This window comes from Eretmochelys imbricata, chromosome 28, assembly GCF_965152235.1.
Source record: "Eretmochelys imbricata isolate rEreImb1 chromosome 28, rEreImb1.hap1, whole genome shotgun sequence".
Lineage (NCBI taxonomy): Eukaryota > Metazoa > Chordata > Testudines > Cheloniidae > Eretmochelys > Eretmochelys imbricata.
The window spans coordinates 419,364-486,254 of record NC_135599.1 but is presented as its reverse complement, the minus strand read 5'-3'; the positions used below and the strand labels follow the sequence as shown (position 1 = coordinate 486,254).

General features: G+C 63.6%; 3 protein-coding genes and 1 non-coding gene across 4 annotated transcripts in view; all 4 read right to left on the bottom strand.

Moving 5' to 3' along the window:
• TNFSF12 (TNF superfamily member 12) overlaps nt 1-9,371 on the bottom strand; it is a 17,961-nt gene extending 8,590 nt beyond the window's left edge. Inside the window, exons 1-6 of the mRNA XM_077806610.1 lie at nt 9,246-9,371; nt 3,415-3,450; nt 1,793-1,877; nt 1,482-1,535; nt 1,068-1,103; nt 313-437 (exon numbers count right to left, since the gene is read on the bottom strand). Of these exons, the coding sequence (XP_077662736.1) occupies nt 313-437; nt 1,068-1,103; nt 1,482-1,535; nt 1,793-1,877; nt 3,415-3,450; nt 9,246-9,371 (462 nt within the window). The remainder of the gene's footprint in view (nt 1-312; nt 438-1,067; nt 1,104-1,481; nt 1,536-1,792; nt 1,878-3,414; nt 3,451-9,245) is intronic.
• A 4,730-nt stretch (nt 9,372-14,101) lies between these two features.
• Nucleotides 14,102-14,183, bottom strand: TRNAL-UAG (transfer RNA leucine (anticodon UAG)). The gene has a single exon. It is a non-coding gene; the product is annotated as a tRNA-Leu (tRNA).
• A 3,580-nt stretch (nt 14,184-17,763) lies between these two features.
• Nucleotides 17,764-41,614, bottom strand: LOC144258231 (DNA-directed RNA polymerase II subunit RPB1-like). The gene is given in 31 exon segments (XM_077806637.1): nt 17,764-19,725; nt 19,809-19,958; nt 20,088-20,201; nt 20,885-21,071; nt 21,762-21,965; nt 22,350-22,532; nt 23,044-23,148; nt 23,264-23,364; nt 23,744-23,990; nt 24,079-24,303; nt 24,622-24,827; nt 25,606-25,711; nt 26,045-26,216; nt 26,766-26,949; nt 27,448-27,670; nt 28,477-28,680; nt 30,034-30,128; nt 30,900-31,068; nt 32,219-32,428; nt 32,531-32,620; nt 32,622-32,742; nt 33,005-33,129; nt 33,593-33,725; nt 33,839-33,900; nt 33,902-34,060; nt 34,518-34,679; nt 34,842-35,123; nt 36,257-36,430; nt 37,254-37,390; nt 37,697-37,829; nt 41,409-41,614. Coding segments are annotated over 31 exon segments (5,910 nt in total). The 5' UTR covers nt 41,499-41,614; the 3' UTR covers nt 17,764-18,568.
• A 6,322-nt stretch (nt 41,615-47,936) lies between these two features.
• On the bottom strand, nt 47,937-49,016 carry LOC144258202 (solute carrier family 35 member G3-like). The gene has a single exon (XM_077806609.1). It carries the CDS (start codon nt 49,014-49,016, stop codon nt 47,937-47,939), a length of 1,080 nt encoding a protein of 359 aa, XP_077662735.1.
• Between the last annotated feature and the right edge of the window lie 17,875 nt (nt 49,017-66,891).

The following is a 66,891-nucleotide window of genomic DNA, read 5'->3' as shown; positions in this document are numbered from 1 at the left end:
CTCCAAGAGCTGGGCAGAGAACCAAGGAGTCCTGGCTCCCAGCCCCTCCTGCTGTAACCCACCAGCCCCCACTCCCCTCCCAGAGCTGGGCAGAGAACCCAGGAGTCCTGGCTCCCAGCTCCCTCTGCTCTAACCCACCAGCCCCCACTCCCCTCCGAGAGCCGGGGAGAGAACCCAGGAGTCCTGGCTCTCAGCCCCCTCTGCTCTAACCCACCAGCCCCTACTCCCCTCCGAGAGCCGGGGAAAGAACTCAGGAGTCCTGGCTCCCAGCCCCCGCACCCCAGAGAACCCAGGCGTCCGGCCGCCACTCACCTGGCAGTACAGGTAGTAGAGGCCCCTCCGGAGGACGGCGAACTCCCCGCTGGCCAAATTGTAGCGCAAGGGGCTCGTGGCATTGAGCGGCGTCTCCTCCCAGCCCCCGATGGTCCCGTCAGGCCCTGGCGTGGGGGGGAGGGGGAGGCATAGAAGGGAGGGGGGGAGGTGTATTACACATTCGATCCCCCCCCCGCCACCCTCAAGACCGAGAGCTGCCCTGGCCCACCCCTCTGCTCGGCTGCCCCAACCCCACTCCCACCTTCTCTGCCCACACCCCTAGTTTATCATAAGCCGCCCCAAATGTGTTATCCTCAGGGCACAGGGCTGCCCCCTGCTGGCTCCCCTCGGAGCTGCAGGGCACGCCAGAGTGGGGAGGGTACCAGGCCTCTCACCCCTAAAAGGGCGGCCGGGAGAGAGAGTGTGGGGGAAGCCAAGCTAGACCAAAAGCTCCCAACACCCCCACCCTTCCCCACTCTAACCACCAGCCCCCACTCCCCTCCCAGAGCTGGGGAGAGAACCCAGGATTCCTGGCTCCCAGCCCCCCCTGCTCTAACCCACCAGCCCCCACTCCCCTCCCAGAGCCAAAAAGAGAACCCAGGATTCCTGGCTCCCAGCCCCCCCTGCTCTAACCCACCAGCCCCCCACTCCCCTCCCAGAGCCAAAAAGAGAACCCAGGAGTCCTGGCTCCCAGCCCCCCCTGCTCTAACCCACCAGTCCCCAACTCCCCTTCACACAGCCCCTCCTGGAATTACCTGAGTAGATCCCAGCTGGGTTCTCTGGAAATCCCACTGAAACAGAGACCGACATGAGCCATTATTACACTGGGGGGGCTGGGAGCCAGGACTCCTGGGTTCTCTCCCCGGCTCTGGGAGGGGAGTGGGGGCTGGTGAGTTAGAGCAGGGCGGGCTGGGAGCTGGGACTCCTGGGTTCTCTCCCCAGCTCTGGAAGGGGAGTGGGGGCAGGTGGGTTAGAGCAGGGGGGCTGGGAGCCAGGACTCCTGGGTTCTCTCCCTGGCTCTGGGAGGGGGGGCTGGTGGTTAGAGCAGGATGGGGGCTTGGAGTCACGATGATTTAACCAGCAACAAGCAACCTCCAAATATGTATCTATTTTTAAATCCACCACCTCCCCATCCCAACCTGATCGGATGTGTCCCAAGTCTCTCTCACCTTTATAGTGTGCAGCAGCAGGTTTCCGGGCCCGAGGCTTCTTCCCCTTGGACACTGCCAAATACAAGCAGGGAGATTCGCACTCAGCTTTGGCTGTACGGGTCTCATGACACACATGGGCGCCATATGGTGAGCTGCCGCTAGGGAGCAGCATTACATGGAGATGCATACGCAGACAACCGCAGAATCCACCCACCCTTGCTCTGACCCACTCACCCCCACCCTCCTCCCAGAGCCGGGGAGAGAACCCAGGAGTCCGGGCTCCCAGCCCACCTGTGCTGGGCTGGGGATGTGACTGGGGGTTCACTCACCCGATCTCCTCTCCCGTGGCGCGTCCCCTTGGTCCAGGTGCTGCAGGAACCAGCCTCGGGAGTTGCGGCCAACAGGGGGCGCCAGCTGGGTGGGGGACAGTGCAGTGAGGAAAGGGGTTAATGGGGGGGGTCTAAGTGACACACACACGCACACAGCCCCCCCTTCACCTCCCCATCTCTGTACCACAGGACCCCACCCCTCCTAAATAATACACCGCCTTGGGGGATGGGAGCCAGTTCTGAGTGGGGAGTAGCGGGGGTTAGGAAGTTACCCCATCTCTGTTCATGGCCCTGATCCCTTGGGGGGGGGGGACGAGCCAGTCTCCCCCACCTCCCTCTGGGGTCCTGGGCCCCTCCAGAGAATGAGTGAAAGAAAGAAAAAGAAAAGGGGATGAATGAGAAAGAAAGAAAGAAAGAAAGAAAGAAAGAAAGAAAGAAAGAAAGAAAGAAAGAAAGAAAGAAAAGGGGATGAATGAGAAAGAAAGAGAGAAAGAAAAGGGGATGAATGAGAAAGAAAGAAAGAAAGAAAGAAAGAAAGAAAGAAAGAAAGAAAGAAAAGGGGATGAATGAGAAAGAGAGAAAGAAAAGGGGATGAATGAGAAAGAAAGAAAGAAAGAAAGAAAGAAAGAAAGAAAGAAAGAAAGAAAAGGGGATGAATGAGAAAGAAAGAAAGAGAGAAAGAAAAGGGGATGAATGAGAAAGAAAGAAAGAAAAGGGGATGAATGAGAAAGAAAGAAAGTAATGGCAAGAAAAGATGGAGGAAGGAAGAAAGACAAAAACCAAGAGAAAGTGAAGAAATGGAAGAAGAAGAGAATGGGAAAGAAAAGGCCAAGTGAAGAGAGAGGGGGAAAGGCTGAATGCGGGACGAATGGAGGAATGAGTGAAAGAAGGGAAGGAGAAAAGCAGAAGAATGAACGAGAAAGGAGCAAACAGCAAAACGAGCGAACGCACAAAGACTGAGTGCAAGGAAGAGCGAAGGCATGTAGGCGGAACGGAGAAAACCGAGAGAAGAAAGACGGAGGAGAAAGGAAGAACGAAAAAGTCTATGATGGAGGAAAGCAAACCACAGAATCGGTGGAAAGAAGAACGAAAAGAGACGAGAGGAGGCGTAAAAAGCAGAATGAAAAGGGTGAAGGAAGAAACAGAAAAACAAAGAAGAAAAGAAAAGCAAGGGAATGGATCCTGAAAGAGAAGGAGGGAGAAAGGGATGAATGTGAACTGAACAGACAAAGGAGTGAAGGAGAGGAAAGCGGCTGAAGGGATGAACGAGAGAAAGGCAGAAAGCGGAGAAGGAGGAAGGAAAGTCCAGGGAGAGGAGAAGGAACGCCACCCGGGCTGAGGGCAAAGAGGAACTGAAGACGGGAGAGAAAACCAGAGAGCAAAGGGATGAGAGGAAGGAAAGGAGGAGCGAATAACTCAAGGATGAAAGGAAAAGAGCGGGAGAAATGAAGAGAGAGAAGGAGCCGAAAGACTGAAGGAAAAAGCAAAGGGGAGAGAAAAGGACTGAGAGTGTCCGAGAAAGGAGAAAACCACCCCAGAGGGAAGGGAGCCGGTGTGGGGCGGGTGGCGGGGGGCAGGCGGGATGTGTGTGTGTGTGGGGGGAACCGGTGCCCCAGACATACCAGCTCCAGCGCGCCCGGCATCTCCTCCGGCAGCTCCTGGCGACAGAAAGACACAGATGGAGTCGGACCAACAGCACCAGGAGGGGGCGCTCAGCCCCTGAGACCCCGAATCCCAACCCGCAGCCCCCAGCTCTGCCGGTGCCCCTCCCTCCCGACCCGCAGCCCCTCCGCTGCAGGGAGCGGGGCAGGGGGCTCAGCAGGGGGCGCTCTCCCCTGGCAGGCGGGGCTGGCCCCAGGGTGGAGCTAGGGGGCAGGGAGCGAGGCGGGGGGCTCGGCAGGGGGCGCTCTCCCCTGGCAGGCGGGGCTGGCCCCAGGGTGGAGCTAGGGGGCAGGGAGCGAGGCGGGGGGCTTGGCAGGGGGCGCTCTCCCCTGGCAGGCGGGGCTGGCCCCAGGGTGGAGCTAGGGGGCAGGGAGCGAGGCGGGGGGCTCGGCAGGGGGCGCTCTCCCCTGACAGGCGGGGCTGGCCCCAGGGTGGAGCTAGGGGGCAGGGAGCGAGGCGGGGGGCTCGGCAGGGGGCTCTCTCCCCTGGCAGGCGGGGCTGGCCCCAGGGCGGCGCTGGGGGGCAGGCAGCGAGGCGGGGGGCTTGGCAGGGGGCGCTCTCCCCTGGCAGGCGGGGCTGGCCCCAGGGTGGAGTTAGGGGGCAGGGAGCGAGGCGGGGGGCTTGGCAGGGGGCGCTCTCCCCTGACAGGCGGGGCTGGCCCCAGGGTGGAGCTAGGGGGCAGGGAGCGAGGCGGGGGGCTTGGCAGGGGGCGCTCTCCCCTGACAGGCGGGGCTGGTCCCAGGGTGGAGCTAGGGGGCAGGGAGCGAGGCGGGGGGCTCGGCAGGGGGCGCTCTCCCCTGGCAGGCGGGGCTGGCCCCAGGGTGGAGCTAGGGGGCAGGGAGCGAGGAGGGGGGCTTGGCAGGGGGCGCTCTCCCCTGACAGGCGGGGCTGGCCCCAGGGTGGAGCTAGGGGGCAGGGAGCGAGGCGGGGGGCTTGGCAGGGGGCGCTCTCCCCTGGCAGGCGGGGCTGGCCCCAGGGTGGAGCTAGGGGGCAGGGAGCAAGGCAGGGGGCTTGGCAGGGGGCACTCTCCCCTGACAGGCGGGGCTGGCCCCAGGGCGGCGCTGGGGGGCAGGCAGCGAGGTGGGGGGCTTGGCAGGGGGCTCTCTCCCCTGGCAGGCGGGGCTGGCCCCAGGGTGGAGCTAGGGGGCAGGGAGCGAGGCGGGGGGCTTGGCAGGGGGCGCTCTCCCCTGACAGGCGGGGCTGGCCCCAGGGTGGAGCTAGGGGGCAGGGAGCGAGGCGGGGGGCTTGGCAGGGGGCGCTCTCCCCTGACAGGCGGGGCTGGCCCCAGGGTGGAGCTAGGGGGCAGGGAGCGAGGCGGGGGGCTTGGCAGGGGGTGCTCTCCCCTGACAGGCGGGGCTGGCCCCAGGGTGGAGTTAGGGGGCAGGGAGCGAGGCGGGGGGCTCGGCAGGGGGCGCTCTCCCCTGGCAGGCGGGGCTGGCCCCAGGGTGGAGCTAGGGGGCAGGGAGCGAGGCGGGGGGCTTGGCAGGGGGCGCTCTCCCCTGACAGGCGGGGCTGGCCCCAGGGCGGCGCTGGGGGGCAGGCAGCGAGGCGGGGGGCTCGGCAGGGGGCGCTCTCCCCTGGCAGGCGGGGCCGGCCCCATTGCCCTATAACCCAGCCCAGATTCAGAGCAGTGTCCCCTGGGGATCTCAGGGTGTGTACCCACCGCCACCCCACCCTGTCCCCATGGCCAGAAAGGCGACAGCCTCCCCCTACCCAACGCACGGGGAAACTGAGGCACAGGGTGGGGTTGGGGGGACACACCCAGACCCTCCCATCTGGAGCTGGGAGCAGCCACGGCTGCAGCCAGGGGGTGCGGGGGGAGATCACGGATCAGATCAAGGCACGGAAGGTTGTGTGTGTGTGTGTGAATGTGGGTTGGTGTGGGTGGGTTTGGACAGTGTTTGTTTGCGGAATAAGTGTGTGTGTACAGGGGGATGTGTTGGCAAAACAGTGTGTGTGTGTTGCGGGCGGTGTGTGCAGAGCAGTGTGTGTGTGTGTAGCAGTGGGGGGGGGTGGGGCTGTGTGTGTTGTGGGGGCTGTGGGTGTGCGGGGGCTGTGTAGTCATGTGGGGGACTGTCTGTGTGTAGCAGGGTGTGTTTGCAAAGCAGGGTGTGTGCAGCTGTGGAAGAGGGGGGGCTGTGTGTAGCGGTTTGGCGGGGGCAGTACTTGGGCAGTGGGGGGGGGGGGATTGTGTAGCCGTGGGGGGAGGCTGTGTGTGTGTATTGTTGTTTGGCAGTGTGGGGGGGGGGTTGTGTAGCCATGGAGGGGGCTGTGTGTTTGTAGCGGGGTGTGTGTGTGTAGCTGGGGGGGGCAGGTAATGGGGGGGTTGTGTAATGGCGTGGTGTGTGTAGTGGGGGGGTTATGTAGCTGTGTGTGGCTGTGGGGGGTGGTTCTTTGGCAGTGGGGGGGGTTGTGTAGCAGTGGGGGGGGTGTACCGGTGGGGGGTGATTGTTTGGCAGTGGGGGGGGGTTGTGTGGTGTGTGTAGCGGAGTGGTGGCTGTTTGGCGACGTGTAGCTGTGGGGAGGTTGTGTAGCCGGGGGGGTTGTGTAGTGGTGTGGGGTGTGTGTGTAGCAGTGGGGGTGATTGGTGTTGTGGGGGGGGGTTGTGTCGTGTGTGTAGCGCTGTGGTGGCTGTTTGGCGGTGTGTAGCCGTGGGGGGGGTTGTGTAGTGGTGTGGTGAGTGTGTGTGTAGCGGTGGGGGGGTGGTTGTTTTGCGGTGTGTGGGGGGGGTTGTGTAGCGGGGGGGCGGTTGTCTGGCTGCGTGTGTTGGGGGGTTGTGTAGCCATGTGGGGGGGGGTGTAGCGGGGGGTGTTTTGCGGTGTGTGTTGGGGGGGTTGTGTAGTCGTGTGGTGCGTGTAGTGGGGGGGCGGTTGCTTGACTGTGTGTGATGCGGGGGTTGTGTAGCTGTGTTGTGTGTGTATGTGTAGCGGGGGGCGGTTGTTTTGCGGTGTGTGGGGTGTGTGTGTGTAGCAGGGGGGCAGTTGTTTTGTGGTGTGTGTAGCGGTGGGGGGGCTGTTTTGTGGTGTGTGGGGGGGTTGTGTAGCTGTGTGTTGTGTGTGTGTGTGTAGCGGGGGGGTGGTTGTTTTGTGGTGTGTGTGGGGGTTGTGTAGCTGTGTGCTGTGTGTGTAGCGGGGGGCGGTTGTTTTGTGGTGTGTGGGGGGGTTGTGTAGCTGTGTGCTCTGTGTGTGTGTGCTGTGTGTGTGTGTGTAGGGGGGGTGGTTGTTTTGTGGTGTGTGGTAGGGTTGTGTAGCTGTGTGTGTGTGTAGCGGGGGGGCGGTTGTTTTGCGGTGTGTGTGGGGGTTGTGTAGCTGTGTGCTCTGTGTGTGTGTGCTGTGTGTGTGTGTGTGTAGGGGGGGTGGTTGTTTTGTGGTGTGTGGGGGGGTTGTGTAGCTGTGTGTGTGTAGCGGGGGGGTGGTTGTTTTGTGGTGTGTGTGGGGGTTGTGTAGCTGTGTGCTCTGTGTGTGTGTGCTGTGTGTGTGTGTGTGTAGGGGGGGTGGTTGTTTTGTGCTGTGTGGGGGGTTGTGTAGCTGTGTGTGTGTGTAGCGGGGGGGCGGTTGTTTTGCGGTGTGTGTGTGGGGGGCGGTTGTTTTGTGGTGTGTGGGGGGGTTGTGTAGCTGTGTGCTGTGTGTGTGTGTGTAGGGGGGGTGGTTGTTTTGTGGTGTGTGGGGGGGGGCCGTGTGCTGTGTGTGTGTGTAGCGGGGGGGCGGTTGTTTTGTGGTGTGTGTGTGGGGGCGATTGTTTTGTGGTGTGTGGGGGGGGGTTGTGTAGCTGTGTGCTGTGTGTGTGTGTGTAGGGGGGGTGGTTGTTTTGTGGTGTGTGTGGGGGTTGTGTAGCTGTGTGCTCTGTGTGTGTGTGCTGTGTGTGTGTGTGTGTAGGGGGGGTGGTTGTTTTGTGCTGTGTGGGGGGTTGTGTAGCTGTGTGTGTGTGTAGCGGGGGGGCGGTTGTTTTGCGGTGTGTGTGTGGGGGGCGGTTGTTTTGTGGTGTGTGGGGGGGTTGTGTAGCTGTGTGCTGTGTGTGTAGGGGGGGTGGTTGTTTTGTGGTGTGTGTGGGGGGGCCGTGTGCTGTGTGTGTGTGTAGCGGGGGGGCGGTTGTTTTGTGGTGTGTGTGGGGGGGCGATTGTTTTGTGGTGTGTGGGGGGGTTGTGTAGCTGTGTGCTGTGTGTGTGTGTGTAGCGGGGGGGTGGTTGTTTTGCGGTGTGTGTGTGGGGGGCCGTGTGCTGTGTGTGTGTGTAGCGGGGGGGTGGTTGTTTTGCGGTGTGTGTGTGGGGGGCCGTGTGCTGTGTGTGTGTGTAGCGGGGGGGTGGTTGTTTTGTGGTGTGTGTGGGGGGGGCCGTGTGCTGTGTGTGTGTGTAGCGGGGGGGCGGTTGTTTTGTGGTGTGTGTGTGGGGGCGATTGTTTTGTGGTGTGTGGGGGGGGTTGTGTAGCTGTGTGCTGTGTGTGTGTGTGTAGGGGGGGTGGTTGTTTTGCGGTGGGTGGGGGGGGGCCGTGTGCTGTGTGTGTGTGTAGCGGGGGGGTGGTTGTTTTGCGGTGTGTGTGTGGGGGGCCGTGTGCTGTGTGTGTGTGTAGCGGGGGGGCGGTTGTTTTGCGGTGTGTGTGGGGGGGGTAGCCCTGTGGGTTTCCCCTCCCCCACCACGTCCTCCCGGCGCCCTCTCCCGTGGCCTGGGGCCCAGCCCCTCCCCCCTGCGCCTGCGGGGCGGGGGGGGGGGCGAACGTGGGGGTCCCAGGCACTCAACCCGTGGGGGCGGGGAACCAGGGGGGTGCTGGGGGGTGCTCGAGGCGTGGAGGGCGCTGGAAGGGCGCGGGGGGGGGTGGAGGAGAGGAGCTCTGGGGGGGCTACTAGGGGCGTTCTCTGGCTGGGGGCGCAAGGAGGGGGCGCGGGGGGGAGCGTCTGGGGGGCCGCTAGGGGGTCCCAGGCTGGGAGTGCCAGGTGGGGCGGGGGTCCCAGGCTGGGGGCGCGGGGAAGGGCCGCTGGGGGGTCCCAGGTTGGGGGGGGCAGTGGCTGGGGGCGCGGGGAGGGGGCACGGGGGGAGAGCGTCTGGGGGGCCGTTAGGGGGTCCCAGGCTGGGGGTGCCAGGTGGGGCGGGGGTCCCAGGCTGGGGGGCGCTGGGGGAGCCTCTGGGGCCGCGGGGGGCCGCTGGGGGCGTCCCCGGCTGGGGGCGCGGGGGCTGCTGGGGGGGGTTCGTGGCTGGGGGTCCCCAGGCTGGGGGCGCTGGGGGGCCGCTGGGGGTTCCTGGTTGGGAGGCCCCCGGCTGGGGGCGCTGGGGGGCCGCTGGCGGGGTTCCTGGTTGGGGGGGTCCCAGGCTGGGGGCGCTGGGGGGCCGCTGGGGGTTCCTGGTTGGGGGGCCCCCGGCTGGGGGCGCTGGGGGACCGCTGGCGGGGTTCCTGGTTGGGGGGGTCCCAGGCTGGGGGCGCTGGGGGGCCGCTGGGGGGGTTCCTGGTTGGGGGATCCCCGGCTGGGGGTGCGGGGGGCCGCTGGCGGGGTCCCCGGCTGGGGGCGCGGGGGGGCCCCTAGAGGGGTTCCTGGCTGGGGGGTCCCAGGCTGGGGGCGCGGGGGACCGCTGGGGGGGTCCCAGGCTGGGGCCGCGGGGGGCCGCTGGGGGGGTCCCTAGGCTAGGGGGGGGCCGTGGCTGGGGGCGCGGGGAGGGGGCGCTGGGGGGGAGCGTCTGGGGGGCCGCTGGGAAGTCCCAGGCTGGGGGCGCGGGGAGGGGCCGCTATAGGTCCCAGGCTGGGGGCGCGGGGGGCCCGGGGGGGGCCCCGGCGGGGGGCGCGGGGGGGGGGTCCCGGTCACTCACCCTCGGGGTGCTCCGGGCCCAGGCCCAGGCCGCCAGCACCAGCCCCAGCCCGGCCAGCCCGAGCGCGGCCCCCGCCGCCAGCCCCAGCGCCCGCCCGGCCCGCGCCCGCCGCCGCCTGCGCCCCATGGACCCGCCGCCCCTCGCTCCGCCCGGGCCGGGCCGGGGCATCGGGGCGGGTCCGTGCGGGGCCGGGCGGGGGCCGGGAGCGCGGAGCGCGAGTGACAGGAAACAGGCCGGGTGGGGAGCCCGAGAGAGAGAGAGAGTGTGAGAGTGTGTCAGTCAGTGTGTGTGTGTGAGTGTGTGTCAGTCAGTGTGTGTGTGTGAGTGTGTGTGTGTGTCAGTCAGTGTGTGTGTGTCAGTCAGTGTGTGTGTGTGAGTGTGTGTGTGTGTCAGTCAGTGTGTGTGTGTCAGTCAGTGTGTGTGTGTGAGTGTGAGAGTGTGTCAGTCAGTGTGTGTGTGTGAGTGTGTGTTTGTGAGTGTGTGTGTGTGTCAGTCAGTGTGTCTGTGTGTGTGAGTGTGTCAGTCAGTGTGTGTGTGTCTGTGTATGTGTGTCAGTCAGTGTGTGTGTGAGTGTGTGTCAGTCAGTGTGTGTTTGTGAGTGTGTGTGTGTGTCAGTCAGTGTGTGTGTGTCTCTGTGTGAGTGTGTGTCAGTCAGTGTGTGTGTGAGTGTGTGTGTGTGAGTGTGTGTGTGTGTCAGTCAGTGTGTGTTTGTCAGTGTGTGTTTGTGAGTGTGTGTGTGTGTCAGTCAGTGTGTGTGTGTGAGTGTGTGTGAGTGTGTCAGTGAGTGTGTGTGTGTGAGTGTGTGTTTGTGAGTGTGTGTGTCAGTCAGTGTGTGTGTGTGAGTGTGTGTGTGTGTCAGTCAGTGTGTGTGTGTCAGTCAGGCAGTGTGTGTGTGTCAGTCAGTCAGTGTGTGTGTGTGAGTGTGTCAGTCAGTGTGAGTGTCTGTGTCAGTCAGTGTGAATGCGTGTGTCAATCAGTGTGGGTGTGAGTGTGTGTGTCAGTCAGTGTGTGTGTCAGTTTGTGTGAGTGTGTCAGTCAGTGAGTGTGTGAGTGTGTCAGTCAGTGTGAGTGTGTGTCAGTCAGTGTGTGAGTGTGAGTGTGTGTCAGTCAGTGTGTGTGTGAGTGTGTCAGTTAGTGTGAGTGTGTGTCAGTCAGTGTGTGTGTGAATGAGTGTCAGTGTGTGTGTGAGCGTGTCAGTCAGTCAGTGTGTGTGTGAGCGTGTCAGTCAGTGTGAGTGTGTGTCAGTCAGTGGGTGTGTGTGTCAGTGTGTGTTTGAGTGTGTCAGTCAGTGTGAGTGTGTGTGTGTGTCAGTCAGTGTGTGTGTGTGAGAGCGTGTCAGTCAGTGTGTTTGTGAGTGTGTGTGTCAGTCAGTGTCTGCGTGCGAGTCAGTGTGTGAGTGTGTGTATCAGTCAGTGTGTGTGTGAGTGTGTGAGAGTGTGTCAGTCAGTGTGTGTGTGGTTGTGTCAGTCAGTGTGTGTGTCAGTCAGTGTGTGTGAGTGTGTGTGTGTCAGTCAGTCAGTGTGTGTGTATGAGTGTGTGTCAGTCAGTGTCTGCGTGTAAGTCAGTGTGTGTGTGAGTGTGTGTGTCAGTCAGTCAGTGTGTGTGTGTGAGTGTGTGTCAGTCAGTGTGAGTGTCTGTCAGTCAGTGTCTGCGTGCAAGTCGGTGTGTGTGAGTGTGTCTGAGAGTGTGTCAGTGTGAGTGTGCAAGTCAGTGTGTGTGAGTGTTTGTCACTCAGTGTGTGGGAGAGTCAGTGTGTGTGAGTGTGTGTGTCAGTCAGTGTGTCTGTGTCAGTCTGTCGGTGTGTGTGTCAGTAAGTGTGTGTGTCAAGTGTGTGTGTGTCAGTGTGTGTGTAGGTGTCAGAGTGTGTGTGTCGTTTGTGTCTGTGTCACTGTGTGTGCAAGTCAGTGCGTGAGTGTTTGTGTGTCAGTGTCAATGTGTGTGTGAGTGAGTGAGTGTGTTTCTGTGTGTGAGTGTGTGTATCAACCAGTGGGCGTGTGTGAATGTGTTTCTGTGTGTGTTTCGGAGTGTTGGCATGTGTCTGTGTGTGAGTGTGTCAATCAGTGTGTGTCAGTCAGTGTGTGTGTGTCAGTCAGTGTGTGTGTGTGTGTCAGTCAGTGTGTGAGTGTGTCAATCAGTGTGTGTGTGTGTGTCACTCTGTGTGTGAATGTGTTTCTGTGTGTGAGTGTGTGAGAGTGTGTCAGTGTCAATGTGTGTGTGAGAGTGAGTGTGTGTGTGTTTCTGTGCGTGGAGAGCGAGTGTGTGTCGCTCAGTGTGTGTGTGCGTGAGTGAGAGAGTGTGTTGGGGCGTGTCTGTGTGTGTGAGTGTGTCTCAGTGTCCGAGTGTGTCCGTCAGTGTAGCACTCTCTGTGTGTGACGGTAAGTGTCGGTGTGGGAGTGCGTGGGTGTGGGCTGTCTGTGGGTCAGGGCGGGCAAGGCTGAGTGCATCACACAGGGTGCCTGTGGGAGTCAGCAGTGCGGCGCTGTGTGTGAGTCTCTGGGTGTGCGAGCGAGGCGTCAGTGTGTGTGTAACAAGCGGACGGAGGAGCTGGCCCAGGTGCTCTGCCCCCGACACACACAGCAGCCGGGGGACTCCCGCGCAGGCCTGGCCCCCAGAACGAAATCCTGCGAGTGGCAGGGGGCTGGCGATTCCCCTAACCCACCCCCACTCCCCTCCCAGAACCCGGGAGAGAACCCACGAGTCCTGGTTCCCAGCCCCCCCCCTGCTCTAACCCACCCCCACTCCCCTCCCAGAACCGGGGAGAGAACCCAGGAGTCCTGGCTCCCAGCCCCCCCCTGCTCTAACCCACCCCCACTCCCCTCCCAGAACCGGGGAGAGAACCCAGGCGTCCTGGCTCCCAGCCCCCACCTGCTCTAACCACCAGCCCCCACTCCGCTCCCAGAGCTGGGGAGAGAACCCAGGAGTCCTGGCTCTCAGCCCCCACCTGCTCTAACCCACCAGCCCCCACTCCCCTCCCAGAGCCGGGGAGAGAACCCAGGCGTCCTGGCTCCCAGCCCCCCTGCTCTAACCATCAGCCCCCACTCCCCTCCCAGAGCCGGGGAGAGAACCCAGGAGTCCTGGCTCTCAGCCCCCATTGCACTAGCCCACCAGCTGGTCTCTGTTGCCCCCTGGTGGCCGGTGCGTGGAACAGCTCCAGAACCCAGATCCGGCCCCAGCTCGGCAGCTGCTTGACCCCCCCACCTCCCCGCCCCCTACATGCCAAGTCCCCCGGAGACTCCTGCATCTGCACCGAGCGCCCGCCCCACTTCTCTCCCCCGCAACATCTGGCGGCCAGGGCCTCTGGCCAGGCGTCCCTTGGGGGGGCCGGGGGAGGCTCTTCGGCCGGGTCCGCTCCGGATGCCTCCGGCAGGAGACCTCCTAGAATTTGGCTCCTGCCCGGAACAATCGCCCCACATGGCCTCAGTCCGCCATATCCGGGGGGCTGCGGGTCGGGAGTGAGGGGCACCGGCAGAGCTGGGGGGGGAGCCCAGGGCTGTGGGGGACAAGGGGCTGCGGGTCAGGAGTGAGGGGCACCGGCAGAGCTGGGGGGGGGGGGGAGCCCAGGGCTGTGGGGGGCAGGGGGCTGCGGGTCGGGAGTGAGGGGCACCGGCAGAGCTGAGGGGGGGGAGCCCAGGGCTGTGGGGGACAAGGGGCTGCGGGTCAGGAGTGAGGGGCACCGGCAGAGCTGGGGTGGGGGAGCCCAGGGCTGTGGGGGACAAGGGGCTGCGGGTCAGGAGTGAGGGGCACCGGCAAAGCTGGGGGGGGGGGAGCCCAGGGCTGTGGGGGGCAAGGGGCTGCGGGTTAGGAGTGAGGGGCACCGGCAGAGCTGGGGGGGGAGCCCAGGGCTGTGGGGGACAAGGGGCTGCGGGTCAGGAGTGAGGGACACCGGCAGAGCTGGGGTGGGGGAGCCCAGGGCTGTGGGGGGCAGGGGGCTGCGGGTCAGGAGTGAGGGGCACCGGCAGAGCTGGGGGGGGGGAGCCCAGGGCTGTGGGGGGCAGGGGGCTGCGGGTCGGGAGTGAGGGGCACCGGCAGAGCTGGGGGGGGGAGCCCAGGGCTGTGGGGGACAAGGGGCTGCGGGTCAGGAGTGAGGGGCACCGGCAGAGCTGGGGTGGGGGAGCCCAGGGCTGTGGGGGGCAGGGGGCTGCGGGTCAGGAGTGAGGGGCACCGGCAGAGCTGGGGTGGGGGAGCCCAGGGCTGTGGGGGACAAGGGGCTGCGGGTCAGGAGTGAGGGGCACCGGCAGAGCTGGGGTGGGGGAGCCCAGGGCTGTGGGGGACAAGGGGCTGCGGGTCAGGAGTGAGGGGCACCGGCAGAGCTGGGGTGGGGGAGCCCAGGGCTGTGGGGGACAAGGGGCTGCGGGTTAGGAGTGAGGGGCACCGGCAGAGCTGGGGTGGGGGAGCCCAGGGCTGTGGGGGGCAAGGGGCTGCGGGTCAGGAGTGAGGGGCACCGGCAGAGCTGGGGGGGGAAGCCCAGGGCTGTGGGGGGCAGGGGGCTGCGGGTCAGGAGTGAGGGGCATGGGCAGAGATGGGGGGGAGCCCAGGGGGCTGCAGGTTAGGAGTGAGGGGCACAGGGCTGGGCTAGCAAGGGGCCGGGATTGAGCCATGGGGGGGGGGGGGGGGGAAAGGATTTTATGGTGGTGAAGGGGTTAAAATAATCGGCGGTGAAAAGCCAACTTGTCTTGGCCGGGAATCGAACCAGGCCCCGCCGGTTGAAAGCCGGCTCCGCTCCCCGCTACCCCACCAGCACAGCGGAGCTAAGATCCCTTCCCTGGAAGGAGAGACTGGCTCCCCCCCCCCCAAACCAAGCGGGTGCTTCCTGTTGGGGGTGGCGCTATAAACGCACCCTCCAAAAAAACTTCTTCTGGCAGCGGTGGGATTCGAACCCACGCCCCCGGAGAGACTGGAGCCTAAATCCAGCGCCTTAGACCGCTCGGCCACGCTACCACAGGCGGCTGCCTCCCCTGTCGGGGGCTGGCAATGGGGTGGGAAAAGGCACAAAAAAGCCTGAAACCGGATTAAAAGGTGCGAAGCCACCGGATCCGGAGCCGCGTCCGCTTCTGCCCGGTTTCCTGCCTGCGGTGTAAACCAGCCGCGCTCGGCCTGTCCCCCTGGAGGGGGGCTGATTGGGCTTCCGGCCCCGCCCCCCAAATTACACCCGAAACCAGACAATCACCCAGGCGTGACCAATTCGGTCCCCAGTAAACCTGGGCCAGACCCGGTAGTGGGGAGGATCCGGAGCCGTGTAAACAGGACATGGTCCGAAATTTGAACTTGGCCTGGCTTCGCCCACCTGTTGGAAATTGAGGCAAGTATCTCGAGGAGATGTCGCACCCCCACCCCCCCGGAAGACCTCGGCGTACCCCCAGGGCGGAGACACCCCCCACTGGTACAAACCCATCTCGCCTCCGCTTCCTGCTACAGCAGGGCGAAGCTAATCTGCAGCCACCTCTGGGGTGGGGCGGCCGGTGACCCCTCGCCCAGCCCCGAGATGCAGCCACGTCTGGGGGGGCATAGCTGGTGACACAGGGACCCCTCGCTGAGATGCGGCCACCTCTGGGGCAGGGCAGCTGGTTGTGACCTGGGGACCCCTTGCCCAGCCCTGAGATGCGGCCACCTCTGGGGCAGGGTGGCTGGTGACCCGGGGACCCCTGGCCTGGCCCCGAGATGCGACAGCTGGTTGAGACCCGGGGACCCCTCCCCTGAGATGCAGCCACCTCTGGGGCGGGGCAGCTGGTTGTGACCTGGGGACCCCTCGCCCAGCGCTGAGACATGGCCAACTCTGGGGCGGCTGGTGACCCGGAGACCCCTCACCCAGCCCCGAGATGCGGCCACCTCTGGGGCGGGGTGGCTGGTGACGCAGAGACCCCTCCCCTGGCCCCGAGATGCGGGCACCTCTGGGGCAGGGCGGCTGGTTGCGACCTGGGGAACCCCTTGCCCAGCCCTGAGATGCGGCCACCTCTGGGGCGGGGCGGCTGGTTGTGACCCGGGGACCCCTCGCCCAGCCCTGAGATGCAGCCACCTCTGGGGCAGGGCGGCTGGTTGTGACCCAGGGACCCTTGCCTGGCGCTGAGATGTGGCCACCTCTGGGGTGGGGGCGGCTGGTGACCCGGGGACCCCTCCCCCAAAATGCAGCCACCTCTGGGGCGGGGTGGGTGGTTGTGACCCAGGGACCCCTCTCCCAGCCCCAAGACACAGCCAAATCTGGGGCGGGGCGGCTGGTTGTGACCCGGGGACCCCTCCCGCGAGATGCGGGCAGCTCTGGGGCGGGGCGGCTGGTTGTGACCCGGGGATCCCTCACCCAGCCCTGAGATGCGGCCACCTCTGGGGCGGGGCGGCTGGTTGTGACCCGGGGACCCCTCCCGCGAGATGCGGGCAGCTCTGGGGCGGGGCGGCTGGTTGTGACCCGGGGATCCCTCACCCAGCCCTGAGATGCGGCCACCTCTGGGGCGGGGCGGCTGGTTGTGACCCGGGGACCCCTCCCGCGAGATGCGGGCAGCTCTGGGGCGGGGTGGCTGGTTGTGACCCGGGGACCCCTCACCCAGCCCTAAGATGCGGCCACCTCTGGGGCGGGGCGGCTGGTGACCCAGGGACCCCTCGGCCAGCGCTGAGATGCTGCCACCTCTGGGGCGGGGCGGTGGGTGACCCGGGGACCCCGGGACCCCTCACCCAGCCCCGAGATGCGGCCACCTCTGGGGCGGGGCGGGTGGTGAGCCGGGGACCCCTCGGCCAGCGCTGAGATGCGGCCACCTCTGGGGCGGAGCGGGTGGGACCCAGGGACCCCTCACCCAGCCCCGAGATGCGGCCACCTCTGGGGCGGGGCGGGTGGGACCCGGGGACCCCTCGCCCAGCCCCGAGATGCGGCCACCTCTGGGGCGGGGCGCAGCTACACTTTAAGCACAGACGGGGGTCTGCAGCAGCTCCCATCCAGGCACCGAAGTCTCGCTCGGCCCCAGGTGGCCAAGTGGTTGAGCCGGAGGCGAGGGGCAAACCCCTTCCACACGACCGTGAAACAGCCGGGGGTGGGTGGGTGGGAGGCAGCAACGCTAACGAAGAGGATTAGCCAGAACGCAGCCCCCACTCCGCTCCCAGAGCCGGGGAGAGAACCCAGGAGTCCTGGCGCCCAGCCCCCACTCCCCTCCCAGAGCTGGGTGGAGAACAGGCTGTGTGTTGGGGTGAAATCCGCGGGGAATCGTCTCTTCCTGCCCCCCAAGACTGGGCAAGGACGTGGGGGATCCCAGAGAGTTCGACCGGAACCGGGCCCTGCCCGAACTCTGCCTCCAGCCCCATTTCAGTTTCCAGTGGGGAAACTGAGGCACAACAAGACAGGCACTTCCTCCAAAGCCTCCAAGGTAGGCACAAAACCCAGGAGTCCGAGTTCCAACCCACTCCCCACCCAGCACTAGAGGCAGAACCCAGGAGTCCTGCCCCCCCACTCTAACCACTGGACCCCACTCCCCTCCCAGAGCTGGGGATAGAACCCAGGAGTCCTGGCTCCCAGCCCCCCGGCTCTAATCTCACTCCCCTCCTGGAGCCAGGACTCCTGGGTTCTGTCCTGGCTCACCACTCCCCTGCCCAAACCACTGAACGTCACTCCCCTCCCTGAGCTGGGAAGAGAACCCAGGAGTCCTGGCTCCCAGCCCCTCCTCCTCTAACCCAGCCCCCACTCTCCTCCCAGAACCAGGGACAGAACCCAGGAGTCCTGAGATTTTTTGGTGTCTGGAACGACCCCCTGCCTTTTCCCCTGCCCCCCACTCTGCACAATCTCTCAGCCCCACACATCCCCCTTCTATGAAGCCAGACCCCATGGGAGCAAGGCCGAGCAGTTTAAGGCACAGCCCTGGTCCCTCCGGGGACAGGGGTTCAAATCCAACCCCTGCCAGGAGCCGGCTCGCCCCCCGCGCCCCCGGGGATTCAGCCTTTGCCCGCAGCCAGGCGAGGGGAACGGCTCCTTGCACGGTGCCTGGCCAGGCCGGTGCCCACCGTCTGCCAGCCTGCGGGCGCGGGATAGTGGGGAGCGCTGCTGCCTTCCGAGCCGGGTTCGATTCCTGGCCCGCCTGAGACAGCTCCAGTCCAAGGCCCCTTTCAGCCCTGCCGCAGAAGGCAGGAGGGGGAGGCTCCTGTTGTTACCCCTGGGGAAACTGAGGCAGTAAGAGCAGGCACGAAGGGCTATAAGCACAGAACTCATTCCTGACACACAGGGGGGTCGCTGAGAGCCAGGACACCTGGGTTCTCTCGCCAGCTCTGGGAGGGGAGTGGGGGCTGGTGGGTTAGAGCAGGGGGAGTCTGGGAACCAGGACTCCTCCTCCTCGGTTCTCTGCTCAGATCTGGGAAGGGAGTAGGGTCTGGGGGGCTAGGGGTGGGGCTGGGAGCCAGGACTCCTGGGTTCTCTCCCCAGCTCTGGGAGGGGCATAGGGGCTAGTGGTTAGAGCGCGGGGGGGTGTCTAGTGGGCCAGGACTCCTGGGTTCTAGCACCCACTCGGTTTGCCCACCCCACCCCCCGCTTACAGACACAAACGCACCTTGATCAAAATTACTAAAACGTTTATTTCCCTCACAAAGGTACAGTTATTTCTCCCTCCACACAGGGAAGTCAAGTTAAGACAAAAAAAAATCATAGAAGCTGGGGGGGGGGTCATTTACAATCGGTTATTCACCCCCCCCCGGCATGGGTGGGTGGAACTGGGGAGCAACCGAGACACCCCCCCCACACACACACACAAACAAACAGCGCTAGAGGGAAGTTTGATTAAAAGTCCAGAGCAATCAGGCGTCCCCGTAACCGTCCCCCCGAAGATTTTCTACGCTGGTTAAAATCGGCTCTCACGTCGCCGGGGGGGTGGGGTGGGGGTGGGGGGGCGGAATATGAACCGACACACCTAACAAAACAAACAGCTCCAAGCGCCGGGAGAAAAGGCTTAAACTAAGGTAACGGAACGCCGCTCGCAGTCCTGGCTGTATCACGCCAGGAGGGGGGCAGCAATGTGACCCCCCCCACCCCGCTGGCTAGGTAGTCTAAATGTATCTACAAAGAGAATTAAAACAGGAGGCACAATCTTGCCCTGTTTTTTGGGGGGTCATGAATCCATGCCCCCCCCCCATATTCCTGCCCCCCTTGGATTGCCCAGTAAGGAATTTAAGGGGGGGTCATCCCCCCGGTCTACCCCAATGGAGATCAAACACTCCTGGCCCCTCGTATTTCCTGGGGTGACCACTCCCCCACCAAAAAAGATCAGACACTCCTGATTGCAACAGGTCTCCTCCCTGCCCACCCCCCCCATTTAATTGGCTCACGCGCCCCCGCGCTGCAAGGACGTAGGCACGCCGCCCCCTCAGTTGTCTTCGTCGCTGTCGTCGGGGCTGATGGCCGGGCTGGTGAGGCTGTAGGTCGGCGAGGTGGGGCTGTAGCCGGGTGAAGTTGGGGAGTAGGTCGAGCCCTTGGGCGAGGTGGGGCTGTAGGTGGGGGAGGTGGGGCTGTACTTGGGCGAGGTGGGGCTGTAGGTGGGCGAGGTCGGGGAGTACTTGGGGGAGGTCGGGGTGTAGACGGGGGAGGTCGGGGAGTAAGTTGGCGAGGTGGGGCTGTACTTGGGGGTTGTTGGGCTGTAGGTCGGCGACGTGGGGCTGTACTTGGGGGAGGTGGGGCTGTATTTGGGGGAGGTGGGGCTGTACTTGGGAGAAGTCGGGGTGTACTCAGGCGAGCTGGGGCTGTAGGAGGGGCTGGTGGGGGTGTACTTGGGACTGGTCGGGCTGTAGCTGGGGCTACTGGGGCTGTAGCTGGGCGAACTGGGGGTGTAGGTTGGCGATTGCGGGGTGTAGCGGGGACTGGAGGGCGAGTAGCTCGGTGATGTTGGGCTGTAGCTGGGACTTGTCGGGCTGTAGCTGGGAGAGGTGGGGCTGTAGTTTGGCGAGGTCGGGGTATAGTTGGGGCTGGTGGGGCTGTAGCTGGGCGACGTCGGGCTGTAGCTGGGGCTGGTGGGGGTGTAGTTGGGGGACGTCGGGCTGTAATTGGGGCTGGTCGGACTGTAGCTGGGCGAAGTGGGACTGTAGCTGGGGGACGTCGGGCTGTAGCTTGGACTAGTGGGGCTGTAGCTAGGTGACGTCGGGCTGTAGCTAGGGCTAGTGGGGCTGTAGCTAGGCGATGTGGGGCTGTAGCTGGGGCTTGTTGGGCTGTAGCTGGGGGACGTGGGGCTGTAACTGGGGCTGGTCGGACTGTAGCTGGGGCTAGTGGGGCTGTAACTAGGGCTGGTCGGACTGTAGCTGGGCGACGTGGGGCTGTAGCTGGGGCTGGTCGGGCTGTAGCTGGGCGACGTGGGGCTGTAGCTGGGGCTGGTCGGGCTGTAGTTGGGGCTGGTGGGAGAGTAGGAGGGGGACGTGGGGCTGTACGAGGGGGACGTGGGGCTGTAGCTGGGGCTCTGGGGCGTGTAGCCTCCGGGCGAGCGGGGCTCGTAAGCCGGCGACGTCGGGGAGTAGCTGGGAGACATGGCCCCACCTGTGGGGCAGAGGAAGAGGCGTCGTTAGAGGCGGGGGAGCGCGCCGGGGGGCGGGGGACACGGGCCAAGCCCCGACACTCACCTGGCGATGGGACGTAGGGGCTGGAGGGCCCCGGGGAGCCGGGCGAGCCAGGGGTGGGGGACCACGCCGGGGAATAGCCCGGGCTGAAACCGCTGGCATCGGAGGCAGCGCTGGGGGAGAAACCGGCAGCGCCGGGGGTCATGCCGCTGCCTGTGGGGGGCGACAAAGAGGGGCGGGTTAGCAGAGTCAATTTCACCCCCGACTGGGAGTAAGGGGGGGGGGGCAGAACCGATCCACTGCCCACAAAGGGATAACTCCACCCCCACCCCCCCCACGCACCGACACTCGGGGACCAGGCTCCGTAGGCCGGGGTGGCCCCCAGGTTCCAGGGGGTCATGGCGGGCGACATCCCCCCCATGGGGCTGGGGGCCGAGCCGAAGAACATGCCGGTGGCTGTGGGGAAGGAGAGCAAAATGTTAGAGCCGACAGGAGCGGGGTGACGGAGGGACATCCCCCACCCCCCACTGCCCCCCAAAAGCCATCCTGGCTCCCAGCCCCCTCCCCTAACCACCAGCCCTCACTCCCCTCCCAGAGCCAGGGAGAGAACCCAGGCGTCCTGCCTCCAAGCCCCCCCCTGCTCTATCCCACCAGCTCCCAGCGCCGGGGAGAGAACCCAGGCGTCCTGCCTCCCAGGACCCCTGCTCTATCCCACCAGCCACCAGCCCGCTCCCAGCGCCGGGGAGAGAACCCAGGCGTCCTGCCTGCCAGCCCCCTCTGCTCTATCCCACCAGCTCCCAGCGCTGGGAAGAGAACCCAGGCGTCCTGCCTCCCAGCCCCCTCTGCTCTATCCCACCAGCTCCCAGCGCTGGGAAGAGAACCCAGGCGTCCTGCCTCCCAGCCCCCCTCTGCTCTATCCCACCAGCCCCCAGCCCGCTCCCAGCGCCGGGAAGAGAACCCAGGCGTCCTGCCTCCCAGCCCCCTCTGCTCTATCCCACCAGCCCCCAGCCTGCTCCCAGAGCCAGGGAGAGAACCCAGGCGTCCGGCCTCCCAGCCCCCTCTCTCTATCCCACCAGCCCCCAGCCCGCTCCCAGCGCCGGGGAGAGAACCCAGGCGTCCGGCCCCCGGCGGGTACTCACGGACGCCCACGCCCAGCCCGGGGATGTTGGTGGGGATCTCCATGCCGTATTTGCACTTCTCGGCGTCCAGCAGCAGGTCGAAGCAGCCGGTGCCAGCGGGCGCCAGCTGCCCCAGCATGATGTTCTCCGACACCCCCTTCATGGGGTCGCTCTCCCCGTGGGCCGCCGCCTCCATCAGCACGTCCACCTGCAGGGGGCGGCGGGGAGCCGGGGGTCAGGGGTGGAGCCGGGAGCACCCCCCACAGCGCCCCCTGCTGGGAGAGGCCAGGGCTGGAATAGCCAGAAGCTCCCCCCAACAGCCAGCCCCCTCCCCACAGCACCCCCTGCTGGGACTGGGGTAGCCGGGAGCCCCCCCCCCCCACCCCAGCCAGCACCCTGCCCCACTCCCCACAGCACCCCCTTTTGGGAGGGGTTGGGACTGGAGAAGCTGGGAGCATCCCCCACAGCCAGCGCTCCTGCCCCACAGCGTCCCCTGCTGGGAGAGGCCGGGACTGGAGGAGCTGCAAGCTCCCCCCACAGCACCCCCTGCTGGGACAGCCCAGGGCTGGAATAGCCAGGAGCTCCCCCACAGCCAGCCCTCCTGCCCCACAGGGCCCCCTGCTGAAAGGGGCTGGGACTGGGGTAGCCAGAAGACCCCCCCATAGGCAGCCCCCCGCCCCACAGCACCCCCTGCCGGGAGAGGCCGGGGCTGGAATAGCCAGGAGCTCCCCCACAGCCAGCCCTCCTGCCCCACAGGGCCCCCTGCTGAAAGGGGCTGGGACTGGGGTAGCCGGGAGACCTCCCCATAGCCAGCCCCCCTGCTGGGAGAGGCCGGGGCTGGAAGAGCCAGGCGCTCCCCCCCCCGCACAGCGCCCCCTGCAGGAGGGCCCCGGCTCACCGTCTCCTCGAAGGAGCACTTCATGAGGGGGCCGGTGTCCTGGCGGTTGACCCCGTGCCGGGTGATGGCCATGAGGTGCCCGCGGCAGGTCATGGTGTCGCACAGCAGCGCCAGGTGGCGGTAGTTGACGTAGGAGCCGTCGAAGGAGATGACGTGGTAAAGCTCCCGCTCCAGGGCCTTGCGCACCGCCTCGATGCCCAGCACCTGGGGGGGGTGAGGGGGGGTGTCACCAGAGCCCACTGAGCATGGTGCCCCCTCTGCGGGGGCGGGCAACGGGCCCAGATACTGCAGGATCTCCCCCCAGCCCTCCCTGCTGTAACCCACCAGCCCCCCAGTCCCCTGCCGGAGCTGGGGAGAGAACCCAGGAGTCCTGCCTCCCAGCCCCCCCTGCTCGCCCCCACTCCCAGAGCCGGGGAGAGAACCCAGGAGTCCTGGCTCCCAGCCCCCCTTGCTGTAACCACTAGATCCCACTCCCCTGCTGGAGATGGAACCCAGGAGTCCTGGCTCCCAGCCCGCCCCCCCCGTCTAACCCACCAGCCCCCACTCCCCTGCCAGCGCCGGGGCGAGAACCCAGGCGTCCGGACTCACGGTGAAGATCTCGACGATGTCATTGGAGGTGGTGCGCACGGGGTCCACGTCCTTCTCGCTCAGCACCCTCATGAGGCTGACCCCGTCCGTCTCTAGGATCCACTCCTGCAGGGCCTTGAACTCCCCGTCCTCCGTGATAATGATCTTCTTCTTGTTGTCCGTCTGGGGCAGGTGCATATACACCTGGGGGGGGGGTGGGGGCACAGGGGAGGTCAACACTGCGCCCCCAGGGGGCCAGGCAGGGACCCCTCGCCCGGCGCCGAGATGCGGCCACCTCTGGGGATCCCTTTGTTGAAATGAAGCTGCTGCTGGGGTGGGCCGTGGGTTGAACAGCCGCACAGACATGGTACCAGTAGTTTAGGACAGGAAGTGAAAGACATGGTGCAACTGAAGCTGCAGGAGAGGACAGGGAGTGACCTAATGGGCCAGGACACCAGGGTTCACACCTGGATTGATGTGACAGGCCCGGGGGGCGGCGGGGGGTTCAGTGGGGTTCACTGATGCGGACCCTGGTTTCACATCCGTGGCGGTGGGCACCGAGCGAGCGCCCCCTACCGAGCCTTTTGCCCGGCTCCTGCCGCAGAGTGCACCGGGGCCGGCCTAGCTCGGCTCTGTAACTCCCCGGCTGTGGCCCAGTTACCCAGGGTGCCCCGGGGCCGGCCTAGCCCCCCCGGGGCCGGCGGAGGCCCCTCACCTTGCTAATCTGCTCGATGCCCTGCAGCGTCATGTCCGTCAGCATGTTGGACTCGATGCAGCGAAGGAAAACGTCGTCGTCCATCTTGTCCACCACCTCCTCCTCCTGCGCCACACGGGGAGAGGGGCCGGGTTAGCTTCAGCCAGCGGCCCCCCCCTCGCGCTCCCCCCCCCCCCGCAGCTGGGAGAGGCCGGATGCCCCCCCCGCCCCGGGCACCCACCTCCTGCATCTTGTTCTCGTCGCTGTTCATGATGCGGATCCGCAGCACCAGCTTCTCCGCGTTGTCGTCGTTGAAGATGCAGTTCAAGTCATCCCCGAAGCCTGCGGCGGAGAGGGGGAGCCGTCAGCCGCAGCCTGCTTCCCGCCATGGGTCAGACCCCCTTTCCCCAGAGAGGCTCCCCACCCCATAACCCATCTACCACTGTGGGGTGAGCTCTGATTCTTCAGAGGAAAGTGGGGGAAAAAAGCCTCACACGGGTGCCTGATTTCCCATAAATACTTCCTGACCCCTGTAGGCTGCAGCCTTGAAGCATGAGAGTGGACTGGAGTCTGCCTCAAATCCGAGCTTGGGGGGTGAGGAACACATCTCTGCCCCCCTCCCCGGCTGGGATAGCATGAAGGCTCCTGCCACCTCGGAGGTGTGTGTGGTGGTGGGGGGGGGGGAAGATGGGCCCCGCACGTCGCCCCCCGGCCCCCTCACCGGCGTTGATCTTCTCGGCGATCTGCTCCATGGTGAGCTTGCGGTCAGTCATGTGCTTGCGGTCGAGCTCGACGCGCAGCAGCCACGGCGAGATGCGGCTCACGTCGAAGTCGGGCATCTCGTAGTAGACGTTGACCCACTCCTGGTCTTCCGCCACCACCGTGCTCTGCGGGTTGGGGTCGTAGTAGATGGCCGTGTTGGCCGTCACCTTGCGCAGTGTCGTGTGCTCCAGCCGGCACAGGATATCCTGCGGGGGAGAGAGACGGGGTAAGGGGGACCCCACACAGCCTCCCCCCGATGGCCCCCCGAGCAACGCCAGAGCCCCGCGGCATTACCTTGGCCCGCTCGGCGTCCCGGGCGGACTGCCCCAGCAGGAAGACGGTGAGGGAGGGCGTCTTGGGTTTCTTGGAGATGTTGATGAGCTCCTTGAGGCGGGGCACGCCCAGTGTGACGTTTTTGGCCGAGACGCCGGCGTAGTGGAAGGTGTTCAGGGTCATCTGGGTGGCGGGCTCGCCCAGCGACTGGGCCGCCAGGGCGCCCACCATCTCGCCAGGGTGAGCCTGCGGGTGGGGGAGACGGCATCAGAACCGGAGAGAGGGAGGAACCGGCCCCGCCTCGTCTCCCCCCCCCGTTCCCTCGGGCGTCCCGCCCGCACCGGCCCCGCCTCGTCCCCCCCCCCCGTTCCCGGCCCCGCCTCGTCCCCCCCGCCCGTTCCCTCGGGCGTCCCACCCGTTCCCTCGGGCGTCCCACCCGCACCGGTCCCATCTCCCCCTGGCCAGACCAACCCCACGGGCCCATCTCCCACCAGCGTCCCGCCCACCCCAGCCCATGTCTGCCCACCCCGGCCCCGCCTCCGCCCGCCCGCCCCCGGCACTTACGATGGCCTGGTTGAACTTGGACTCGATCTCGCCCAGCAGCCAGTCGAAGGCCTCCCCGCTGAGCCGGAACTCCTCCACCATGCGCCGGCTGCAGAGGGTGGAGCGCAGGTGGATGTTGAAGAGGAGGGTGGCGTTTTCCTGGGCCTGCCGGCTCAGCGGGTCGTCCCCGTTCACGATCACCAGCTTCTTGCTCAGCTCCTTCACGCCTGGGGGGCGGGGGGGGGGGGCAGCATCAGACACACCCCAGGGTCACCCCAACACCCCCGGAACCGCCCCAGCCCGGTACACTCCCCACCTGCCCTCCAGCGCCGCTCACAGGCCCCTCAGGCTGGTACACTGCCCCCTGTATCCGCCCCATGGCCGGTACAGTCCCCCCCGCCCCCCAGATCTGCCCATGGGCACCCCAGGACTGTATCCTCCCCTCACCCGGATCAGATCAGAGCAGACCAGACACCCTTCCCCCCCCCCGCATTGGACCAGACCCCAGGCCCTCCCCAAGCCAGCAGACCCCCCTGGACTGGACCTTGGGCCCCCTAGGCCAGCACCCCCTGGATTGAAGCCTGGGCCCCTCCAGGCCAGCAACACCCCCCCCGCCCCCGGAGTCTCGGATCAGCCCACAGGCCCCCAAGGCTGGTATCCTTCCCCACCCACAGATCAGACCAGACCATTGGCCCCTTCCAGTCCGGTAGGCCCCCCAGCCCTGGCACTGGATTGGACCAGAGGCTCCTCCAGGGCTGGTAGACTCCCCCCACCCCCGCACCGGATCAGACCACAGGCCCCCGAAGCCTCTATCCTTCCCCAACCTGGAAGAGGCCCCTCCAGGTGGGTATTCCCACACCCCCAAAGGTCAGACCCACTGGTCCTGCAACACCCCCCAGGTCAGTTTCAGGGTCCCCACAGAGGAACCCCCCCCACTCCCCAGGCTGTCCCAGTATGCCATGGGGCCGGCTGGCCCCTCGACGGGGCCGGGGGGGGAAGACCCACCTTCCACCACCTTGATGGGGTGCAGGTCGGAGGGCAGGCGTGCGTTGATGTGGAAGATCTTCTGGGCGTTCCAGATCATGCGAAGCAAGTTGCAGGGCAAGACCACCTGGGGGGGGGACGGGACAGCAGCTCAGCACATGGTCCAGTCCAGATCCAGCCCCCCCATACCCCACTGCTGGGGGCTCAGCACATGGCACAATCCAGAGCCTAGCCCCACACTGCCGGGTCCTGAGGTTTAGAGTTAAGAGGAGGGGGGGCTGGGAGCCCGGACGCCTGGGTTCTCTCCCCCACTCTGGGAGGGGAGTGGGGGCTAGTGGTTAGAGCCCGGGGCTGGGAGCCAGGACTCCTGGGTTCTCTCCCCGGCTCTGGGAGCGGGATGGGGGCTGGTGGGTCAGAGGAGGGGGGCCGGGACTCCTGGGTCCCGCGCTGACCCGCTCACCTTGCTGTCGCCGGTGGGGAAGATGACCCGTAGCACCTCGCGGTCCTCGCGCATCTTCTCGAACTCCCTCTCCAGCTCGTTCTGGATGTGCGCATTGCTCAGGATGTCCTTCACCATCTCCTCCTGCAGGGTGCGCCGCAGGGCCCGCTCGTTGGTGTAGTCAAACTTGAACCTGAGGGAGGGGGGAGAAGGGCCACGAGTGAGAGCTGCGGGGGGGGTTCTCTGCCCCACCCATCCGAGCTGCTCCCTGCACCCCCACACCCCTCCCTCTGTAACCTTTCCTCACCCGTACTCCCAAATGTACGCTTCTGCACCACAATGCGGCCACCTCTGGGACCCCTGGCCTGGCACTAAGATGCAGCCACCTCTGGGGCAAGCGGCCGGTGACACAGGGACCCCTGGCCTGGCACTAAGATGCAGCCACCTCTGGGGCGAGCGGCCGGTGACACAGGGACCCCTGGCCTGGCACTAAGATGCAGCCACCTCTGGGGCGAGCGGCCGGTGACACAGGGACCCCTGGCCTGGCACTAAGATGCAGCCACCTCTGGGGCGAGCGGCCGGTGACACAGGGACCCCTGGCCTGGCACTAAGATGCAGCCACCTCTGGGGCGAGCGGCCGGTGACACAGGGACCCCTGGCCTGGCACTAAGCTGCAGCCACCTCTGGGGCGGAGGGGAGGCGGGGAATGGCACCCCACACGCACAGGGCGAGGTTCGCTCACTTCTTCTCGAAGGCCTTGTTGGAGGGCTTGAGGGTGGCCAGGTTCTGGAACTCGACGCTCTCCCCGGCCAGCCCGTCCTCCCCGTACCGCAGCTGCACCACCTGGTTGATGGAGTTGCGTACGGTGGCGTCGTATTTCACCATCACCGACTCCATGGATTTGATCAGCCGCCGCTGGATGTACCCTGGGGACGGGGAAGTGGGCGTCAGCGGGGGGGGGCGCCCAACGGCACAAGATACCCGCAAGCAGCACCCTGGCACCCCCATATTCACCAGCCACGAGTTCTCAGTACACAAGGGACACTGACTCCGACAAAGGGTCTTCCCAGCAAGCGGGAAGAAGCTGTAAAAAAAACGGGGAAGCTCCCCCCACAACTCGACACCCGTCTGGGGAACAAAGACTGAACCAGGGAGGTGGGTCCCAGCCGGAGGGATTTCTGGGTCGGGCCTCTAACCGGGGCAGGGCGGGGTCCTTGGCTGGGCGGGGTGGGGATTGGCTGGAGCCTCACCATCGAGTGGCTGGTGAAAAGCCTTAGTGTAAACTCAGCCGGGTGTGAGCGCAGGACCTGGAGGGGTTTGCAGCTTGTCGCAGCATCTCAGTGACAGAGGGGCCACCCCTGCCTGCCAGGGGAGAGCGCCCCCCGCCCCACAGCGCCCCCCCCCCCCCCGCGGCAGCCGCTCACCGGTCTCGGCTGTCTTGACGGCCGTGTCGATGAGGCCCTCGCGCCCGCCCATGGCGTGGAAGAAGAACTCGGTGGGCGTCAGGCCGGCCAGGTAGGAGTTCTCCACGAAGCCCCGGCTCTCGGGGCCGTAGTCGTCCTTGATGAAGTGGGGCAGCGTCCGGTGCTTGAACCCGAACGGGATGCGCTTCCCTTCCACGTTCTGCTGGCCCACCACGGCAATGACCTGGGGGGGGGGGGGAGGGAGGGGCAGGAAAAGTGACCCCAGTGCCAACCCTGGTCCCGGCGCCCCCAAGAGCTGGGGCTTCCCCAGCCTGTCTCTCGGGGCCCCCCCCCCATTTCACTTGAGGTGATACCCCACTGGCCAAGCCAGGCCTGGGTCTCCCCCATTCACCCAGCCCCCCCCACCCCCCCCAAGTCTCAGCTCTCACCCATTGGCCCTGTGGGATGGATCCCCGCACACCAAGATCAGGCCCCCCCATTGTGCCAGGGGACTTCACAGGTCCCTGCCGACCGTAATCCACAGCTGGGACCGAGGGGCCTGAACATATCCCATTCTGGGGGTTCCCCAGGTCCGGACAGAGGGGTTCCCCCAGCTCTGCACACATGGTTCCCCAAATCTGTCTGGGGGCTTCCATGATGCTTTTCCCCGCACACCCAGCCCTATAGATCCTGAGAGAGACTAGAGACATGGTGATAAGCGACCACTGGGTGGGAGGGGCTATCTGAGAGCCCCGCCCTCACCCCAGGGGGTGGGGCTGGGAGAAGGCCCCTCCCACCTTCTCAAACCAGGGGCAGAGCTAGAAAAAGGCCCTGCCCACTCCCACCTTCCCAAGCCAGGGGCAGGGCTGGGAGAAGGCCCCTCCCACCATCCCAACGCAGGGGGCAGGGCTCAGAGAAGACCCTGCCCACTCCCACCTTCCCAACCCAGGAGGCGGGGCTGGAAGAAGGTCCAAGCCAGGGGCAGGGCTGGGAGAAGGCCCCTCCCACTCCGTGGGTTCTAGCCCCAGCCAGGCCAGCAGCACCCCCCACCTGCGAGATGTTGATCTTGGAGCCCTTGGCCCCCGACACCACCATGGATTTGAAGTTGTTGTACTCGGACAGGGACTTCTGGGCGGAGGAGCCGGTCTTGTCGCGGGCGTCGTTCAGGATGCGGTTCACCTGGTTCTCGAAGGTCTGCCGCAGCGTGTTGCCCGGCGTGGGCTCCAGCTCGTTGTTGTGAGCCTTCTCAATCACCTGTGGAGCGGCACGGGGTGAGAGGCGGGGGCCCCTAAAACCCACCGCTAGCCCTGCTCCCACTGGGGCCTCTGGCGGGCTGATCCCAGCCCCCCGAAACCCAGTCTCCGCGTCCCTCCACTGCCCCCAAACCCAGCCCCCAGGAAACCCCGATATGCACAGTCCCGGAAACCCAGTCTCCGCATCCCTCTACTATGCCCAAACCCAGCCCCCCTGAAACCCAGCCCCCCAAACCCAACCTCCACCCCCCTCCACTGCCCCCAAACCCAACCCCCCTGAAACCCCAATGCTCACAGCCCCGGAAACCCTGTCTCTGCGTCCCTCTACTATGCCCAAACCCAGCCCCCCGGAAACCCCGATGCCCACAGCCCCGGAAACCCAGTCTCCGCGTCCCTCTACTATGCCCAAACCCAGCCCCCCTGAAACCCAGCCCCCCAAACCCAACCTCCACCCCCCTCCACTGCCCCCAAACCTAACCCCCCGGAAACCCCAATGCCCACAGCCCCGGAAACCCTGTCTCTGCGTCCCTCTACTACACCCAAACCCAGCCCCCCAAACCCAACCTCCACCCCCCTCCACTGCCCCCAAACCCAACCCCCCCGAAACCCCAATGCCCACAGCCCCGGAAACCCTGTCTCCGCGTCCCTCTACTATGCCCAAACCCAGCCCCCCAGAAACCCCGATGCCCACAGCCCCGGAAACCCAGTCTCCGCGTCCCTCTACTATGCCCAAACCCAGCCCCCCTGAAACCCAGCCCCCCAAACCCAACCTCCACCCCCCTCCACTGCCCCCAAACCCAACCCCCCAGAAACCTCAATGCCCACAGCCCCGGAAACCCTGTCTCTGCGTCCCTCTACTACACCTAAACCCAGCCCCCGCCGAAACCCAGCCCCCAAAACCCAGCCTCCACACCCTTCCATTGCCCCCAAACCCAGGCCCCCACAGCCCCCCAAACCCAGTCCCCACATCCCTCCACTGCCCCCAACCCTAGCCCCCCGGAAACCCAGCCCCCACAGCCGCCAAAACCCAGTCTCCACGTCCCTCCACTACCGCCAAACCCAGCCCCCCCCAGTCCATCCTCAAAACCCCTCTGCCAACCCCCATACCTAGCCCACCGCAACCCATCCTCCTCCGTCCCCCACAACCCCCCAAAAAACAGCCCCACACAACCCAGCTCCATCACCTCCCCAACCCTCACCCCAAAACCCAGCCCCCCAAATCGCAGACCCCCCACAGCCCCCAGAACCCATCCACCATGCCCCAACCCCAGACCCCCACTGCCCCCCCCACCCCAGCACAAAGGGGCCAGGCTGGCTCCCCCTTCCCCAATCCCGCCCCCCGCATCCCTGGCACCTCTATGACATCCTGCTTGGCTTTCTTGATGGTGTTCTGAATATCCTGGTATGTCTTTGCGTCAGCGATGGAGTCCCCAATGCCGATGGTGTGACCTGGGGGGGTGGGTGGGGGGACAGTAGAGTCAGACCCAGTCCCCCACACCCCAGATCTGGTCTCCCAAGGCTCATGACCCACCTCCAGAAAGAAGCCATTAGGATACGGCTGGGAGCCAGGACGCCTGGGTTCTCTCCCCAGCTCAGGGTGGGGAGTGGGGGCTGGTGGGTTATAGCAGCGGGGGCTGGGAGCCAGGACTCCTGGGTTCTCTCCCCGGCTCTGGGAGGGGAGTGGGGGCTGGTGGTTAGAGCAGGGGGGCTCGGAGCTGGGACTCCTGGGTTCTCCCCCCAGCTCTGGAACGGGAGTGGGGGCTAGTGGGTTATAGCGGGGGGGGGCTGGGAGCCGGGATGCCTGGGTTCTCTCCCCGGCTCTGGGAGGGGAGTGGGGACAGGTGGTTAGAGCAGGGGGGCTGGGAATCCTGGGTTCTCCCCCCAGCTCTGGAAGGGGAGTGGGAATTAGTGGTTAGAGCCAGGGGGCTGGAAATCAGGGTCCTTCCTGACATTGAGCGATCCCCCTTTGTCTCGGAGACCGGAAGGCGTCCAGTGCGTGGACTATCTCTGTCTGTGCCTGACGGGGCCCCGATCTCTGTCTGGGAGGGGTCCGTGCAGTGCCCCACCCAATGGGGGATCCCTGGTCACCCCCGCAGCACCGGCAGCAGCCAGTTCCTTTCTGCAGGAGCCCCATCGACAAAGAGCCAGAGCACGGCACCTGCTCGGGGCTGGGAAGCTGCCTCCTGGGGCACAAGGCAGGGGGGCTCCCCCCGGACTCACCCTCGATGAGCAGCCAGTTGTTGATGACGGTCTGGATGTTGCTATAAAAGAGGCGGGTGGTGTCGTGCCCCATCTCCAGGTAGGAGATGTGCACCAGGGAGCCTGCCGAGGTGCCGAGCGATTTCTTACACAGGATGCCCATGATCAGCTCCCCGTTCTCCACGATCACCTGGCGGGAGCAGAGTGGGACAGTCAGATCTCGTCCGCGCATGGGACGTTGTGAAGCTTGGCTAGGCCGAGGAAATGGGTGGAATAGAAACCTTGCAAGAGACAGCCCTACGCAATGGAAACTGTTGATTTACTAAGGGAATCTGCTTTAATCTGTTTGCTATCTCCGATCATCATTTAAAATCTACCTCTCGTAGTACAATCCAGTTATTTTTCGTTCGTTTCAAAAGCTGTGTATATCTCCCGCCACATGAGAGAGGGGGTGTATTTTCTGAGCTTGTGCGATGCAGATGGTTCTATACAGCGCAAGCTAATATAATTTGGGGTACACAAGTGTGATGGAGTGTGGGGGAGTCAGGGCCCTGCACTCCCCACTCCCTGCAATTCACTGTGACTCTCAGCCAGCCAGTAAAACAGAAGGTTTATTAGACAGGAACACAGTTCAAAACAGAGCTTATGGATACAGAAAACAGGACCCCTCAGTCAGGTCCATCTTGGGGGGTAGAGAGCCCAGACCCCAGTGCTGGGCCTCCTTCCGTTTCCTCAGCTAGCTCCAAAGTGAAACCTCCTCCAGCCTCTCCTCTGACCTTTGTCTCTTTCTGGGACCAGGGGTCCACCTGATCTTTGTCTCCAACCCCTTCAGTTGGCACCCTGCAGAGCAGGGGGCCAGGCCATCAGTTACCTGGCTGATACCCTGTCTCCTTTCTCTGTGCAGACACCATCACACCTGCCCTCTAGGGCTCGACAACAATCACACACCCTTATCCCACCACCTAAATATGTAAGAAAAACATAGGGGAAACTGAGGCACCTCCACAGTAGTCAGAGAAAACATTAAGAACATTCCCACTCCGTGACAGCAATTCATATAAAAAAGTGGTGTACATCTCCGCCACATGAGGGAGGGGGCGCATTTTCTCAGCTTGCGCAGTGCAGATCAGTCTATATAGCACAAGCCAATATAATTTGGGGTTCACACGCACAGGAGCGCTGGGCATCCCCTACCTGAGTTCTTCCACAGAGAGCTGATTGGATACTCTGAGATTCGACAGCTGGGGGTCTGCTGAGAAGGGGCTTGAGAGCCTGGCACAGTGAAAGGAGAGCTCAGTGGCACCCCGGTGGGAACCCGTCACCCTGTCTTGGGCAAGTACCTTGGTGTCACCGGGCGAGATGTGCTTGTAGGGCCCGCTGTCCTCGTCGTCGGGGTGGGTGCTGTGTGTGCGGATGCAGTTGATGTGGCCCGGGATGATGAGGGAGAAGATCTGTTTGCCCGTCCAGAGCGGGCGGGGTTTGAGGATGGCCGGCTGGGGCACCTTGCCGTCCCAGGTGGACAGGAACATCAGCAGGTTCATCACCTCGCCCTGGCGAGACGGGGGGGAGAGTGTCAGGGGGGAAGCTGGCCCAGCCCTCCCCTGGCCCAGCACCCCCCACCCCCGGGGATTCGCGCACGGCCGCCGGCTCACCCGCTCCAGGAAGACGTCTCGCTTGGTGAACTTGCGGACGGCCGTGAGGGTGTCCTGCACGATGCCCATGACAGGCCGGTTGGACTGGGGGGGTGACGATCATGCGGGGCACCATGGCCAGCTCCTGGATCTCCGCCCGCGTCTCCAGCGACTGGGGCAGGTGCAGGTTCATCTCGTCCCCGTCAAAGTCAGCGTTGTAGGGGGTGGTCACGCTGGGGGAGGAGGGGAACGGAGCCCGTGAGGGTGGGGAATGCCACCCAGTGCTACCGGGAGTTGGGGGGCTCTGCCTGGCAGATCAGCCCCTCACGGCAGCCGGGGTCACATCAGGGCTGGGTTAACAGACCCGCAACACTGCACCTGCAACCACCAACTTGGGGGGGCTCCCACACACATGGGGGGCACAGGGCCACCCGGATCAGGGGGGATTGAAAGCTCAGGCGGGGAGGGGAGGGGTACTGCCCGCGGCCCCCACACCTGAGGTTGAGGCGGAAAGTGGACCAGGGCAGGATTCGCACCCGGTGCCCCATCATGGACATCTTGTGCAGCGTGGGCTGCCGGTTGAAGATCACGATGTCTCCGTCACACATGTGCCGCTCCACCTGGGGGGGGACGGGGGGGGGAGGGTGTGAGTGGGGCGGGTCACCCCAGGCAGCCAAGTGACCCGCGCCCCGCAGACCCCGGCCCTCTCCCCCAGCCTCCTGTCCCCAGAAATCCCATCCCCACACCCTTCCCCAGCCAAACTCCCCTGAGACTCCTCCCCCATCCCCATCCCACCTGCCCAACACACTCCTGCCCCAGAGACCCCATCCCTCAACCCCCCTGCCCCAGAGACCCACCTCCCAACACCCTTCCCCCAACCACCCCCCCCAAAATCCCCTCCCCTCCCCCAATCTGAACCCTCTCCATCCCCTCCTTTTAAGACCCCCGCCTCCACCAGGGTCATGGGCAGGTTCTCTGACAGACCAGGGAAACGATCACCCCGAAAGCCAGGCATCGCCCCGGTCCGGGGGCACTCAAGTCCCCCCTGGGCCAGACCGCCCCCTGGGCCCCAGCCACACCCACCTTGTAGCCGATCTGCAGGTGGAGGTCGCTGGGCTTGGGGTGGAAGCGTAGGTCGATGCGGTCGCTGTTGTCTCGGATGATGTACTTGGCCCCCGGGTACTGGCTGTTACCCCTGCGTACCAGCTCCTGGAGCCTATCGGGGGGGGGTTGTTGTTGAGAAGAGGCAGAGGTGTTAGCGGGGGGGGTGCTGGTCCCCCCTCTCCCCCAGCCCCGCTACCCCCCCCCCGGGCTCGCCAGCTGCCCCACCTGTCTATGTTGAAGGGCGTGACGATCTCAGCGAAGGTCATGTTGGCCGCGATGGAGCGGGGGTACCCCCACCTGGTCGATGGAGAGGTTGGGGTCCGGGGTGATGACCGTCCGGGCGGAGAAATCCACCCGCTTCCCCATGAGGTTCCCCCGCACGCGCCCCTCTTTCCCTTTCAGCCGCTGCTTCAGGGACTTGAGGGGACGCCCCGATTTCTGCATAGCCTGCCGGGGGGAGAAAGGAGGGGGTTACCTGGGCTCGGACGCTCCCCAAGAGCTTGAGCAATGGGTAAAGCAGGGCATGCAGGAACCACCCTCATCATTAATGTGGAGGTACCGCCCACCAAGACTACAAGTCCCAGCATGCAAGGCTGGCCCTCAAGCCAAGCCAGAGACTATGAATCCCAGCATGCACTCCTGCACCTTGGTCCAACTGGCCCAGCAGGGACACCGTCCTGCAGGCAGCTTTTCATTACAAGCCGTGCCAACGATGCCCAGACATATGTTGGACTGCCAACGCATGGGGTAAAAGCCCCAGCATGCAATGCTTTCTCATTGGCTGAGCAGAGGAGCAGGACTATGAAGACTACAAACCCCAGCATGCACAAGGCAGGAGCACAGACTACAAAAGTCCCAGCATGCACTGCACGGCTCCCAAGGCAGCTAGGAGAGCTGGGCTCACCCGGGGCAGGCCGGGCAGCTCGTTGTCCACCATGGTGGCCACGTGGAACTGCAGCAGCTTGACGTCCTCGGCGATGACGTGGGCGGCCGCCCCGTTCTGCTCATTGCGCCGCAGCTGGTTGTTGATCTTCACCACGTCCGCCAGCTTGTGGGTCAGATCGTCCTGAGAGCGGGGGAGACAGCGGGAGTCAGGGAGCGGCCCAGCGCTGGGAGAGAACCCAGGAGTCCAGGCTCCCAGCCCCTCCTGCTCTAACCCACCAGCCCCCACTCCCCTCCCAGCGCCAGGGAGAGAACCCAGGAGTCCTGACTCCCGCCCGGGGCCAACCTGGTTCCTGGCTGAGCCCTGCATGACCACAGCGGGCCGGACGGAGAGCGGGGGCACGGGCAGGACGGTGCAGATCATCCACTCGGGCCGGGCATACTTGGGCTCCATGCCCAGGATGAAACACTCCTCGTCCGAGATGCGCTTGAAGATCTCGTGCACCCGCTCCGGGCTGAGCAAGATTTTCTTCTCCTGCGAGTCCTCGTTGACGTGTTTCCACTCAGCGTAGAGCTCCAGCCCGGTGCGCCGGATGCGGGGCTGGTACCGCCCACAGCCGCCATGACCCTGTGGGGAGAGGGAGGGAGTCCTGGTCAGGATGAGGGTGGTCATCCTATTTGTATGAATGTATCACTCTTGTACCTGAACCTAGGAATATAAAATATAACTCTGACGTCCTATTGTAATTATGCAAAGTGGGGGCCATTAATGGCCGTTTGGAATCTTGATGGCTCTCATTAACCAGGGCAATTGACTGTAGATGGCTGTTTAGTTGTAAGTCGTCCTGACATGCGATCACGTCACCTGGTACTGGAATCCATCTTTAACCAGGTGCTTTTCCATTTAGAAGGAAGGGGTGGGGACCCAGAGAGGGACAAAGGATTCCCGCCTTGTGCCAAAGCTATATAAGGAGGTGGAACAGAACCAAGGGGGCTGCAGTCATGAGAAATCCCCTAACTACCACCTGAGCTGGAACAAGGACAGAACCAGGGGAAGGACTGGGCCCAGACTAGGAAGGAATCTAGTCTGTGAAAGAAGCTTATTGGAACATCTCTGAGAGTGAGATTTACCTGTATTCAGTTTCCTACTATATTAGGCTTAGACTTGCGTGGCTTTGTTTTATTTTGATTGGTAATTTACTTTGTTCTGTCTGTTACTACTTGGAACCACTGAAATCCTACTTTTTATACTTCATAAAATCACTTTTGCTTATTAATGACCCAGAGCAAGCAATTAATTCCTGGGGGAGCAAACAGCTGTGCATCTCTCTCTACCAGTGTTATAGAGCGTGGACAATTTATGACGATTTAGCTGGGGATCGGTCCTGCTTTGAGCTGGGGGTTGGATTAGATACCTCCGGAGGTCTCTTCCAACGCTGATATTCTAGGATTCTATGAGTTTAACATATATAACCTTTATACAGGGTAAAACGGAATTATTTGGGGTTTGGATCCCATAGGGAGCCGGGTATCTGGGTGTTGGAGACAGGAACACTTCTTAAGCTGTTTTCAGTTAAGCCTGCAGCTTTTGGGGGGCGTGGTTCAGACCTGGGTCTGTAGCAGGCTGGTGTGTCTGCCTGAACAAGGCAGGGTTCTGGAGTCCCAAGCTGGCAGGGAAAACGGGCTCAGAGGTAATTCCAGCACATCAGGTGGTAGCTCCCAAGGGGGTTTCTATGACCCAACCCGTCACCCCCTCTCTACCTTCTCCTTGGTCAGGTCCTCGTCGCCGTCCGGCTGCTCCACCCCGAATTTGTTGTCCATCTCCTCCCCGCCCTCGCAGATGTTCTTGCCTTTGCAGAGGTCGTAGACGTGGGTCAGGCGCTTCTTGGGCTGCCCCTTCGACTTGCCCAGGATGTCCTTGATCTTCGGGTTGTTCTGCATGGGGGAGACACACCGGGGGGTGACCCAGGGACCCACAGATGCACAGTGAGGGGTGTGGCAAGGTGGGTGGGGATGGGTCTGTGGCAGAGGTCCCCAAAGTGTGGGGGGCGTGGAGAAACGTCCAGGGGATGGCGGGGAGGGAGTGCCACCTAGCCTCTCCCTGTCCCCAACTTTGGTACAGCCCCAGCCCCTGTCCATGTCCCCCACCCCACTGCTGCATTCCTGTTCCTGGCCTCAGCCCCACCCCCAGCTGCAGCTCCAGCCCCCTTACCCCGTCCTCATTCCCCCACCCCATCTCCGAGCCACGTTCCTGCCCCTTGCAAGGCTTCGCCCCAGCCCCCTTACCCCGTCCAAGTCCTTACCCTATCCCAGAGCCGCGGATCTGCTCCCGGCCCCGGCCCCACCCCCAGCCTCCTTACTCCTGTGCACAACCCCACCCCAGAGCCTCCCAGTCCCAGCTGCAGCCTCAGCCCCCTTACCCATCTGCATCACCGCTCCCCGCCAGGCGTGGACAGAGGTAACGGGGGGCGTGACCCTCAAACGTTTGGGGACCGCCGGCATATGGTCTTATAGAGGAAGTGGGAGCGGATGAGGGACTCATTTCACGGTTGGGAGGGGATGATTTCCGTTGCGGGGGTGCAATCAAAGCGGGGACAATTGTCCTGGGGCCCCGAGCACAGCGAACCCGCCCCCCCTTCGCCTCAAAAGTCTGTGTAAAGAAATCGATCCAGCCGGGCAGGGATCAAGGGTGGCTGGAGATCAGAGGGAGGCCTACGAGGGGGAGGCCTGGCCTCTGCGGGGAGTCGGGTCGGCTCACCGAGTCCACCAGCAGCTTGGAGCAGAAGAAGCAGACACAACGCAGCACCTTCATGGTCTTCCCCAAGAAGCCCACGTGGAAGACGGGCTTGGCCAACTCGATGTGGCCAAAGTGGCCTGGGCACTCGGTCATGTTCCCTGCAGGGAGAGCGGCCCCCGGTGAGCGCCGCGGCCATGGCACCCCAGAAACACCGACGCTGGGGGCACCCAACAGCGCTGGTCAACCAACGCAGCAGCCGCCTGCCTGGGAAGGTTTGGGTTTTGGGGTGTACAGTTCAGGGGGGTGGGGGAATGGGGCCTGTTCCCTCTAGGGGTCGCCAGCTCCCATCCGGCCCCAAGGCAGGGACTGGTTGGTTCAGGGGGGGCAGGGATCTGAGCCCCCAGGGGACACCAGGCTGGCATCTCCCCCACACCACAGTCAGGAGAGAGGTCTTTCGGTCTTACCCGCACACGTCTGGCACCGGCCCGTCTTCTCGATCACTCCTTGCCGGGGATCCATCAAGCCCCCCAGCTTGGGGCGGCCCCCCTCCGTCGTCTCGGGGTACTTGATCCCCCCCTCCGTCACTGACATCCGTTTCTGGGAGGGTGCAAAATGGAAACGGAGGGTCAGGCTTGTGCAGGAAGCGGCACCACACACAGGGGAAACTGAGGCAGGTGCCGGAATGGCAGCAGGGTGGGCTGTCAGCCTGGGCGACGGTGCATGTGGGGGGCTTCTGGATTATCAGAAGCCCAGGATGTTTCATGATGGGTCCGACATCTATCCCAATTATCCTGTCTCCAGAGCTAAATGCTGGATTTTGCCCTGGGGCTAAATTTCTTAACCTCCATCAGTGCCTGAGAGCAGGACATTTTACCCTTTGGTTTGCATCCTTATGAAACCCAGGCTAGGATTCCTGTCAACACCTAGCAGTTTGTAAAGACTGCCTCCATTTCATGTGGCATGGAGTTCCACAGGTTAATTGGCATTGTTAAGCCTCCCACACCCCACACCAACCTATAATTAACTCCCGGCTTTAAACCTGCCAGGGCTTTCAAACTAAATCAGGTCAGGATCTTCAGAAAGCTAAATCTAGTGGCTCCCGGTAAGTTCTAAAAATGAACCTGTGTACAAACTTCAAAAACTGAACTCTGGGTTTCTGACTAGTTCTTTTGGTTACGATTTTTCGAACTGCCTTCGCTTGCAAACTGCGCTTGAAAATTACTGCACCGGGAAAACGGGTGATAAAACCATTTCTGATTTTTGAGCCGGTTGGCTTTTCGTATGGCCAACAACACCAGCAACCGCGCCGAGAAAAACCAGTAGAAAATGTTGAACTGTGGCAGGAAGATGACAACATTTGGCAGGATTTGAGGAGAGATACAGCACTTGAAATTACTTGGAATTGATTTTTAAAATCAATTGGTAGCATCACTTTCAACTGATCGTTAATACGACATTGTGCAAACCGCATCCAAAAATGTTTCGAAGGAATTGAACCAGAAATATTAGCACCATGATTCCCTGTCTGCCTCCAGCTCCATCCCCCGCGTATTAATCTCTGCACACCAATGCAACCTGCGTGAAATATCCCCCTGCCCCCAAATAACACCACAACAGCGTCACAAAGATCTATGTTGCTCCAGAGCCTGGGAACAAACTGCACAAAACACCCGATTTCACCCCGACCGTCGTACATCTGTCTGTCCCCACCTGTATTCCACAGCACCCCCCATTATCTCAGTCGCAAGCATTCCCATTTGTACACCTCAACACTTGGTCCCACTTTTCCACACCCTCAATTAGGTTACTAGCCACAAGTATCCTTCACCTCCAAACCCCAGTCATGTCATGCACCCTGTCAATTTCCCATACCCCATAGCTGTTCTGTGTACCCCAAGTCCAGTGTATGCATGCCAGGGTGGATAAAAAGTAAAAAAAATCAGATTTTTTTAAAACTTAAATCAAACTTTTTTGATAAAAAGTTTGAATTAAGATATGTTATAGCTCAAAGACATCTCATCATGAAATAGGGGTTATAAATCCTAATTCTATAGTAGGAAACAATATATTCAAATCATGTTTAAGAAACATTTTGTAAATGACTTCCAATAATTCATGGATTAGGAACCCAATCTTATGGGGTTCCAGGGGCTTCTGAACCGATTATTGAGGTTAATCTTCCTATCTACCCAATTGGACTCAGTGCTCAGTCTAGAAGATATCATCAGCGATGCTTAGTTTTGAAGTTCTCAGACCGTGGATTTGTGTCTCCAGAGGTAACATGCTTGTTAACAGCAAAAATTGTTTTAAACAAATAAATATATAAAGGTGAGAAATAACAGACCTCAACCCTATTGTCCCTCTGCAAATTTGTGTAGACCGAGTCAATCCCTTACCTCTCTCTAAAAGTGCAAAGTTTTAAAAAGTTCAAGGTTGTTTGGGGTGGAATAGATCTGGACAAGAAGTCTGGAGATCAATGTGAGAAGCGAGGGACATAGGCTTGTTTTGTTAAAATATTATCTGTCTGCTGTTGAAGAAAAAAATCCAGACTACTTAAGGTCGTTGTTTTAGTTAAATAAAACAACTGAAATGTCTGTCTGGTGATGTTCTCCTCCTAATACAGCCTGGCAAGAAAATCCTCCAAATATTAATGATTAACCTGCTGTATTGGAGATAGTTCACCTCCCAGCGACTTCATATATATCTCCTTCAATTACCTTTGATAAATGAAATAACCAATTATCCATTTGCTGATATAGCTGTAAAACTCCTCTGAAAAGTTTTCCAAATAAATCACTGTTTAAAAATATATTGTGTAACCCTTCTAAAAATGAAACTGCATCTATCTCTGAGTTGTGAAGAATATATATTAAGGTTATAACAACCTAGAATGCACTTTTATGCAGAAAACCGTGATTAAATCGAGTCTTCCTGACTACTAATTTAAAACAAATCCACTTCCACTCCCCAAACTTGCTCCTTTCCCTGCAAACTCACATTCATCCGCTCCCCGTGTAACCCAACTCCCCCACATGCATGGCACACCCCCCTAAAGCTTGTCACCCCAAATGTATTGCATACGCCCCATTTATAATGGAGACAATACCAAAGAGGCCTCGGGTCTCTGCAATCTTGTTACGTACACCCCCCTTGCACACTGCAAGGGCCCCACAGGCCCCCTCACTGTGCATAGCACCCGCCCATGGTCGCTCACTCCAATGCACCCCCCGAACAGCATCACTGTGCAATGCAGGCCCCCAGCTAACGCTACACTCTGCAGCGTACCCCTATTTCACTGCACAGCCCCTCACCCTCTGTACCCCAGGTGCACTGCAGTTCCCCACAATCCAGCAAGTCCCCCAGCAGCACTACATTGTGTAATGCACCCCCCAGTGCAATGCACAGCATCCCCCCTCCAATGCACCCCCAAACATTACATTTTGCACAGCCCTTGCACACCTTCACACTGTGCAACGCACCCTCCAGTGCGTCGCACTGCTTTCCGCACTCCAATGCGCTCCCAGATACCACTACACTGCGCAATGGAACCCCTAGTGCACAGCTCCCCCAAACCTCCAGTGAACCCCCAGACATCACTACGCTGTGCCATGCACCCCAGTACCATGCACAGTCCCCAACCCATGCACCCTCAAATGCACTCTCTAGTGCAATGCACAATGCACCCCCAGATACTCCACTGTCAAATGCCCCCAACCTCCCATACACCCCCAAATAGCACTGCAATGCACTCTCTAGGGCAATGCACAACCCCAGAGCTCCCCCAGATAGCACTAAGCTGTGCAATACGCTCTCTAGTGCAACGCACAGCCCCCAATCCCAAGGCACCCCCCCAATCCCAAGGCACCCCCGATACTCCACTGTCAAATGCATTCTCTCGTGCAATGCGCAGCCCCCAACCACCCATACACCCCCAAATAGCACTGCAATGCACAACCCCAGTGCACCCCCAAATAGCACTCCAATGTGCAATGCACTCTCTAGTGCAATGCACAACCCCCGTGCACCCCCAGAGAGCACTAAGCTGTGCAATACACCCCCAGACACAAACACTGTCAAACGCACCCCCTGGTGCAATGCACCCCCCCACCTCCCATGCACCCCCAGATACACCTACGCTGTGCCATGCACCCCCCCCCTTTGCCCCCGGGCACCCACCATCTCATCGGGGCTGAGGATACCGAACTGCACGCGCTTGATGGTGCGCAGCGGGCACGCGCTGTCCCCGGAGGGCGGCCCCCCGTGCATGGCGGATCACGTGACGCGGCCGCGCGCCGCGGCGGCCTCCTCCGGCGGCAGGAACCGTCGCCCCGCGCCCCCCTCCGCTTCGCGGGACCGGACCGCTTGCCCCCCCCGCTTAACCGGTGGGGGGGGGGCCCTCCCCCTCGACACACACCCCCTCCCCCCCGCACGCGCGACCCCGCTCGGCCGCCGGACCCCTCCCTCCGATCCGTCCCCGGCGCGCTCCTCAGCGCGACTGAGCCGCGAGAGGCCGGGAGCCGCCTTATATAGCCTCGCCTCCTCCCTCCCCCCCCGCCGCGGGGAGACCAGGGCCAGGCGGCAGGGGTGAGCACGCACGGGAGGGGGCGTGGTCACGCCTGAGACGGAAGCGGTGGCGGGCGGGAGGGAGGAAAGGGGACTGAACCAAGTGCAAAAGCGGGGAGGGGGGGGCAAAGCCCGCTGTTGTGTGAGACCCTCCATGTGAACTTTGAGGAGGGGATTTTTGTCCCCTCGTTTACTCGTAAAGGAAGGGTTTGGTACGTCCCGGAATGACCCATCAGCCCCGTCTTTTAACTAAAATAACAAACCAAAACAAATCTCCCCCTCTCCGGTTTTAATGGTACATGCTCATGACTAATTAATCTCCTCTATGAATGATTCATGAGGGTGAGTGAATATGTATGAGTCAAAAGGCGGGCCCAGCCGGAAAGGGCCGGAGATGGCCGAGCGCTGCGTCAGCCGGGGGAGCCCGCCGGGCCTGGGAGCGAAGTCGAGGCTCGGAGGGCGGTGGCGCGGGGGGAGGGGTTCGAACGCTCGGCGCGCGGCCCTGCGGAGCCAGGGGCCTCGCGTGAGCCGCCGGCCGGAGGAGGCGCCCCGCGGCCCGGACGCGCGGGCTAAGAAAGGCCGCGGCTCGGGCCTGCGCCCGGAGCCAAATCCCAGCGCGGGCCCGGGGGGGGATCTGGGGGGCGGCACTGAGTGGTTAGGGGGCGGAGGGGATCTGGGGGGGGGGGGCGCTGAGTGGTTAGGGGGAGGGGGCAGCTGGGGGCGCCGGGGCGGGCGCTGCCCGGTTAGGGGCCGGGGGGATCTGGGGGGCGGCACTGAGTGGTTAGGGGCCGGAGGGGATCTGGGGCCGGGGGGGCGCTGCCTGGTTAGGGGGCGGGGGGGATCTGGGGACGCCGGGGGGGGTGCTGCCCGGTTAGGGGCTGGGGGAATCTGGGGGGCGGCGCTGCCCGGCTAGGGGGCAGGGGGGATCTGGGGGCGGGGGAGCGCTGCCCGGCTAGGGGCTGGGGGGATCTGGGGGGTGGCGCTGCCCGGTTAGGGGCCGGGGGGGATCTGGGGGCGGGGGGGGCGCTGCCCGGCTAGGGGCTGGGGGGATCTGGGGGGTGGCGCTGCCCGGTTAGGGGGTGGGGGGATCTGGGGGCGGGGGGGGTCGCTGCCCGGTTAGAGGGCGGGGGGGATCTGGGGGCGGGGGGGCGCTGCCCGGCTAGGGGCCTGGGGGATCTGGGGGGCGGCACTGAGTGGTTAGGGGCCGGAGGGGATCTGGGGCCGGGGGGGGCGCTGCCTGGTTAGGGGGAGGGGGCATCTGGGGGCGGGGGGGGCGCTGCCCAGTTAGGGGGCGGGGGGGATCTGGGGACGCCGGGGGCGGCGCTGCCCGGTTAGGGGCTGGGGGAATCTGGGGGGCGGCGCTGCCCGGTTAGGGGGCGGGGGGATCTGGGGCCGGGGGGGGCGCTGCCCGGTTAGGGGCCGGGGGGGATCTGGGGCCGGGGGGGGCGCTGCCCGGTTAGGGGGCGGGGGGATCTGGGGGCGGGGGGGGCGCTGCCCGGTTAGGGGGCGGGGGGAATCTGGGGGGCGGCGCTGCCCGGTTAGGGGGCGGGGGGGATCTGGGGGCGGGGGGGGCGCTGCCCGGTTAGGGGGCGGGGGGGATCTGGGGCCGGGGGGGGCGCTGCCCGGTTGGGGGGGGGGATCTGGGGGCGGGGGGGGCGCTGCCCAGTTAGGGGGCTGGGGGGGATCTGGGGAACGGCGCTGCCCGGTTAGGGGCCGGGGGGATCTGGGGCCGGGGGGGGCGCTGCCTGGTTAGGGGGAGGGGGCATCTGGGGGTGCCGGGCGGGGGCGCTGCCCGGTTAGGGGCCTGGGGGATCTGGGGGCGGGGGGGACGCTGAGTGGTTAGGGGCTGGAGGGGTTCTGGGGGTGGGGGGGGGTCGCTGCCCGGTTAGAGGGCGGGGGGGATCTGGGGGTGGGGGGGTGCTGCCCGGCTAGGGGCTGGGGGGATCTGGGGGGCGGGGGGGGCGCTGCCCGGTTAGGGGCTGGGGCGATCTGGGGGCGCCGGGGGGGGCGCTGCCCGGTTAGGGGGCGGGGGGGATCTGGGGGCGCTGCCTGGTTAGGGGCCGGGGCGATCTGGGGGCGCCGGGGGGGGTGCTGCCCGGTTAGGGGGCGGGGGGGATCTGGGGGCGCTGCCTGGTTAGGGGGCGGGGGGATCTGTGGGCGGGGGGATCTGGGGGCGCTGCCCGGTTAGGGGGCGGGGGGGATCTGGGGGCACTGCCTGGTTAGGGGCCGGGGCGATCTGGGGGCGCCGGGGGGGGTGCTGCCCGGTTAGGGGGCGGGGGGATCTGGGGGCGCTGCCTGGTTAGGGGGTGGGGGGATCTGTGGGCGGGGGGATCTGGGGGGCGCTGCCCGGTTAGGGGGCGGGGGGGATCTGGGGGCGCTGCCTGGTTAGGGGGCGGGGGGAGCTGTGGGCGGGGGGGGGGCGCTGCCCGGTTAGGAGGTGGGGGCGATCTGGGGGCGCTGCCCGGTTAGGGGCCGGGGCGATCTGGGGGCGCTGCCCGGTTAGGGGGCGGGGGGGATCTGGGGGCGCTGCCTGGTTAGGGGGCGGGGGGAGCTGTGGGCGGGGGGGGGGCGCTGCCCGGTTAGGAGGTGGGGGGATCTGGGGGTGCTGCCCGGTTAGGGGGCGGGGGGGATCTGGGGGCGCTGCCCGGTTAGGGGCCGGGGCGATCTGGGGGCGATCGTGCCGGGCTCGACGTCCCTGGGCCCAGCGTGGAGCTGCGGCTCGCGGGTGTCTCTCTCCGGCCGCCTCGCATATCTGGGTCACTTTCAGCCCGTCCCCGAACACCTCGTCCCCTCGCCGGGGGAAACTGAGGCACGCCGGGGCTTCCGAGAAAGAGGACAGACGGTTCCGCACCCCAGCAGGGGGAATTTGGCACGGTCACGGGGGAAGTACAGTAAGCGGCAGGGAGGCGCAGATGCCAGGGCAGGTGCCAGCTGGGTCCCCCCCCAGCGGGCAGGTCGAGTAGGGGGAGGGTACGATCCAGGCCCCCCAAGTCAGAGCCCCTCCGCTGGAGGGTCCCCGGTTCAGAGCCTGGCTGTGCCTGCAGATCCTGCCGTTGGGCACTAGATGGCGCCAGCGTGTGTTGAAACCCATTGGGCCCATAACCCCCGTGCCCCATTCCTCGCCCCCCTGAGCCAGCCAGTCCCCGCCCTGGGGCCAGAGGGGAGCTGGTGCCCCCTAGAGGGGACCAACCCCATTCCCCACCCCCTCCGAGCCAGCCAGTCCCCCCCCCGGGGCTGGAGGGGAGCCGGCGCCCCCTAGAGGGGACAGGCCCCGTGCCCCATTCCCTGCCCCCCGCAGCCAGCCAGTCCGGCTCTGTGTCCCTTGAGTGACAGGCCCGAGGGGGTCCGTACAAAGCCCAGCTGGTGGGTGCGTGTATCTGGGTGACTCTGTTAGCATTCGAATGAGGAGCTTGAGCTGGGCCGGAGGGGGGGCCCCAGAGGGTCGGGATGGGGGTCGCTCTAAGGCCTCCTGCCTGCTAATTACCCCCCCCCCCCAAGCTGGGGTAACGAAGGAATGGAAGTGTCCTGATGAGCAGAGATTAAATAAAGCCGGAATCACCCCCCCTCCATCGTCCGCCTGGCCTTTCTGCGTCTCTGGTAAGATCCCTGGCTCTGACTCCCATCCCGGAGCTGGGGAGAGAACCCAGGAGTCCTGGCTCCCAGCCCCCCCTGCTCTAACCACCAGCCCCCACTCCCCTCCCAGAGCCCGACAGAGAACCCAGGAGTCCTGGCTCTCAACGTCCCCACCCCCGGCTCTAACCCACCAACCCTCACTCCCCTCCCAGAGCCGGGGAGAGAACCCAGGAGTCCTGGCTCCCAGCCCCCACTGTTCTAACCCACCAGCCCGCACTCCCTTCCCAGAGCCCGAGAGAGAACCCAGGAGTCCTGGCTCCCAGCCCCCACTGTTCTAACCCACCAGCCCCCACTCCCCTCCCAGAGCCTGAGAGAGAACCCAGGAGTCCTGGCTCCCAGCCCCCACTGTTCTAACCCACCAGCCCCCACTCCCCTCCCAGAGCCTGAGAGAGAACCCAGGAGTCCTGACATGCTCTCCCTCCTGCCCCAAATGAGAAGAGTTTATGATGAGCATGGCGGGAGGGCTGCCCAGACCCCCCCCGACGGAGATCGGGGCCCCTTCGTGCCAGGCGCTGCCCAGACCCGCCCCCCCGACGGAGATCGGGGCCATCTAGGGAGTCGCTATGTTACACCCACGGGGCAGTTCTGCTGCCAGGCGTCAACGTCTGCCCTCAGCCAAGTGCAGCTGCTCAGAGGGGCTTGGCTCTGTGTGACCCCCCCCCACTCCTCCCCCCAATCACCGTGGCTGGAAACACCGGGGGGGGGCAGCTCCGAAGGTACCACACTGAAAACACCTGAGCCCACGTGGGCGTCCCCTGCTCCCTTTTGGCCCATGCCCCACCTTAAACCTCATGCTTCAGGGCTGCAACGGCCAAGGGTCAGGAAGGGATCTAAGGGGCAGGACAGTTATCCGCCGGTGGGGCATTTACAGCTTCAAGGGGGGCTATTTAGGGTGGCCAAGACAGCCCCGCCCGCCCCGGAGGACACCTGAACCGAGCGGCCCTCCATGCTCGTCCTCAGACATACGTGTTTTATTTCTGACTCTGGGCAAGAACTGTCGGGGAAGAGCTCTGGGAAGCCAAAGCCTGGCAAGTCCAGCGGGCCCCGGGGCGGGGTGGGGCCGGTCCCTCCCGTCCGCGCTGCAGGGGAAGGGTCTGCACCTGGCGTGCATGTCCACACCAGGAGGTGGGTGCTGTGCTGGTCCCAGCTTGACCTGGTACGTGGGGATCTCCTCCGGGTGTGTCCATGGGGTGGAGGGTCCCAGCTCAGCCTGGTACATGGGGATCTCCTCCAGGTGTGTCTGTGGGGTAGAAGATCCCAGCCGGACCTGGTACATGGGGATCTCCTCCGGGTGTGTCTATGGGGTGGAGGGTCCCAGCTCAGCCTGGTACATGGGGATCTCCTCCAGGTGTGTCTGTGGGGTAGAAGATCCCAGCCGGACCTGGTACATGGGGATCTCCTCTGGGTGTGTCTATGGGGTGGAGGGTCCCAGCTCAGCCTGGTACATGGGGATCTCCTCCAGGTGTGTCTATGGGGTAGTAGATCCCAGCTGGACCTGGTACATGGGGATCTCCTCCGGGTGTGTCTATGGGGTGGAGGGTCCCAGCTCAGCCTGGTACATGGGGATCTCCTCCAGGTGTGTCTATGGGGTAGAAGATCCCAGCTGGACCTGGTACATGGGGATCTCCTCCGGGTGTGTCCATGGGGTGGAGGGTCCCAGCTGAGCCTGGTACATGGGGATCTCCTCCAGGTGTGTCTGTGGGGTAGAAGATCCCAGCCGGACCTGGTACATGGGGATCTCCTCCGGGTGTGTCTATGGGGTGGAGGGTCCCAGCTGAGCCTGGTACATGGGGATCTCCTCTGGGTGTGTCCATGGGGTGGAGGGTCCCAGCTGAGCCTGGTACATGGGGATCTCCTCTGGGTGTGTCCATGGGGTGGAGGGTCCCAGCTCGGCCTGGTACATGGGAATCTCCAGGTGTATCATGGGGCAGAAGATCCCTGCCGGGCCTGGTACATGGGGATCTCCTCTGGGTGTGTCTATGGGGCAGAGGGTCCCAGCTGGGCCTGGTACATGGGGATCTCCTCCACGTGTATCATGGGGCAGAAGATCCCTGCTGGGCCTGGTACATGGGGATCTCCTCTGGGTGTGTCTGTGGGGCAGAGGGTCCCAGCTGGGCCTGGTACATGGGGGTCTCCTCTGGGTGTGTCCATGGGGCAGAGGGTCCCAGCTGGGCCTGGTACATGGGGATCTTCTCCAGCTGTGTCCATGGGGCGGAAGGTTCCAGCCAGCCCTGGTACACGGGGGTCTCCTCCGGGTGTGTCCATGGGGCAGAAGGTCCCAGCCAGGCCTGTTACATGGGGATCTCCTCCAGGTGTGCCTACGGGGCGGTGGGTCCCAGCCAGGCCTGGTACACGGGGGTCTCCTCCCGGTGTGTCCATGGGGAGGAAGGTCCTAGCCCGGCCTGGTACGTGGGGGTCTCCTCCAGGTGTGTCCACGGGGCGGAGGGGTCCCTGGCGTGTAGACGTCCTTCAGCGGAGCGTCCCTACGCCAGCTGCCCGTCCGGGCTGTCACCCTTCCTCCTCGTCCTCCTCCTCCTCCTCCTCCTCTTCCTCTTCCTCCTCCTCCCGCGGGTGGCAGCTGACGTTCTGGGCCGCGATGATGGAGATGCTGCCCAGGATGACGCCCGCCCCCATGACGTCGAAGGGCGTCACGGTCTCCCGCAGGACGTAGTGCTGCACGGCCAGCGTCACCACCACCTCGGAGTGCAGCACCGCGCACACCAGGGCCGGGTGCGCCAGGGTGACGGCGTGGCTGGCGCACAGGAAGGAGACCACGGCCAGCACCCCGATGGCCACGGTGCAGCTCCAGGTGAGCGGCTCGGCCGGCAGCACCGGCTCCTGCAGCAGGAACATGGCCGGGGCGCACACCAGGCCCCCCAGCGCCCCGAAGGCGAAGGCGGCCGTGGGCAGCTTGGCCGGGAAATCCAAGGCCCGGAAGATGGCCAAGCCCAAGGCCAAGGCCACGCCACCCAGGCAGGCCAAGGCGTAGCCGAAGGCGTCGGCCAGCCGGGTGCTGGGGTCCAGGCTGAGCAGATCCGGCACCACCATGATGAGCAGGCCCAGGGTGCTGCCCAGGAGGCCGAACCAGTCGTAGCCGGACAGGGGCCGGCTCTCCACGCACAGGGCCAGCAGGGCCGAGCCCAGGGTGGAGGAGCCCTTGCGGACGGTGGCGGCATTGGCGCTGGGCACGGCCACGAAGGAGCTGTAGGCGCAGGCCACGGAGAGGACGTTGGCGGCGGCGTGCAGCAGCAGGCGGCGGCGGCCCGGGGCGGGCCCCAGCAGCGGGGCCCGGCCGCAGCGGAGCCGGCAGGCGAAGGCCAGGTGGAAGAGGCAGCGGACCAGCAGGATCTCCAGCGAGGGGATGGCGGAGGCCTCGTGGGCCATGCGGGTGAAGGGGGCCACGAAGCCGGCCGGCACCCCGCCCCCCAGCAGGGCCACCAGCAGCCCCTTCATGCTCTCCGAGACGCGGTACCGGCGCCAGGGGGCCCAGCGGGCCGGGGCGGCCGGGGCCGGGGAGCAGGGGCGGGAGGAGCGCAGCAGGGCGGCCAGGGGCCAGGATGGCGTGGGCGGGGCGCTGGGGGGCCGCATGGCGTCAGGGCTGGCGGGGGGCAGCGCTCACACCGCAGCCTAGGGGAGAGATGGGGGGCAGGTGAAGGGGGCGCCGGCAGGACATGCCCCCCGCCCCCGGGAGCGCCTACGGCATCCCCCCACCTACCCCCGTCTGTCCGTCCCCATCTACCACCGTCCGTCCGTCTGTCCGTCCGTCCCCATCTACCCCATCCGTCTGTCCATCCGTCCCCATCTACCCCCTGTCTCCCCCCATCTACCACTATCCGTCTGTCCATCCGTCCCCATCTACCCCGTCCGGCCGTCTGTTCATCCATCCCCATCTACCCCGTCCAGCCCCCTCCATCTACCACCGTCCGTATGTCTGTCCATCCGTCCGTCTGTCCATCCATCCCCATCTACACCATCCGTCCGTCTGTCCATCCGTCCCCATCTACACCGTCCGTCTGTCTGTCCATCCATCCCGATCTATGCCGTCCGTCCCCCCATTTACCCCGTCCGTCCGTCTGTCCATCCATCCCCATCTACCACCGTCCGTCTATCTGTCCATCCGTCCCAATCTACCCCGTCCATCCGTCTGTCTGTCCCCATCTACCCCATCTGTCTGTCTGTCCATCTGTCCCCATCTACCTCATCCGTCCATCCCCCCCATCTACGACCGTCCGTCTGTCTGTCCATCCCCCCCATCTACGACCGTCCGTCTGTCTTTCTATCCGTCCCCATCTACCCCGTCTGTCTGTCCGTCCATCCGTTCCCATCTACCACCATCCGTCTGTCTGTCCATCCGTCCCCATCTACCCCATCCATCTGTCTGTCCGTCCGTCCCGATCTACCCCGTCCATCCGTCCCCATCTACCCCCATCTACCACCATCCGTCTGTCCATCCATCCCCATCTACCCCATCTGTCCGTCCGTCCCCATCTAGCCCGTCCGTCCGTCTGTCCATCCGTCCCCATCTACCCCGACTGTCTGTCCATCCGTCCCCATATACCACCATCCATCCCGATTTACCCCGTCCGTCCATCCCTCCGTCCCCATCTACCCCCATCTATCACCGTCCGTCTGTCTGTTCATCCATCCCCATCTACCTGTCCGTCCCCCCCATCTACCACCGTCCATCCGTCCATCTGTCCGTTCCCATCTACCTTGTCTGTCCGTCCCCATCTACCACTGTCCATCCGTCTGTCCATCTGTCCCCATCTACCCCGTCCGTCCCCATCTAGCCCCATCTACCACCGTCCATCTGTCTGTCCATCTGTCCCCATCTACCCCCATTTACCACCGTCCATCTGTCTGTCCATAAGTCCCCATCTACCTCGTCCATCCGTCTGTCCGTCCCCATCTACCCCCGTCTGTCTGTCCATCTGTCCGTCCATCCCCATCTACCCCTGTCCGTCCGTCCCCATCTACCCCGTCCATCCGTCCCCATCTACCCCCATCTACCACCATCCGTCTGTCCATCCATCCCCATCTACCCCATCCGTCCGTCCATCCCCATCTAGCCCGTCCGTCCGTCTGTCCATCCGTCCCCATCTACCCCGACTGTCTGTCCATCCGTCCCCATATACCACCATCCATCCCGATTTACCCCGTCCGTCCATCCCTCCGTCCCCATCTACCCCCATCTATCACCGTCCGTCTGTCTGTTCATCCATCCCCATCTACCTGTCCGTCCCCCCCATCTACCACCGTCCATCCGTCCATCTGTCCGTTCCCATCTACCTTGTCTGTCCGTCCCCATCTACCACTGTCCATCCGTCTGTCCATCTGTCCCCATCTACCCCGTCCGTCCCCATCTAGCCCCATCTACCACCGTCCATCTGTCTGTCCATCTGTCCCCATCTACCCCCATTTACCACCGTCCATCTGTCTGTCCATACGTCCCCATCTACCTCGTCCATCCGTCTGTCCGTCCCCATCTACCCCCGTCTGTCTGTCCATCTGTCCGTCCATCCCCATCTACCCCTGTCCGTCCGTCCCCATCTACCCCGTCCATCCGTCCCCATCTACCCCCATCTACCACCATCCGTCTGTCCATCCATCCCCATCTACCCCATCCGTCCGTCCGTCCCCATCTAGCCCGTCCGTCCGTCTGTCCATCCGTCCCCATCTACCCCGACTGTCTGTCCATCCGTCCCCATATACCACCATCCATCCCGATTTACCCCGTCCGTCCATCCCTCCGTCCCCATCTACCCCCATCTATCACCGTCCGTCTGTCTGTTCATCCATCCCCATCTACCTGTCCGTCCCCCCCATCTACCACCGTCCATCCGTCCATCTGTCCGTTCCCATCTACCTTGTCTGTCCGTCCCCATCTACCACTGTCCATCCGTCTGTCCATCTGTCCCCATCTACCCCGTCCGTCCCCATCTAGCCCCATCTACCACCGTCCATCTGTCTGTCCATCTGTCCCCATCTACCCCCATTTACCACCGTCCATCTGTCTGTCCATACGTCCCCATCTACCTCGTCCATCCGTCTGTCCGTCCCCATCTACCCCCGTCTGTCTGTCCATCTGTCCGTCCATCCCCATCTACCCCTGTCCGTCCGTCCCCATCTACCCCGTCCGTCCGTCTCTCCATCCCCACCTACACCCATCCATCCGTCCGTCTGTCCACATCTACCTCCATCCACCCCATCTACCCCATCCGTCCGTCCCCATCTATCCCCGTCCGTCTGTCCTCACCTACCCCGTCCGTCTGTCCGTCCCCATCTACCCCATCCGTCCGACTGTACGTCCATCCGTCCCCATCTACCACCGTCTGTCTGTCTGTCCATCCGTCCCCATCTACCCCCATTTACCACTGTCCATCTGTCTGTCCATCCGTCCCCATCTATCTCGTCCGTCCGTCTGTCCATCCCCATGTACCCCTGTCCGTCTGTCTGTCCACATCTACCCCGTCCATCCGTCTGTCCATCCCCATCTACCCCCATCCACCCCATCCGTCCGTCCCCATCTACCGCTGTCCGCCCGTCCCCATCTACTCCATCCACCTGTCCCTCTGTCCTTCCATCCACCCCATCTACCCGTCCATCTGTCCATCCATCCCTCTGTCCTTCCATCCACCCCATCTACCCGTCCATCTGTCCATCCACCCCTCTGTCCTTCCATCCACCCCATCTACCCCCATCCACCTTGTCTATCTGTCCTTTCAACCACCCCAACTACCCCCCTCCATCCACCCCATCTGTCCGTCCCCATCTACCCCCCTCCATCTGTCCCCCTGTCCTTCCATTCACCCCGTCCGTCCCCATCTATCCCCCTCCATCCGTCCCTCTGTCCTTTCATCCACCCCGTCCTTCTGTCTTTCCCCATCTACCCTCATGAATCCCCCCCCATCCGTCCATCCCCATCTACCCCCTTCCATCCGTCTGTCCGTCCAGCCTCACACGCCTCCCATCCAGTCCCCTACACGGCCCTGCCTCCATCTGTCCGTCCAGCCGCCCGCGCCTCCCATCCTACCCCAGAGTCTTTCTATTCCCAGTACAGGTCAGCTGTAACCCCCCAGCCCCCACTCCCCTCCCAGAGCTGGGGAGAGAACCCAGGAGTCCTGGCTCCCAGCACCCCCCGCTCTAACCACCAGCCCCCACTCCCCTCCCGGAGCCGGGGAGAGAACCCAGGAGTCCTGGCTCCCAGGCCCCCCCGTTGTAACCACTCGATCTCTCTCCCTTCTCCATGCCATACTCAGAGCCAGCCATGTAGAGGTCCCCCATTCTCACCTCCGGCCTCGGTCTGGGGTGGGGGGGGCCTGACTCGTCCCCCCACCGCCGGTGTGCGAATCCCCCCACGGGCAGGTCCCGCAGCAGCTGCTCAGCTCCCCGGGGATTATGATGTCACCCACACGGCTCTATGACATCACCGCCACAGCAGATGATGTCATGCCCCCCCTCCAGCCCCCAGCTGGGCTCATTGCTACGGGGGTGGGATTTGGAGGGACTGGCTGAGCCATGAGAGGAGGTGTGTGTGGGGGGGGTGTATACACACACACACACACACACACGTGCAACCTGGGGGGTGTGTGTGGGAGATATGGGCCAGTGTGTTGTGAGTGTGCAATCTGGGTCTGTGGGAGATCTGGGGGGGGGTGTCATCTAGGCGTCTGTAATGTTACTGGGTGATTTGGGTCTGTGTGGGCGTGCGAGATTTGTGTGTGTGCACGGGTGTGTGAGAGATGGATCCAGGCCTCTGTGCATGAGACAGAGATTTGTGTGTGTGTGTGTGTGTGTGAGAGAGACAGACAGACAGAGAGTAAAGTGTCTATGCATATGGTTGTCTATATGATGGGGTTGGGGGGGGTGCGATTAGGTGTGTGTGTGTAAGAGAGAGATCTAGGCCTGTGTGTGTGATCTAGGCCTGTGTGTGTGTGTGATATCTAGGCCTCTGTGTGTATGTGATATCCAGGCTACTCTGTGTGTGTGTGTAATCTAGGCCTCTGTGTGTGTATGTGATATCTAGGCCTGTGTGCGCGCAATCTAGGTGTGTGTGTGTGATATAGGCCTCTCTCTCTCTGTATATCTAGGCCTCTCGGTGTGTGTGTGTGTGTGTGTGTAATCTTGGCCTGTTTGTGTGTGTGTGTAATCTAGGCCTCTGTGTGTGTATGTGATATCCAGGCCAGTGTGTGTGTGCGTGTGTGTGTGATCTAGGCCTGTGCGTGTGTGTGTGTGCAATATAAGCCTCTGTGTGTGTGAGCTAGGCCTGTGTGTGTATGTGTGATCTAGGCCTGTGTCTTTGTCTAGGCCTTTGTGTTTCCAATACCTCGGCTTCTGTCTGTGCAGGGGTGAGCTATTTAGGCTTGTGTGTGTGTATCTGATACCTAGGCCTTTGTGTGTCTGTGAGTGAGATATCTAGGCCTGTGTGTATGTTAGGCCTCTGTGTGTGTGAGCTAGGCCTCTGCGTTAGTCTAGGCCGTTGTGTTTCTGATACCTAGGCCTCTGTGTTGTGTGATGACATATTTAGGCCTGTGTGTGAGAAAAAATTGTGTGGGGATGTGTGTGTGTGTGAGATAGAAAGACCCACACACCCAGAGTTCTAGGCCTCTGTGTGATCTAGGCCTTTTTGTGCCTGGGTGTGTGTGTGTGTGTGTGATTTGTGCCTGTATATGAGAGAGATCTAGGGGTGTGTGTGTGTGTGTGTTTGTGTGTGAGAGAGAGAGCTCTAGGCCTCTGTGTGTGTGTGATTTGTGCCTGTGAGATGTAGGCGTGTGTGTGTGTGTGTGAGAGAGAGAGATCTAGGCCTGTGTGTATGTGTGATCTAGGCCTGTGTGTGCATGACAGAGAGAGATCTAGGTCTGTGTGTGTAGGATTTAGGCTGTGTGTGTGTGTGAGAGAGAGACACACACACACACAGAGTTCTAGGCCTGTGTCATCAAGGCCTTTCTTTGCCTGTGTGTGTGTGTGTGTATCTGATATCTAGGCCCTTGTGTGTCTGTGAGATATCTAGGCGTGTGCGTGTGTGTTAGGCCTCTGTGTGTGTGCAAGTTGGGGGGGGGTGTGTGTATGATCTAGGCCTCTGTGAGAGCTAGGCCGTTTGTTAGTCTAGGCCGTTGTGTTTCTGATACCTAGGCCTCTGTGTTTTGTGAGGACGTATTTAGGCCTGTGTGTGAGAAAAATTGGTGCGTGTGTGTGAGAGAGAGAGACACACACAGAGTTCTCGGCCTCTGTGTGTGATCTAGGCCTTTCTGTGCCTCTGTGTGTGTGTGTATCGAATCTCTCGGCCTTTGTGTGTCTGAGTGACATATCTAGGCCTCCGTGTGTGTGACACACACACAGAGTTTTAGGCCTTTCTGTGCCTGTGTGTGTCTGAGAGATCTAGGGGTGTGTGTGTGTGAGAGATCTAGGGGTGTGTGTGTGTGAGAGAGCGAGCTGGGCCTGTACCTTTGTGTGTGTCTGCGATGTAGGCCTGCATGTGTGTTAGATTTGGACGTGTGATCTAAACCTGTGTACGTGAGACAGAAGATAGTGCAAGGCCTGTGTGTGAGATCAAGCCCCCTTTGGATGTGTGTTTAGCTCACATACATACCAACACACACAAGGAGGCCTCCGCGAGTGTGATCCAGGCCGGTGTGTCGGTGTGCACACACACGCAATCCAGAGCTGCGTGAATGCGCGTGCAATCCAGGTCTCTGTGTGTGAATGTGCACAAGGCAGGCGGGTGTCTGTGAGCACACGCTTGTGACCCAGGCCTGTGTACATGTGATCCAGGCCCACGTGTATTTGTGTGCGCATGCGATCCAGGCCTCTGTGTGTGTCTGTGTGTGTGATCCAGGCCTCTGTGTGTGTCTGTGTGTGATCTAGGCACGTCTGTGTGTATGCGCAACTGAGTCTCATGTGCGTGCGTGTGTGTGTGTGTCTTGGGATGTGTGTATGTGTCGGGCTGTGACGGAGGCTGGGCTCTGTGTGTATGTTTGTGTGTGTGTGTGTGTGTGTTGGGGTGTGATGCGGGCCAGGCTCTGTGTGTGTGTGTGTGAGACGCAGGCCGGGGTGTGTGTGTGTCTGTGTGTGTGTGTGTTGGGGTGTGATGCAGGCCGGGGTGTGTGTGTGTCTGTGTGGGTGTGGGTGTGTGTCTGTATCGGGGTGTGTCTCGGGGTGTGTCTGTGTCCGGTGTGTGTGTGTGTGTGTGTGTCTCGGGGTGTGAAGCGGGCAGGCTGTGTGTGTGTCTCTCTCTCTGTGTGTGGGGTATGTGTGTGTGTGTGTCTCGGGGTGTGTGTGTATGTGTGTGTGTGTGTGACGCAGGCCGGACTGTGTGTCTGTGTCAGGGTGTGTGTGTCTGTGTCGGGATGTGTGTCTGTGTGTGTGGGTGTGTGTCTCAGTGTGTGTGTGTGTGTGTCTCGGTGTGTGTGGGTGTGTGTCTGTCAGGGTGTGACACAGGCTGGGCTGTGTGTGTCTCGGGGTGTGTCTGTGTGTGTGTGTCAGGGTGTGACGCAGGCCGGGCTGTGTGTGTCTCGGGGTGTGTGTGTGTGTGTGTGTGTGTGTGTCGGGGTGTGACGCAGGCCGGGCTGTGTGTGTCTCGGGGTGTGTGTGTGTGTGTCGGGGTGTGACGCAGGCCGGGCTGTCTGTGTCTCGGGGTGTGTGTGTGTGTGTGTCGGGGTGTGTGTGTGTGTGTGTGTGTGTCGGGGTATGACGCAGGCCGGGCTGTGTGTGTCTCGGGGTGTGTGTGTGTGTGTCGGGGTGTGACGCAGGCCGGGCTGTGTCTGTCTCGGGGTGTGTGTGTGTGTGTCTGTGTGTGTGTCGGGGTGTGACGCAGGCCGGGCTGTGTGTGTCTCGGGGTGTGTGTGTGTGTGTGTCGGGGTGTGACGCAGGCCGGGCTGTGTGTGTCTCGGGGTGTGTGTGTGTGTGTCGGGGTGTGACGCAGGCCGGGCTGTGTGTGTCTCGGTGTGCGTGTGTGTGTGTGTGTCGGGGTGTGACGCAGGTCGGGTTGTGTGTGTGTGTCGGGGTGTGTGTGTGTGTCGGGGTGTGACGCAGGCCGGGCTGTGTGTGTGTGTCGGGGTGTGTGTGTGTGTCGGGGTGTGACGCAGGCCGGGTTGTGTGTGTCGGGGTGTGTGTGTGTGTCAGGGTGTGACGCAAGCTGGGCGGTGTGTGTCGGGGTGTGTGTGTGTGTCGGGGTGTGACGCAGGCCGGGCTGTGTGTGTGTGTCGGGGTCTGTGTGTGTGTCGGTGTGTGACGCAGGCCGGGTTGTGTTTGTGTCGGTGTGTGTGTGTGTGTCGGGGTGTGACGCAGGCCGGGGTGTGATGCAGGCCGGGCGGTGTGTGTCGGGGTGTGTGTGTGTGTCGGGGTGTGACGCAGGCCGGGTTGTGTGTGTGTGTCGGGGTGTGTGTGTGTGTCGGGGTGTGACGCAGGCCGTGTTGTGTGTGTGTGTTGGGGTGTGACGCAGGCCGGGCTGTGTGTGTGTGTCGGGGTGTGACACAGGCTGGGTTGTGTGTGTGTGTCGAGGTGTGTGTGTGTGTCGGGGTGTGACGCAGGCCGGGTTGTGTGTGTGTCGGGGTGTGTGTGTGTGCCGGGGTGTGACGCAGGCCGGGTTGTGTGTGTGTGTCGGGGGGTGTGTGTGTGTCAGGGTGTGACGCAGGCCGGGCGGTGTGTGTCGGGGTGTGTGTGTGTGTCGGGCTGTGACGCAGGCCGGGCTGTGTGTGTGTGTCGGGGTGTGTGTGTGTGTCGGGGTGTGACGGAGGCCGGGTTGTGTGTGTCGGGGTGTGTGTGTGTGTGTGTTGGGGTGTGACGCAGGCCGGGCTGTGTGTGTCTCGGGGTGTGTGTGAATGTGTGTGTGTGTGTCGGGGTGTGACGCAGGCCGGGCTGTGTGTGTCTCGGGGTGTGTGTGAGTGTGTGTGTGTGTATCGGGGTGTGATGCAGGCTGGGCTGTGTGTGTCGGGGTGTGTGTGTGTGTCGGGGTGTGACGCAGGCCGGGCTGTGTGTGTCTCGGGGTGTGTGTGTGTGTGTGTGTCGGGGTGTGACGCAGGCCGGGCTGTGTGTGTCTCGGGGTGTGTGTGTGTGTCGGGGTGTGACACAGGCCGGGCTGTGTGTGTCTCGGGTGTGTGTGTGTGTGTGTGTCGGGGTGTGACGCAGGCCGGGCTGTGTGTGTCTCGGGTGTGTGTGTGTGTGTGTGTCGGGGTGTGACGCACGCCGGGCTGTGTGTGTCTCGGGTGTGTGTGTGTGTGTGTCGGGGTGTGACGCAGGCCGGGCTGTGTGTGTCTCGGGGTGTGTGTGAGTGTGTGTGTGTGTGTCGGGGTGTGACGCAGGCCGGGCGGTGTGTGTCGGGGTGTGTGTGTGTGTCGGGGTGTGACGCAGGCCGGGCTGTGTGTGTGTGTCGGGGTGTGTGTGTGTGTCGGGGTGTGACGCAGGCCGGGCCGTGTGTGTGTGTCGGGGTGTGTGTGTGTGTTGGGGTTTGACGCAGGCCGGGCTGTGTGTGTGTGTCGGGGTGTGTGTGTGTGTCGGGGTGTGACGCAGGCCGGGTTGTGTGTGTGTGTCGGGGAGTGTGTGTGTGTGTCGGGGTGTGACGCAGGCCGGGCTGTGTGTGTGTGGCGGGGTCTGTGTGTGTGTCGGGGTGTGACGGAGGCCGGGTTGTGTGTGTGTGTCGGGGTGTGTGTGTGTCGGGGTGTGACGCAGCCCGGGCGGTGTGTGTCGGGGTGTGTGTGTGTGTCGGGGTGTGACGCAGGCCGGGTTGTGTGTGTGTGTCGGGGTCTGTGTGTGTGTTGGGGTGTGTGTGTGTGTCGGGGTGTGACGCAGGCCGGGTTGTGTGTGTGTGTCGGGGTGTGTGTGTGTGTCGGGGTGTGACGCAGGCCGGGTTGTGTGTGTGTGTCGGGGTGTGTGTGTGTGTCGGGGTGTGACGCAGCCCGGGCGGTGTGTGTCGGGGTGTGTGTGTGTGTCGGGGTGTTACGCAGGCCGGGTTGTGTGTGTGTGTCGGGGTGTTTGTGTGTGTCGCGGTGTGACGCAGGCCGGGCTGTGTGTGTGTGTCGGCGGGTGTGTGTGTGTCGGGGTGTGACGCAGGCCGGGTTCTGTGTGTGTGTCGGGGTGTGTGTTTGTGTCGGGGTGTGACGCAGGCCGGGTTGTGTGTGTGTCGGGGTGTGTGTGTGTGTCGGGGTGTGACGCAGGCTGGGCTGTGTGTGTGTCGGGGTGTGTGTGTGTGTCGGGGTGTGACGCAGCCCGGGCGGTGTGTGTGTCGGGGTGTGTGTGTGAGTCGGGGTGTGACGCAGGCCGGGGTGTGTGTTTGTTGGGGTGTGTGTGTGTGTCGGGGTGTGACGCAGGCCGGGTTGTGTGTGTGTGTCAGGGTGTGTGTGTGTGTCGGGGTGTGACGCAGGCCGGGTTGTGTGTGTGTGTCGGGGTGTGTGTGTGTGTCGGGGTGTGACGCAGCCCGGGCGGTGTGTGTGTGTCGGGGTGTGACGCAGCCCGGGCGGTGTGTGTGTGTCGGGGTGTGTGTGTGTGTCGGGGTGTGACGCAGGCCGGGTTGTGTGTGTGTGTCGGGGTGTGTGTGTGTGTCGGGGTGTGACGCAGGCCGGGTTGTGTGTGTGTGTCGGGGTGTGTGTGTGTGTCGGGGTGTGACGCAGCCCGGGCGGTGTGTGTGTGTCGGGTTGTGTGTGTGTGTCGGGGTGTGACGCAGCCAGGGCGGTGTGTGTCGGGGTGTGTGTGTGTGTCGGGGTGTGACGCAGGCCGGGTTGTGTGTGTGTGTCGGGGTGTGTGTGTGTGGCAGGGTGTGAAGCAGCCCGGGCGGTGTGTGTCGGGGTGTGTGTGTGTGTCGGGGTGTGACGCAGGCCGGGCTGTGTGTGTGTGTCGGGGAGTGTGTGTGTGTCGGGGTGTGACGTAGGCCGGGTTGTGTGTGTCGGGGTGTGTGTGTGTGTCGGGGTGTGACGCAGGCCGGGGTGTGTGTGTGTGTCGGGGTGTGACGCAGGCCGGGTTGTGTGTGTGTGTCGGGTTGTGTGTGTGTGTCGGGGTGTGACGCAGGCCGGGCGGTGTGTGTGTCGGGGTGTGTGTGTGTCGGGGTGTGTGTGTGACGGGGTGTGACGCAGGCCGCGTTGTGTGTGTGTGTCGGGGTGTGTGTGTGTCGGGGTGTGACGCAGGCCGGGGTGTGTGTGTGTGTCTGGGTGGGTGTGTGTGTCGGGGTGTGACGCAGGCCGGGGTGTGTGTGTGTGTCGGGGTGTGACGCAGGGCGGGTTGTGTGTGTGTGTCGGGGTGTGACGCAGGCCGGGTTGTGTGTGTGTCGGGGTGTGTGTTTGTGTGTCGGGGTGTGTGTGTGTGTCGGGGTGTGACGCAGGCCGGGCGGTGTGTGTGTGTCGGGGTGTGTGTGTGTGTCAGGGTGTGACGCAGGCCGGGTAGTGTGTGTGTCGGGGTGTGTGTGTGTGTGTGTCGGGGTGTGACGCAGGCCGGGCCGTGTGTGTCGGGGTGTGTGTGTGTGTCGGGGTGTGACGCAGGCTGGGCTGTGTGTGTGTCGGGGTGTGTGTGTGTGTCGGGGTGTGACGCAGCCCGGGCGGTGTGTGTGTCGGGGTGTGTGTGTGAGTCGGGGTGTGACGCAGGCCGGGGTGTGTGTTTGTTGGGGTGTGTGTGTGTGTCGGGGTGTGACGCAGGCCGGGTTGTGTGTGTGTGTCAGGGTGTGTGTGTGTGTCGGGGTGTGACGCAGGCCGGGTTGTGTGTGTGTGTCGGGGTGTGTGTGTGTGTCGGGGTGTGACGCAGCCCGGGCGGTGTGTGTGTGTCGGGGTGTGACGCAGCCCGGGCGGTGTGTGTGTGTCGGGGTGTGTGTGTGTGTCGGGGTGTGACGCAGGCCGGGTTGTGTGTGTGTGTCGGGGTGTGTGTGTGTGTCGGGGTGTGACGCAGGCCGGGTTGTGTGTGTGTGTCGGGGTGTGTGTGTGTGTCGGGGTGTGACGCAGCCCGGGCGGTGTGTGTGTGTCGGGTTGTGTGTGTGTGTCGGGGTGTGACGCAGCCAGGGCGGTGTGTGTCGGGGTGTGTGTGTGTGTCGGGGTGTGACGCAGGCCGGGTTGTGTGTGTGTGTCGGGGTGTGTGTGTGTGGCAGGGTGTGAAGCAGCCCGGGCGGTGTGTGTCGGGGTGTGTGTGTGTGTCGGGGTGTGACGCAGGCCGGGCTGTGTGTGTGTGTCGGGGAGTGTGTGTGTGTCGGGGTGTGACGTAGGCCGGGTTGTGTGTGTCGGGGTGTGTGTGTGTGTCGGGGTGTGACGCAGGCCGGGGTGTGTGTGTGTGTCGGGGTGTGACGCAGGCCGGGTTGTGTGTGTGTGTCGGGTTGTGTGTGTGTGTCGGGGTGTGACGCAGGCCGGGCGGTGTGTGTGTCGGGGTGTGTGTGTGTCGGGGTGTGTGTGTGACGGGGTGTGACGCAGGCCGCGTTGTGTGTGTGTGTCGGGGTGTGTGTGTGTCGGGGTGTGACGCAGGCCGGGGTGTGTGTGTGTGTCTGGGTGGGTGTGTGTGTCGGGGTGTGACGCAGGCCGGGGTGTGTGTGTGTGTCGGGGTGTGACGCAGGGCGGGTTGTGTGTGTGTGTCGGGGTGTGACGCAGGCCGGGTTGTGTGTGTGTCGGGGTGTGTGTTTGTGTGTCGGGGTGTGTGTGTGTGTCGGAGTGTGACGCAGGCCGGGCGGTGTGTGTGTGTCGGGGTGTGTGTGTGTGTCAGGGTGTGACGCAGGCCGGGTAGTGTGTGTGTCGGGGTGTGTGTGTGTGTGTGTCGGGGTGTGACGCAGGCCGGGCCGTGTGTGTCGGGGTGTGTGTGTGTGTCGGGGTGTGACGCAGGCCGGGTTGTGTGTGTGTGTCGGGGTGTGTGTGTCTGTCGGGGTGTTACGCAGGCCGGGTTGTGTGTGTGTGTCGGGGTGTTTGTGTGTGTCGCGGTGTGACGCAGGCCGGGCTGTGTGTGTGTGTCGGGGGGTGTGTGTGTGTCGGGGTGTGACGCAGGCCGGGTTGTGTGTGTGTGTCGGGGTGTGTGTTTGTGTCGGGGTGTGACGCAGGCCGGGTTGTGTGTGTGTCGGGGTGTGTGTGTGTGTCGGGGTGTGACGCAGGCCGGGTTGTGTGTGTGTCGGGGTGTGTGTGTGTGTCGGGGTGTGACGCAGGCTGGGCTGTGTGTGTGTCGGGGTGTGTGTGTGTGTCGGGGTGTGACGCAGCCCGGGCGGTGTATGTCGGGGTGTGTGTGTGAGTCGGGGTGTGACGCAGGCCGGGGTGTGTGTTTGTCGGGGTGTGTGTGTGTGTCGGGGTGTGACGCAGGCCGGGTTGTGTGTGTGTGTCGGGGTGTGTGTGTGTGTCGGGGTGTGACGCAGGCCGGGTTGTGTGTGTGTGTCGGGGTGTGTGTGTGTGTCGGGGTGTGACGCAGCCCGGGCGGTGTGTGTGTGTCGGGTGTGACGCAGCCCGGGCGGTGTGTGTGTGTCGGGGTGTGTGTGTGTGTCGGGGTGTGACGCAGGCCGAGTTGCGTGTGTGTGTCGGGGTGTGCGTGTGTGTCGGGGTGTGACGCAGGCCGGGTTGTGTGTGTGTGTCGGGGTGTGTGTGTGTGTCGGGGTGTGACGCAGCCCGGGCGGTGTGTGTGTTTCGGGTTGTGTGTGTGTGTCGGGGTGTGACGCAGCCAGGGCGGTGTGTGTCGGGGTGTGTGTGTGTGTCGGGGTGTGACGCAGGCCGGGGTGTGTGTGTGTGTCGGGGTGTGACGCAGGCCGGGGTGTGTGTGTGTCGGGGTGTGACGCAGGCCGGGTTGTGTGTGTGTGTCGGGGTGTGTGTGTGTGTCGGGGTGTGACGCAGGCCGGGCTGTGTGTGTGTGTCGGGGTGTGTGTGTGTGTCGGGGTGTGACGCAGGCCAGGCTGTGTGTGTGTGTCGGGGTGTGTGTGTGTGTCGGGGTGTGACGCAGGCCGGGTTGTGTGTGTGTGTCGGGGTGCGTGTGTGTGTCGGGGTGTGACGCAGGCCGGGTTGTGTGTGTGTGTCGGGGTGCGTGTGTGTGTCGGGGTGTTACGCAGGCCGGGTTGTGTGTGTGTGTCGGGGTGTGTGTGTGTGTCGGGGTGTGACGCAGGCCGGGCGGTGTGTGTCGGGGTGTGTGTGTGTGTCGGGGTGTGACGCAGGCCGGGCTGTGTGTGTGTGTCGGGGTGTGTGTGTGTGTCGGGGTGTGACGCAGGCCAGACTGTGTGTGTGTGTGGGGTGTGTGTGTGTGTCGGGGTGTGACGCAGGCCGGGTTGTGTGTGTGTGTCGGGGTGTGTGTGTGTGTCGGGGTGTGACGCAGGCCGGGTTGTGTGTGTGTGTCGGGGTGTGTGTGTGTGTCGGGGTGTTACGCAGGCCGGGGTGTGTGTGTGTGTCGTGGTGTGTGTGTGTGTCGGGGTGTGACGCAGGCCGGGGTGTGTGTGTGTGTCGGGGTGTGTGTGTGTGTCGGGGTGTGACGCAGGCCGGGCTGTGTGTGTGTGTCGGGGTGTGTGTGTGTGTCGGGGTGTGACGCAGGCCGGGTTTTGTGTGTGTGTCGGGGTGTGTGTGTGTGTCGGGGTGTGACGCAGGCCGGGTTGTGTGTGTGTCGGGGTGTGTGTGTGTGTCGGGGTGTGACGCAGGCCGGGTTGTGTGTGTGTGTCGGGTTGTGTGTGTGTGTCGGTGTGTGTGTGTGTGTCGGGGTGTGACGCAGGCCGGGCTGTGTGTGTGTGTCGGGGTGTGTGTGTGTGTCGGGGTGTGACGCAGGCCGGGTTGTGTGTGTGTGTCGGGGTGTGTGTGTGTGTCGGGGTGTGACGCAGGCCGGGCTGTGTGTGTGTGTCGGGGTGTGTGTGTGTGTCGGGGTGTGACGCAGGCCGGGTTGTGTGTGTGTGTCGGGGTGTGTGTGTGTGTCGGGGTGTGACGCAGGCCGGGTTGTGTGTGTGTGTCGGGGTGTGTGTGTGTGTCGGGGTGTGACGCAGGCCGGGTTGTGTGTGTGTGTCGGGGTGTGTGTGTGTGTCGGGGTGTGTGTGTGTGTCGGGCTGTGACGCAGGCCGGGTTGTGTGTGTGTGTGTCGGGGTGTGTGTGTGTGTCGGGGTGTGACGCAGGCCGGGTTGTGTGTGTGTGTCGGGGTGTGTGTGTGTGTCGGGGTGTGACGCAGGCCGGGCTGTGTGTGTGTGTCGGGGTGTGTGTGTGTGTCGGGGTGTGACGCAGGCCGGGTTGTGTGTGTGTGTCGGGGTGTGTGTGTGTGTCGGGGTGTGGGTGTGTGTCGGGGTGTGACGCAGGCCGGGTTGTGTGTGTGTGTCGGGGTGTGTGTGTGTGTCGGGGTGTGACGCAGGCCGGGTTGTGTGTGTGTGTCGGGGTGTGTGTGTGTGTCGGGGTGTGGGTGTGTGTCGGGGTGTGACGCAGGCCGGGTTGTGTGTGTGTGTCGGGGTGTGTGTGTGTGTCGGGGTGTGACGCAGGCCGGGTTGTGTGTGTGTGTCGGGGAGTGTGTGTGTGTCGGGGTGTGACGCAGGCCGGGCTGTGTGTGTGTGTCGGGGTGTGTGTGTGTGTCGGGGTGTGACGCAGGCCGGGCTGTGTGTGTCTCGGGTGTGTGTGTGTGTGTGTGTCGGGGTGTGACGCAGGCCGGGCTGTGTGTGTCTCGGGTGTGTGTGTGTGTGTGTGTCGGGGTGTGACGGAGGCCGGGCTGTGTGTGTCTCGGGTGTGTGTGTGTGTGTGTGTCGGGGTGTGAAGCAGGCCGGGCTGTGTGTGTCTCGGGTGTGTGTGTGTGTGTGTCGGAGTGTGACGCAGGCCGGGCTTTGTGTGTCTCGGGGTGTGTGTGAGTGTGTGTGTGTGTGTCGGGGTGTGACGCAGGCCGGGCGGTGTGTGTCGGGGTGTGTGTGTGTGTCGGGGTGTGACGCAGGCCGGGCTGTGTGTGTGTGTCGGGGTGTGTGTGTGTGTCGGGGTGTGACGCAGGCCGGGTTGTGTGTGTCGGGGTGTGTGTGTGTGTGTTGGGGTTTGACGCAGGCCGGGCTGTGTGTGTGTATCGGGGTGTGTGTGTGTGTCGGGGTGTGACGCAGGCCGGGTTGTGTGTGTGTGTCGGGGTGTGTGTGTGTGTCGGGGTGTGACGGAGGCCGGGTTGTGTGTGTGTGTCGGGGTGTGTGTGTGTGTCGGGGTGTGACGCAGCCCGGGCGGTGTGTGTCGGGGTGTGTGTGTGTGTCGGGGTGTGACGCAGGCCGGGTTGTGTGTGTGTGTCGGGGTGTGTGTGTGTGTTCGGGTGTGTGTGTGTGTCGGGGTGTGACGCAGGCCGGGTTGTGTGTGTGTGTCGGGGTGTTTGTGTGTGTCGGGGTGTGACGCAGGCCGGGCGGTGTGTGTCGGGGTGTGTGTGTGTCGGGGTGTGATGCAGGCCGGGTTGTGTGTGTGTCGGGGTGTGTGTGTGTGTCGGGGTGTGTGTGTGTGTCGGGGTGTGACGCAGGCCGGGCGGTGTGTGTGTGTCGGGGTGTGTGTGTGTGTCGGGGTGTGACGCAGACCGGGCAGTGTGTGTGTCGGGGTGTGTGTGTGTGTCGGGGTGTGACGCAGGCCGGGCGGTGTGTGTCGGGGTGTGTGTGTGTGTCGGGGTGTGACGCAGGCCGGGTTGTGTGTGTGTGTCGGGGTGTGTGTGTGTGTCGGGGTGTGACGCAGGCCGGGTTGTGTGTGTGTGTCGGGGTGTGTGTGTGTGTCGGGGTGTGACGCAGGCCGGGTTGTGTGTGTGTGTCGGGGTCTTTGTGTGTGTCGCGGTGTGACGCAGGCCGGGCTGTGTGTGTGTGTCGGTGGGTGTGTGTGTGTCGGGGTGTGACGCAGGCCGGGCGGTGTGTGTCGGGGTGTTTGTGTGTGTCGCGGTGTGACGCAGGCCGGGCGGTGTGTGTCGGGGTGTGTGTGTTTGTGTCGGGGTGTGACGCAGGCCGGGTTGTGTGTGTGTCGGGGTGTGTGTGTGTGTCGGGGTGTGACGCAGGCTGGGCTGTGTGTGTGTCGGGGTGTGTGTGTGTGTCGGGGTGTGACGCAGCCCGGGCGGTGTATGTCGGGGTGTGAGTGTGAGTCGGGGTGTGACGCAGGCCGGGGTGTGTGTTTGTCGGGGTGTGTGTGTGTGTCGGGGTGTGACGCAGGCCGGGTTGTGTGTGTGTGTCAGGGTGTGTGTGTGTTTCGGGGTGTGACGCAGCCCGGGCGGTGTGTGTGTGTCGGGGTGTGACGCAGGCCGGGTTGTGTGTGTCGGGGTGTGTGTGTGTGTCGGGGTGTGACGCAAGCTGGGCGGTGTGTGTCGGGGTGTGTGTGTGTGTCGGGGTGTGACGCAGGCCGGGCTGTGTGTGTGTGTTGGGGTCTGTGTGTGTGTCGGTGTGTGACGCAGGCCGGGTTGTGTTTCTGTCGGTGTGTGTGTGTGTGTCGGTGTGTGACGCAGGCCGGGGTGTGTGTGTGTGTCGGGGTGTGACGCAGGCCGGGTTGTGTGTGTGTGTCGGGGTCTGTGTGTGTGTCGGGGTGTGACGCAGGCCGGGCTGTGTGTGTGTGTCGGGGTGTGACGCAGGCCAGGGTGTGTGTGTGTGTCGGGGTGTGACGCAGGCCGGGCTGTGTGTGTGTGTCGGGGTGTGACGCAGGCCGTGTTGTGTTTGTGTGTCGGGGTGTGACGCAGGCCGGGCTGTGTGTGTGTGTCGGGGTGTGACGCAGGCCAGGGTGTGTGTGTGTGTCGGGGTGTGACGCAGGCCGGGCTGTGTGTGTGTGTCGGGGTGTGACGCAGGCTGGGTTGTGTGTGTGTGTCGAGGTGTGTGTGTGTGTCGGGGTGTGACGCAGGCCGGGTTGTGTGTGTGTCGGGGTGTGTGTGTGTGCTGGGGTGTGACGCAGGCCGGGTTGAGTGTGTGTGTCGGGGTGTGTGTGTGTGTCAGGGTGTGACGCAGGCCGGGCGGTGTGTGTCGGGGTGTGTGTGTGTGTCGGGGTGTGACGCAGGCCGGGCTGTGTGTGTGTGTCGGGGTGTGTGTGTGTGTCGGGGTGTGATGCAGGCCGGGCTGTGTGTGTGTGTCGGGGTGTGTGTGTGTGTCGGGGTGTGACGCAGGCCGGGTTGTGTGTCGGGGTGTGTGTGTGTGTGTGTCGGGGTGTGACGCAGGCCGGGCTGTGTGTGTGTGTCTCGGGGTGTGTGTGTGTGTGTCGGGGTGTGACGCAGGCCGGGCTGTGTGTGTCTCGGGGTGTATGTGTGTGTGTGTGTCGGGGTGTGACGCAGGGCGGGCTGTGTGTGTCTCGGGGTGTATGTGTGTGTGTGTTTCGGGGTGTGACGCAGGCCGGGCTGTGTGTGTCTCGGGGTGTGTGTGTGTGTGTGTGTGTCGGGGTGTGACGCAGGCCGGGCTGTGTGTGTCTCGGGGTGTGTGTGAGTGTGTGTGTGTGTGTCGGGGTGTGACGCAGGCCGGGCTGTGTGTGTCTCGGGGTGTGTGTGAGTGTGTGTGTGTGTGTCGGGGTGTGACGCAGGCCGGGTTGTGTGTGTGTGTCAGGGTGTGTGTGTGTTTCGGGGTGTGACGCAGCCCGGGCGGTGTGTGTGTGTCGGGGTGTGACGCAGGCCG

What these genes read in the sequence shown, in the direction of transcription:
- LOC144258202 (XM_077806609.1), bottom strand. Translation starts at nt 49,016, where the DNA reads ATGCGGCCCCCCAGCGCCCCGCCCACGCCATCCTGGCCCCTGGCCGCC.